At 46.3% G+C, this 71,152-nt stretch overlaps 3 protein-coding genes and 1 pseudogene across 5 annotated transcripts; 2 read left to right on the forward strand and 2 right to left on the reverse strand.

Moving 5' to 3' along the window:
* The first annotated feature begins 20,738 nt into the window (after positions 1 to 20,738).
* LOC136470395 (salutaridine reductase-like) lies at positions 20,739 to 25,873 on the forward strand (annotated as a pseudogene).
* A 15,217-nt stretch (positions 25,874 to 41,090) lies between these two features.
* LOC136477808 (salutaridine reductase-like) lies at positions 41,091 to 43,860 on the forward strand. Of its 2 annotated transcripts, XM_066476064.1 has the most exons (5): positions 41,091 to 42,040; positions 42,236 to 42,470; positions 42,650 to 42,715; positions 42,932 to 43,129; positions 43,264 to 43,860. In XM_066476064.1, the coding sequence occupies exons 1-5, from the start codon at positions 42,009 to 42,011 to the stop codon at positions 43,648 to 43,650; spliced, it is 918 nt and encodes a 305-aa protein (XP_066332161.1). In that variant the 5' UTR covers positions 41,091 to 42,008; the 3' UTR covers positions 43,651 to 43,860. The 2 variants fall into 2 exon arrangements, with proteins under 2 accessions (XP_066332161.1, XP_066332160.1); XM_066476063.1 differs by having other exon boundaries at positions 41,091 to 42,470.
* A 507-nt stretch (positions 43,861 to 44,367) lies between these two features.
* LOC136477809 (LIM domain-containing protein PLIM2b-like) lies at positions 44,368 to 46,281 on the reverse strand. Of its 2 annotated transcripts, XR_010764100.1 has the most exons (6): positions 45,633 to 46,281; positions 45,344 to 45,440; positions 45,140 to 45,168; positions 44,924 to 45,013; positions 44,477 to 44,814; positions 44,368 to 44,399 (listed from the first exon to the last, which is right to left on the reverse strand). XR_010764100.1 is itself a non-coding variant. In XM_066476065.1 (5 exons), exons 1-5 carry the CDS (start codon positions 45,765 to 45,767, stop codon positions 44,551 to 44,553), a joined length of 615 nt encoding a protein of 204 aa, XP_066332162.1. In that variant the 5' UTR covers positions 45,768 to 46,280; the 3' UTR covers positions 44,368 to 44,550. The 2 variants fall into 2 exon arrangements, 1 of the variants encoding a protein (XP_066332162.1); XM_066476065.1 differs by having other exon boundaries at positions 44,368 to 44,814; positions 45,633 to 46,280.
* Positions 46,282 to 50,414: 4,133 nt separating this feature from the next.
* On the reverse strand, positions 50,415 to 52,213 carry LOC136474383 (uncharacterized). The gene is made up of 5 exons (XM_066471973.1): positions 51,945 to 52,213; positions 51,470 to 51,862; positions 51,134 to 51,382; positions 50,633 to 51,057; positions 50,415 to 50,490 (listed from the first exon to the last, which is right to left on the reverse strand). The coding sequence occupies exons 1-3, from the start codon at positions 52,122 to 52,124 to the stop codon at positions 51,254 to 51,256; spliced, it is 702 nt and encodes a 233-aa protein (XP_066328070.1). The 5' UTR covers positions 52,125 to 52,213; the 3' UTR covers positions 50,415 to 50,490; positions 50,633 to 51,057; positions 51,134 to 51,253.
* Between the last annotated feature and the right edge of the window lie 18,939 nt (positions 52,214 to 71,152).

The following is a 71,152-nucleotide window of genomic DNA, read 5'->3' on the forward strand; positions in this document are numbered from 1 at the left end:
GAACGGATCCTGGCCAGTGGACGATGTAGTCTTGAGATGTTATAGTTAAGACAAGACCTTCCTGGGCTCCTTTCAGTGGCATTCTAAGCACCGGATTAGTGGATCCTTTGGGTCATGTCTGATAAGACGTTGCCATGTTGTGGAGTCCGAATGGAAAATGACCCGACTTCTTCTGAGTGTACTCTGAGTAGTATTCTTGATAGGTTGACGTCGTGTTCCGAAGCTTTGTCAGAAAAGAACTTGGATAATGCTCCGTCTCAAAAGCAGAACCTGAGTTTGAATCGGAGGCATGAAGTCGTGAAATCTGAGTCGGATTGGACATCACGAGCTGCGCGAATCTTTCGGCAAGCTGATCTGTTGTTGTTGCTGAAGTGAAAAAGTCCTGATGATGATCTGAATCTTTGAGGAGATGGTTTTGGAGCTTGCCATCATCGCCTACCTCATAGATCCATGAACCAAAGATGAAGGTTGATCACTTTGAGAAGATCATGTTGTCGAGGTCCATCGAGCTCTCGAATGCAAAGTCGCCGAACGCCCCTACCTGGCGTGCCAGCTGTCGATGTTTGACCACTGATAGCCTACCACGGGGGTCCCTAGGGCAGTATTGTTTGGGCTTTAGCGTATACAGAACTCGATGGTTAACGCAAGAGATAGTCGATTTATCTGCGTTGGATTGATTGTAAAGTGTTGTGTTGTGTACAATTGTTCTCTGAACTCCCTATCCAAGGAGCCCTGCCCTCCTTTATATAGTCAGGAGGCTAGAGTCCTAGTCGGTATACAATGAGAGTTCCTAGTAGGATTACAGAATACTACTACTACTACTAAGATTACAGGGGGAAAATCCTAGTTAGACTAGTTCTCCCTTCCTTGCGGGGTATCCCGTGGGTCCCGCACCAACACGCCCCTTGATCCAGCACTACTTACTATAGCTGTGGATAGGTGCGAGTGCATTCATTGTATGTAAACTTTCTTGTAACAAATTGGAGGCAACTAACAGTCGTTCTATTCTTATAACAGGTGGAGGCTTGAGACCCACACGTTCCACCTACCGTGTGGCGAGATGACCTTGACGTTGCAGGATGTCAAGGCTATTTTAGGCCTTCGGTTGGGGGGACTTCCAGTGACAGGGATAGTTGACAACGATCACTAGGAGCTGGTGGCCCAGTTTACTGGTTTTCTTCCACCAGACGACGATGCTTCCAAGAAAAATAAGTGAGTAATTCAAGCCTATTTAATACTTGCATTGCTTTACAGCTGGCATCGGGTCTCATTTTCTTTGATCAATTATAGGAAAAGTTTTGGTGTTTCATCATCCTAGATCACAGAGCGCTTTGAGTACTTGGACCCACAAGCTGAGGAGGCACAGATCGACAGGTTCGCTCGAGTGTGGCTCTGGCACTTTCTTGGTGCTTTCCTCTTCCTAGACGCCTCGGGCAACACCATCATCTAGATCTTCCTTGACATACTTCACCAGCCATGGGAGAACATAGTAGGGTACACCTGGGGCAGTGTAGTCCTAGCATGGATGTATCGACAGCTATGCGTTGCCTGCCGTCGCACCTCAGGACATGCAAACCTTAGGGGTTGCTCCTACCTACTCCAGGTTTGGTGTTAGGAACGATTGCCCGTTGGGAGGCCCCTTAATAATGGTTTATCGGTAAGTACTTTGGTTCATTATATTCTTCTAGGCAGTTAGATATGATGAGATTATTTGTTGCTAATTCATTATCATGTTCAATGCAGCAATGGAACGGGCATGATACACTCCCTACAGCTCTGTATATCTAGACAGAAGCATAGTTAGTTAGAGGGAATGCGTGGCACAATTACTCTACGGACGGTCTCGACGTCCTAACACAGCACTAGGTTACGCTCTCTATACTATCGTAGCAGTATCTTCTTCGATGTACACTATATCACAACCTAACACAATTATGAAATTTTAGGTGTTTTGGTGTCCTTCAGATTCTCTAGAGCTCCAGGACTATCTGAGTCCTATCACTAGGGACGAGTCACACGAGTATCACTGCGACGTCCCTCTTATTTTCTTCCATGTGGTCGAGATTCACTTACCCATCCGGGTCTACAGACAGTTTGGAAGAATGACAGGCTACCCACCACCGCTTTACTCCACCAATCAAGTATTGCATGGGTACGTTATCGATTAATAACAATGCTATAATTCAGAGGTGTGTTTGGTACAACTAATATCGTTTTGTTGCAGGTTTGACCGCAGGAAGAGGTACAAGACCAAGGATTGGCGCATGACACATAGCTCGTACATCCATTTGTGGTAGACCAGGGTACCACATGTGGTCCTTGCGGGTCCTCCACACGACAAGCACACCTTCGATGAGTACCTACGGTGGCTTCACAGGTCTATGAGTACACATATCAAGCCTCCGTACACTGACATGGCGATTGATGAGGACTCAGAGGATGATGTCATCAAAGATGTGTAGGACATTACCACTAGGGAGGACACACAGCTACAGAGAGCCCCGCTTCAAAGATACGTGGTAAGATACTTGAATGGTACAATTTGTTATCCTTTTGGTATTAAGTATGTGTACTAAAACTGTCCAACCGTGTTTCTGTACCCAGGCGACATAATTGGCAAGGCTATCCAACGAAGCAGCGTTCTGGCTTCACGAGTCTAGAGGGCAGGGGCCAGGCTTTCTCGCAGCTTTTGTGGAGGTAAACATAAACTTGTCCATTTCAAAAATATGTCTTTATTGTATATGCGTTTGGCTAATGAACTAATTTTAACGTCTATTTATGTAGAAGGTGAAGAAGAGCTATAGGAAGCTAGCTCAGAAGTTGAGCTGCATGGACACTCCTTACGAGGAACCGTCACTCCCCATGCGGTCGGGTGGCACATCTTTAGCCTCTTTGAGGACACTAGCCGGCTCTTCTTAGCTGATGACGTAGGGTGCCACTTCCGCGGTGCGTACACAACCACATCATAGTGCTGGGAAGGACCCTGCAACTGAGGATGAGGAGGAGGATGATGACGATGACGACGATGACGAACCCCTAGGCTTCCGCGGACAGCACGGCTAGTGGGATGAATGGCCGCATGACGAGATCGGCATGTCTCAGCTAGGTGGTGCCCCATTTGGCACCCAAGGAGCCTCATAGATACTAACAAAGATAGTTTGTTTCAATACGTATGCTCCATGAACTAATGATCATAAAGAATTATAAGTAATCATGCGTATCATATACCTATAGGGTACGAGCCGTACACACCGTCGACATGACCATACCGACGTTGGCTACACTCCCAATGTATTGCCAACAAATCCAAAGAGACAGAGGCGTCCGAGGGATCCTTACACTCCTGGGTCTTAGTTTGTTTAGGTCAAATGAATATTAGCATCCAAAACTTGTGGGGTTATTTGGTTATGTTATGTCAAAACAATGAATATGTTATGTGACAGCTTGTCAACTTGCTTCTTATTCGTTTTGTTGAGTCGTGGTAGCACTACCGGCGAGATTAAGTACCCTGCATTCGGGAACCGGCAGTCCTGGCGTATCTGGACACCGGTGGCAATTTTTCGTAATTGATTAGTTAAAATGGTGCATAACCGTATTATGAAAGACGAAAAACTAATCATTAGCTTATCAAATTTTCTATTCGGCCATGAAAAAACTCAACAAAATACAGGCGCGACGCATTTCGATTCTACCATCCAGGTAGCCCGGGCCGGAGGCAGGCGCAGTGGCCAGGTGGTGTGGCTGCTCGCGCGGTATGGTCGGTCCAGCTGCGCCACGCAATAGGGCACAGCACTGCCGCGCTAGGGTCAGTGGCACGGTAGGACCCGCCACATCAGCGGCCCCCACGACCGGCCCGCGCCACGTCAGCCCTGTGCCGCACCACCATGCATGGCGCGGCACAGGCATTTGGCCGCGCCAGGGCAATAGGCGCGGCCAAAAGTGTTAGTTTTAAAAAAATGACAGTGTTAGATTTAAAATTATATTAAAAAAGGTTTAAAATTAAAAAAGATCATGACAGAGATCGCTCCCCGGCGATCATAATCTCCATCGGTTTCACTTCGTAGATCAACGGATCAATTGAGCGACACGAAGGCAAGTTCTTCTGACAACTTGGAGGAAGGAGATGGGACGGAGGATGAGAGCGGTGAATGGAAATTCGTCGCTGGCTGTAGTCGTCGAAGAACATCCGACCCTGCAGGAGACCTCCGTCCCATGGGAGCAAGGTCTAGGTTTTGGGCTTTGGTGGACGATGATGACTCCGACAAGGAGGTCATGTCCCAATCGCCATTTACGCCAGACCTAGTTCGACATGCAGCTGTCCATGGCTTCTCTAGGGCACAACTGTATGAGGCGGAGATGGAGCTGCAAGACTCGTCAGTTCACCGGCGAGAAGAGGAACCTATCACGCCGGGTTCCAAGAACACAAAAGGCTATAATGGTCAGGAACATTATGAAGGCGCTGACGGATGTGCTGTACAGCGGGGAAGCCATGGTCCAGGAAATTACCGCGACCAAGGGCCTCGCCAATGATGACACTCGATGACTATGCGGTTAGGGCTGGGAGTGGCCAACAGTCAGTCATTGGGGCACTCTCATGTAGGCCTTGCAGTAGCTTCCTTCACCATCGCCGACGATGGGGACTGCCAGTGATCGAGTTCAAATTCAAACTCCGCACGATCTGATTTCACCACACGGAAAGGAGACTGCGTATCTATCCAGAAATCTCGCTGGGTCTGGTGGACCTCAGGATGAGGGCCAATGTGGGCCTCGTGTGCAGATTGGGCTGCGACATAGGACCTGTCGCTACAGCAAATTGGTTCGGCACTTCTTACTGGGCACGTACGACCTAGACACAATCAACGCAAGAACCCTAGCCACCACTCCCTCTTTGGTTTTTCCCTCATACGTTCATGTGGTGCTTTTAGGCATGGTGATGGCGGGCAACAGTGGTAGTGGTAATGATGGTGACGGTGCTGGAGGATGGGGATTCGGAGCTGGTCGTGGTGGAGGTCGCACAGGTGGTGGTGGAGTCACGTGTGGTGGTCGACATGCCCACGGCGGTGGGTACGGCTACAACAATGACAATGACGGCGCATTCTTCAATGGCCCTCGCTTCAACCCCAACCTTGGGTCCCATCCGCCTAACTATGGTCCGGCTGGGACTATGAACGGGGATGAGGTGGCCGACATGGTGGCAATGGGAACCGTGGTTGGAACAGCCGATTTTGGCAAGGTCAGAATTACCAACGTCACATGCCGCAACGGTTTCAGAGGGTGCCGCCACAAGTTCTACCGCAACGCCAGGCACCAACACCTCCACAGTCATCGAACCAGTCAGCGAGCCAGCAACAGTATGCTCCTCAACCTCCGCAGATGACCTCTGGGCCAGCGCATCAGCCACCATCAGTGCAACTAGGGATGGGGGTAGAACAGAAGCAACCAGATGCCAATGGACAGCAACAAGGAGGAGGGGAACGTCTACAAAATATTGCAAAAGGAAAAGCTTTGAATGAGCACAGCTTGGACAAGGACATAGGACGGCGGCCGATGTCTCAAGTTTTGCAGGGTTCCTCCTTGGCTGCTGGAACGTCAGAGGTGCGGGCTGAGATTTGGAGATTGTGAAAGCCAGTACTGGTGCTGTGGATGTGCAAAGGACAGCTACTACCAAGATGTGGAGTCAAGGGACACCTGATGTTCAAATGCACAGCGGTGGTCTTCTGTGAAATTTGTAAGAGTACTAATCATGCTATGAGTCGTTGTCCCATTCCACTAGTAGAGAAACGACCTTTGATCCACTTCGAAATTTGGCTGTAGTCCCGGTATTTTTCGCGCCCGGGACTAGAGAAACCTTTAGTCCCAGTTGGTAGCTCCAACTGGGACTAAAGGTCCCTACCCAACGGCTACTGTGCCAGGCTTTTGCTGGAGGGGACCTTTAGTCCTGGTTGGAGCTACCAACCAGGACTAAAGGTTTACTTTTACTCCTAGTTTGTACCTCCAACCGGGAGTAAAAGTCTACTCCCAGCTGAAGGCTCCATCCGGGATTAGAAAGGGACATTTAGTCCTGGTTTCTGTCTACAACTGGGACTAAACGTCCCCTCCTATATACCCCTTGTTCCTCCCTGAGCCTGAGCCACTTCGAGCTTAGTGTTCTTGCTTCATCGCCGGCCTCTCTTCTTTCCTCATCACCGGTGATCACAAGATTTCTTCCATTCCTCCATCGATTCTTAGGTTCTAAAGGTTACCAACTTTATACTCTCATGTTTCATTAGTAGCTTATTTCATTTTGTGGACTAGATATATGTGGTTTTTTATGGTAGATTTTTTATTTGTAATCCATTTAAGCTCAAAATCATTTTAAAGTTTGCATATTTGGATGAAGGAAGGTTAAAGTAGTTATTCAAAACTAGTATTGAGCTTTCATTTCTAGCATGCTATAGCCCACTTCATGCTTTAGAGATATAGAGAATTTTAGAGTTTTTTTAAAAATTTTATTTGTTTATAAAATGAGAAATTTATATTATATAAAAATGAGTATAGCATGGCAACTACTTCTGGGTCCTCGGCCTCTCATCGGGTTACAAAGCGACTGAGGCCGGACCTTCCTCTCATTGCATGCGGCAAGTGCGAGGAGAAGATTGTGATGGAGTACTAGGTGAGGAAGGAGTGTACCAACAAGGGCCGTATCTTCTATAAGTGTCCGGATCGCAATGTGAGTTATTTTGTCGCATTTGATGATTATGGTTAATTTATACTTATTTTCATGATGATTGTGATTAAAGTTCTAATTTTTTGTTTTAATTTCAGTGGGATGGCACTGGATGTTTAGGCTGGTACTAGGAGGAAGAGTATATTGAACACGTGCAAAACTCTCTTGCACAGACGGTTATGGCAGCTGATGAGGCAGTGATCCTGTAGAAGAAGCCCATAGATGTTGAACAAACACATGATCTGTCTGTTTTAGTTGGGATTGGTCGTGAAATCCTTATGTTGCTGAAGTGCATTTTAGCTTTAGTTTTTTTTAGTAATAGTTGGGATTGTCTACATTGTAGCGAGACTTTCATAAATTAATACCTTGTGTGGTGGCATGCATGTCGTATAATTAACTAATTATGTTCTAGGTTTTAATATGGTATGTATGTCATGTAATGCAGATGAGACGGTATTGGATGTACAATGCTGATCGCCGCTCCCAAGAGTTCATTGAGGGCGTGCATTCTTTCTTACGTGTGGCCGAGGCAAACAAACACGATGGTTTCATGTGCTGCCCATGTGCCATATGTAAGAATTTGATGGAATATGCTAGCTCAAGGAGTCTTCATTCACACTTGTTGAAGTTGAGTTTCATACCAAACTATATTTGTTGAACGAAGCACGGAGAAACCGGGGTTGTAATGGAAGAAGGTGAAGAAGAACAATGGGACGATGATGACATTATTGCTGAATATGGGGCCTTCAATGATACTACAATGGGGGAAGCTAACGAAGAGGTAGGGGCAGAAGATGATCCCGCTGATGATCTTGGTCAGGCCATTCGTGACGCACAAAGAGAATGCGAAAGTGAAAAGGAGAAGATCAAGTTTGAGCGCATGCTAGAGGATCACAAGAAATTGCTATACCCAACTTGTGATGCGGGGCAAAAAAGTTGGGTACCACACTGGAATTGCTGCAATGGAAGGCAAAGAATGGTGTATCTGACAAGGGATTTAGGGAGTTACTGAAAATCCAAAAGAAGATGCTTCCGAAGGATAACGAATTGCCCACCACTATGTACGAAGCAAAATAGGTAGTCTGGCCTTTGGGATTAGAAATCCAGAAGATACATGCATGTCCTAATGACTGCATCCTCTACCAGTGGCTGAGTACTGAGAAGCTAGATGCATGCCCGGTATGTCATGCATCGCGGTATAAGATCAGGCGAGATGACCCTAGGTGATGTTGAGGGCGAACGTCCCACGAAGAAAATCCCTTGCCAAGATTATGTGGTATGCTCCCTATAATACCATGCTTGAAACATCTGTTCAGAAACAAAGATCCATGCAAAGTTGTTGCGATGGCACAAAGAAGACCGTAAGGTAGACAATATGTTGAGACACCCTGCTGATGGGTCCTAGTGGAGAGCAATCGATAGGGAATTCTCAGAGTTTACAAATGATGCAAGAAACTTAAGGTTTGCTTTAAGTACGGATGGTATGAATCCTTTCGAGGAAGCAGAGCAGTAGTCATAGCACTTGGCCTATTACTCTATGTATCTACAACCTTCCTCCCTGGTTATGCATGAAGCGTAAGTTTATTATGATGCCAGTGCTCATCCAAGGCCCAAGGCAACCTAGCAACAACATCGAGGTGTACCTGAGGCTACTAGTTGAAGAACTTCTACTTTTATGGAACAGACCAGGTGTACGTGTGTGGGATGAGCACAAACAGGAGCACTTTGACCTACGAGCATTGTTGTTTGTAACAATCAATGATTGACCTGCTCTAAGTAATCTTTCAGGACAATCAAACAAGAGATATAATGCGTGCACGCACTGTTTCGATGATATTAAAGGTATATTCTTGAAAAAATGTCGAAAGGTCGTGTACCTTGGCCATCGTTGATTTCTTCCTGTGAATCACCCCCTAAGAAAGAAAGGCAAGCATTTTAAAGGTAAGGCAGACCACCAGACCAAGCCGGGCAACCGAACTGGTGAGGATGTACTCAATATGGTCAAGAATGTGAAAGTAGTATTTGGAAAGGCACATGACAGCGAACCTGTTCCAAACGACGTCGACGGTCATGCACCCATGTGGAAGAAGAAGTCCATATTTTAGAAGCTACCCTATTGGCAAGTCCTAGAGGTCCATAGCGCGATCGACGTGATGCATCTGACGAAGAATATTTGTGTGAACCTGCTAGGCTTCATGGGTGTGTATGGGAAGCCTAAGGACACACTTGAAGCATGATAGGACCTACAGTGTTTGAAAGAACGAGACAACCTGCATCTAGAGAAGACAGATGATGGACGCCATTACTTAAGTCCTGCCATCTACACTCTTAGCAAAGAAGAGAAGGAAAGCATGTTTGAATGCCTAGCAAGCATCAAGGTACCATCTGGATTCTCCTCGAATATAAAGGGTATAATAAATGTGCTAGAGAAGAAATTCCTAAACTTAAAGTCACATGACTGTCACGTGCTTATGACACAATTGCTTCCCGTTACATTAAGAGGAATTCTACCTCCAAATGTACGTCTAGCCACCATGAAGCTATGTGCATTCCAAAATGCAATTTCTCAGAAGGCAATCGATCCAATGGATCTAGCGAAACTACAGAATGATGTGGTTCAATGTCTTGTCAGCTTTGAGTTAGTGTTCCCTCCTTCCTTCTTTAATATCATGACACACCTCCTGTTCACCTGGTCAAGGAGATTAACATTCTCAGTCCTATGTTCCTGTACAACATGTTCCCCTTTGAGAGGTTCATGGGAGTCCTAAAGAAATATGTTCACAACTATGCTCGACCAGAAGGAAGCATCGCCAAGGGCTATGGAACAGAGGAGGTCATTGAGTTTTGTGTTGACTTTATTCCTGACCTTGACCCGATTGGTGTTCCTAAATCGCGACACGAGCGGAGACTAAGTGGAAAGGGGACACTAGGGAAGAAACCATATATTGGTATGCAGGACAATTATTTTAATAAAGCACACTACATAGTTCTGCAAAACTCCTCTTTGGTGGATCCGTATATCGAGACACATAAAGAGTTGCTCTGATCTGAGTTTCAACAGAAGTCTAAAGCTTGGATTACATGTCAGCACATGGAAACTTTCAGCGACTGGTTGCGAAAAGAATGTCAGGGTGATGAGAGTATTGATGAGCAACTTTATTTGTTGGCTAGGTAGCCATCGTGGCATATCCTCATACAAAGGGTACGAGATAAATGGGAATACATTTTACACAGTAGCCCAAGATAAAAGGAGCACCAACCAAAATAGTGGTGTCCACATAGATGCCATTGACCCTAATGGAAATAAGCAAACATATTGTGGCCGCATAGAGGAGATATGGGAACTAAACTATGCACCTACTTTTAAGGTACCTTTGTTCAAGTGCCAATGGGTAAAGGCGACTGGAGGCGGGGTAGCAGTCGACAACCAGTATGGAATGACAATCGTGGACCTCAACAATATTGGGTACAAAGACGAACCATTCGTCCTTGCCAAAGATGTGAATCAGGTGTTCTATGTCAAGGACATGGCTACAAAACCAAAGAGAGGGAAAACAACAACGACCCAATCAATGAGCCAAAGCGCCACATAGTTCTTTCAGGGAGAAGAAACATCGTCGGAATTGAAGACAAGTTAGACATATCAGAAGATTATGAAAAGGATGACCGAATTCCACCCTTCACAGTGAACAAAGACCTAAGCATCCAGCTAAATGATTAGGACACTCCATGGTTACGGCGCGATCATAACCAAGGGATATATGTTAAGAAGAAGTTCACTACTATGCCCGCTTGATATATATAGTGATGTATTAGACCTATTATGTAATAATTGTGACTTCAGATTTTATTGTTGTGTTTTCATATTTTCTACGGTTTAAATGAATTTTCTGCTAGACGGTGGATTTCCCGTGGAGAATGTGTGATGAAAAACCAAAAGATGAACGTTAATAAGATGTGAAAACTAATTTCCTATCGAAAAACAATAGTTTTAATGATTTTAATTAACTAGTATATTTTTGCATGGTGTAAATTGTAATTATTATTTATACTATGTCAAATATTTATATAGTAAAACAAAAGAGTTTAGTTTACAAATTTTTGTTGCGTATAATAATGCAAAACCAAGTCCAAGAATTTTTTTATAATTTTTTTGGATAATATTTTATTTATTAGGCAATTAATAACTCCCTGCATATTTATATAAAAGAAATATATAAAAAAGGAAAAAAACTTATGGTAATTGGAGAAAGCCAACTGCAGCTCCCCCTTTACTCCCAGGTGGATCAACCACCCGGGACTAAAGGTGGAGCTTTAGTCCCGGGTGTATCCACTAGTCGGGACAGATCCCCCTTTACTCCTAGGTGGATCAACCACCCGGGACTAAAGGTAGAGCTGCAGTTTTCGTGGCCCGCCCAAATGCCCTTTACTCCCAGGTCGTGGGTACACTCGGGACTAAAGCTCAGACCTTTAGTCCTAGTTCTAATAATAGCCTGGGACTAAAGGTATCCGTTTATAAACCACGCCCTAGTTCTCTTCCTCTCTATCTCCGCCACGACGTCGCCTCATCTTCTCCACCAGATCGATCCAGCAGTGCCGCCGCTCCCAGGCAACCACCCTAGCCTCGCCTCATCAGCGCGCCTCTTCTCTGGCCAGCCAGCACGCCTCGCTCGTCCTCGCTGGAGCGCGCGCCGTCCTCATCCCTGGCCCCCACCTCGCTCGTGCTCACCGGAGCGCGCCGAGCCTTCACGCGCCTCACCAGAGCTCGCCCGAGCCTTCCCCGTGCGCGCTGCCTCACCGAAGGGCGGCCGAGCCTTCCCCACGCTGCATCACCGGAGCTCGCCCGAGCCTTCCCCACATGCGCTGCCTCACCGGAACACGGCCAAGCCTTGTAATTAGTTTCTCTTGTATGTGCCTGTCAGTAGCATTGTATGATAACCGTGGACCTCAACAATATTGGGTACAAAGACGAACCGTTCGTCCTTGCCAAAGATGTGAATCAGGTGTTCTATGTCAAGGACATGGCTACAAAACCAAAGAGAGGGAAAAACAACAACGGCCCAATCAATGAGCCAAAGCGCCACATAGTTCTTTTAGGGAGAAGAAACATCGTCGAAATTGAAGACAAGTTAGACATATCAGAAGATTATGAAAAGGATAACCGAATTCCACCCTTCACAGTGAACAAAGACCCAAGCATCCAGCTAAATGATTAGGACACTCCATGGTTACGGCGCGATCATAACCAAGGGATATATGTTAAGAAGAAGTTCACTACTATGCCCGCTTGATATATATAGTGATGTATTAGACCTATTATGTAATAATTGTGACTTCAGATTTTATTGTCGTGTTTTCATATTTTCTACGGTTTAAATGAATTTTCTGCTAGACGATGGATTTCCCGTGGAGAATGTGTGATGAAAAACCAAATGATGAACGTTAATAAGATGTGAAAACTAATTTCCTATCGAAAAACAATAGTTTTAATGATTTTAATTAAGTAGTATATTTTTGCATGGTGTAAATTGTAATTATTATTTACACTATGTCAAATATTTATATAGTAAAACAAAAGAGTTTAGTTTACAAATTTTTGTTGCGTATAATAATGCAAAACCAAGTCCAAGAATTTTTTTTATAATTTTTTTGGATAATATTTTATTTATTAGGCAATTAATAACTCTCTACATATTTATATAAAAGAAATATATAAAAAAGGAAAAAAACTTATGGTAATTGGAGAAAGCCAACTGCAGCTCCCCCTTTACTCCCGGGTGGATCAACCACCCGGGACTAAAGGTGGAGCTTTAGTCCCGGGTGTATCCACTAGCCGGGACAGATCCCCCTTTACTCCTGGGTGGATCAACCACCCGGGACTAAAGGTAGAGCTGCAGTTTTCGTGGCCCGCCCAAATGCCCTTTACTCCCAGATCCTGGGTACATCCAGGACTAAAGCTCAGACCTTTAGTCCCAGTTCTAATAATAGCCCGGGACTAAAGGTATTCGTTTATAAACCACGCCCTAGTTCTCTTCCTCTCTGTCTCCGCCACGACGTCGCCTCATCTTCTCCACCAGATCGATCCAGCAGTGCTGCCGCTCCCAGGCGACCACCCTAGCCTCGCCTCGTCAGCGCGCCTCTTCTCCGGCCAGCCAGCGCGCTTCTGCTCTGGCCGGCCAGCGCGCCTCGCTCGTCCTCGCTGGAGCACGCGCCGTCCTCATCCCCAGCCCCCACCTCGCTCGTGTTCACCGGAGCACACCGAGCCTTCACCGCGCTGCCTCACCAGAGCTCGCCCGAGCCTTCCCCGTGCGCGTTGCCTCACCGGAGGGCGGCCGAGCCTTCCCCGCGCTGCCTCACCGGAGCTCGCCCGAGCCTTCCCCACATGCGCTGCCTCATCGGAGCGTGGCCGAGCCTTGTAATTAGTTTCTCTTGTATGTGCCTGTCAGTAGCATTGTATGTTTGAGCGTGTTTGAGTTTCTGTAAAACACGACATGCAGGACGGCGGAGAACTCGTGCTGACTCCACGTGGCTACGGTGCCCAGCGGTGCGGCTCGTTTCCATCAGGAGCGCCAGGCAGGCGTCAGTCGTCGTTCAGCTCTGCCGGTCATGGTTTTGCGGTTGCGTTGCTGTCTTGTGCACTTTGTTCGTAGAATCGGAGCCCGAACAGCCGGCCTGACAGTTTTCGTTGCGTTGCTGCGGTCCAGGGTGCAATGCAACACAATGACAATTGACAATGCGTTGCTAGATGCACTGACATTCTAAGAAGTAGTACATGATTTTCTCTTTAATCTCTCATTGAAGAGAGTATGAAATTTCATATACCATTGTATTCATTTGCATATGAACTTATAATATATGAAATACTAAGTAGTTTATGCAAGATCAACTAGAAACACACATATTAAAGTGGAAACTGTTTAATAGGAAATCAAGTGACTTTAAAGTTGCATTCTTAGTTCGTGTTGTTTTTTAAAGAACGGTATAAACGCAGACAACTATATGTATGTAACTGCACACGTCCGATGAATAAGTACATAGAAACCATATCTTAGTACCTCCAAGGTGCTAAGCTAACATATCTTAAAATTAATGAAAGAACCAAAGTTATCTCGTTGTTGGGTATGTTGTTTACCATTAAAAAATAATTAACCACAAATACTAGCATTAATGCTGAGACTCAAACTATATGGACATGTTTCACCACAAAGATTCTGACCAATTGAACTATGACCTAGTATTTTTGAGCCTGCGTGATAGGTTGTTCATTTTGTTAACAACCTAAACTCCTAAAGCCTAATATTTGGCTTCTATAACACCATACAGTTCTAATTTATAATATGTAGCAAATTTAGAACACATATTTGAGCATGATTTTATAAATTCATAGAATTTATGCATAAATTGAAATTGTTTAACAATTAACATAAATAAGTGCCAATAATTCAACCTATCAAAGTGGCAACATCCGTATTAGTTGAATTTGTGGACCGTGTTCATCTCGGCGAGCATGTTCTCTGCTGAGCGGTAACGGACGTCAAGGAGGATCTTTGATTCTACGAGGGAGAGCGGCAACGGTCGTGGAAGACCGTGTTCCCTTCCTCGTAGAATCAGAGCTCTTCCTTGGCCAAGTATGGTGCCGTCCGGTGGAGAAATGCTCGCCGAGATGATTATGTAAGCAAGGTCAACTAGTACGGATGGTTATTTATTAAAACATGTTTTATTTTTTATAGATATATCTAGTGGAGTAAAAGCTAGATGGCTGCCCCGAGAGACAACATGGATGAAGAAATGATGAATATTATCAACACCGGCACTAAATTTGCCGATGGTGACCAGCAGGATGTAGATGACGGGAGTCAATACCTGGCTCTTGAAGAAAACCAAGAAAATATTGTGCAAGAAAATACTGGCGAGGTATATATATTTATATATATTTGAATATTGTATATATATATATATTTGAATATCTATCATCTATTATGTGTACACATGATATTTATTTATTCTTTTTTTATACGTAGCCCTCTGGATCGACGACCACAACTGGCGAAAAGCAAAAATATTCAAGGCCCTAAAAAAGCCATTGGAGGGGCGCTACATAATATCGGAATTCAATATCGAGACAGGCGAACCACTTGGTCCACATGCAAGGAAATTCATGCAACACTGTGGGTACCTTGTAAGGGACAGACTTCTGATCAGTGCCGATGAATGGAAGCAAAAGATCAACGAGCCTCATGTTAGTTTTGTCTCAGATCTTGATAAGAATTTAATTTGGGATGATATCCTTCAACATTTCACGTTGCAAGCGGATGATTATGATGATATCAACGATGATGAATTGAAGGAGCTAGTTCAAAAGTGGGCTATGAAGAAGATGGCCACACAATTCCAGACTTGGAAGAAATCCCTATATACGAAATATGTCAAGAAGAACCTAACGCCCAATTTCAATACTAGGGGCCCGCTCGCGAAGTTGAGGCCCTACTGGAATGATTTTGTATAGTACAAGACATCGGAAGAGGGTGAGGAACGGGTGAGAAGGAATCAAGAGAATGCCCGACAGAAGGTATACCACTATGGCATGGGATCTGGTGGCTACGCGACTGCCATTCCCAAGTGGGAAAAAATGGAAGTGGACATTCTTGCCAAGGGTATCACACCAGAATCTCTCAATTGGCCCAAACACACGAAGAATTGGTTTTTTGCTCATGGAGGAAGACTGGACCTAGAGACCGAGAAGCTGGTTCATGGCCCAAAACTTGAAAGAGCAACACAAAGATTATCTTATGCTCTACAAGCTAAAGCTATTGGTGCGTTCAGGCCCAATAGAGAGAAGGATGAACTGACATATGCCATCAGGACTGCTGAACACAGTGGCCGAACAAGAGGTTTAGGATGGAACATTTCTTGGGAGCATGGTTTCCCTAACGACAGAGATACCTACAGAAGCCGGCACAGAAGGAAGGATGAGGAAGCAGCGCGGATCAGCAGGTTGGAGGAATATATTCGTGAGTCATGGGAGGCGTTGCTTCAAGCACAAGAGCACAAAAAAAAACATGCAAGCTAGAATGCAAGACGAAATCATAAAGCAAGTGCAAATAGCAATGAGTGCCCAAAGGCAGGCATCAGATGCAGGAATCAACATTAATATTAGCCCCCTGATGAGTTGAAAAGCAGTTGCGCTTCCACGGAGTTGCCAAATCAAGATGACGCAATGCTACGTTTCCCTGTGGATGACATCACTGCACCGTTTACATCATGTGAGCTACATATTCCAAAAGAGAATGCCACAATCATGGTGGCTCTCGGTGTTTTTTCTCCTCCAGATCCTACCAAGACACCAAAAATCCATGAGGCAATAATACCACCTGGATATGTTAGCGTCTCAGTGGATAGAGTTAATAAAGGTTTTAGTGATCTGGCTCTTGACACTCCAGGAGATGATGGGGAGAAGACTCTAGGAGAAGCAGAGAAGACATTCATACTATGGCGCAAGCGCTACATCATTATTCCCGGGGTCTCTAGTCCACCGCCGCTTCCTTAATTGCCAGACAATAGGTGCGGACAAAAGTGAACAAAAAAAAATTTCACTAATTTTCTATTGACATGCATGATTAAAAATAACAATTTCTTATACCTAATTATTCTTTTTTGTACTCACACAGCAGGGTCTCCGCCAACCTAAGTCCAATTATCCAATCTCCAAATCATCATAGTGCTCCGGGAAATCAGGTGGCAACGCCGCCACCGCCGCCACCTCCAAGGAGGTCTCCAATGCCTCCAAGGAGGTCTCCAACGCCTCCAAAGAGGTCTCCAACGCCTTCCCCACCTCCGCCAACCTAAGTCCAATTATTCAATCTCCAGATCATCATAGTGCTCCGAGCAATGATTATGCAACGCCGCCATGCCGCCACCTCCAAAAAGGTCTCCAACGCCTCCAAGTAGGTCTCCAACGGCTGCCCTGCCTCCCTTGATGACCAAGAAGAAGCTAGCTCCTAAGAGATCCGCCCCGCAAACGAAGCCGTTGGCCCACCAGCCGGCAAAGAAGAAAGCCACATCTAATCCAGTTATTCCCCAAAAACTGTCTTACGAGAAAAGTGAAAATGAATTAAATACTGCAGTACAAAAAGATATGGACAGTTTCTTCGAAAAAGTGAAAAAGCAACGAGGAGCGAGGGAGAATCCGGAGAAACCATACTTCTACCTACCTCCAGATCTTCTAAGAAAGAAGGTGGACCAGAAAAAGCGGGAATCTCAAAAGACCCTGCCAAAATCGGACTACGACCGCTCTCTCACCAAGTCATTTGAGGCGGCGCAGAAAAATACTAGACCAGGGAAAGGTGTTGCACAACTCGGACAACAATCGCAACAATCAGTCCCCCCTATTGTCGTTCATAATGAATATGGTTTGAACTTAGACTTAGACGTCGATTTTGAGGAGCTGGCTCGGTTTTACGAGGAAACTGGTTTGGACCTTGCCCAAGTGCTCGCTGAAGGACCATCTGCTCCGAAAGTGGATCCTTGGAAGAAATTTGAACATGGAAAGAGTCTATACAATCATGAGGCCTTAGGTGAACTGGGTACGCAAATGTACCTGCTAAACAAGTGGTACATGGCGGCGTGTGAACGGGGAGAGGCCTTTGTTCCTGTCAGAGTTAGAAACCAACATTACTTCCGTGACGATGACGTTATATATGTCGAGTTTGTAGAATTACACCAACTATGCCACCTGGACTCTCTCGACAAAAGTCTCATTAGCTGCTATTGTCTGTAAGTGTGATTATTTTCTACTATTAAAGTGTATATATATAAAGCTACATGTATATATATAAATTATATATCCTCACACTATATTTTTATATATGCATATATGAGATGACAGAACTCAGAAAGAGAAATGATAATGATGTTGGTTTCATTGATCCAAATGTCGTATTCAAACACCCTAACCCCCCGCCTCAATGGAAAGCTGAACTCGAGAAAAATCTCATGAGGTTCTTAGTGAACCAACAAAACAAGAACATACTCTTCCCCTACAACTTCAAGTGAGTGTTAAATAATTAATGTCGATCATATGGACATTTGTTCAATTATTTCCTTACTAGCTAAGCTATCTCCCATATATATATATGTTGACTCTAGTTAATGTCGATCATATTTGTATATAAAAATATATGCAGCAATCACTGGATATTGATGGTCATCGATATGGCCAATATTCGGTTGAGCATCTTAGACTCGTTAAGAAAAGAGCAAACAGAGTACCAAGACATGATAGATATTATCCAAGAATAATTTGGTCTCTCTAGCAACTATATATACCCCAATCTCTTAACTGCAACAATTCACCAGATCTTTTTTCTCGCAGTGTTTGGAAAAGTTTCATTGAGGAACACCACATGAAACATTGCAAAGCGCCATTGGATGTAATCGCACACAAAGTAAGTACTAGCTACATTTATATATATATATATATATAATTCAATTAACACCATGCATGCTTTCAATTCATCGGATCTTTTTTCTCGTAAAAGTGGGTTCTGAGGCAAGAACAGGGAAACAACTACTGCGGAAACTATGTTTGTGAGTTCATCATGGCGTACGCAAAAAGAACTCTTGAAGAGATCCTCAAAGTACGTTATATAAATATATTCATATATTCACAATTTCTTTTGTTGCTCATATATATAAGTAATCACGTGACCAACACATATATATATATATATATATATATATATTAATACTTTTCCTTTAACTTTTATTGAAGACTCTATGGTTGAAGGAAAAAGTCATACGACGTGACCAACTGAAAGCAATTTAAGAGACCATAGCAGGATTTCTTAATGACCAGGTCCTCAACCCCGTCGGCGAGTTCTACAATGACGTCAACGAAACATGGAAGCCAAACCAGATGGAGTGAATTTGTTATCCCAAGGATATGATAGAATATACAATGCAAGCTTTATTTGTAATATATATATATATATATATATATATATATATATATATATATAAATATTATATGTACATAAAATAACGTACAATATATGTATATGCATGTAATATATACGTTAGTTTCATACTTTAGTTTGTACAAAATGTTCGAACATTATAAACGTGTAGAATACGTATATTACTAGCAGCGTAGAATGCGTATTCGAAAACCTATTCGAAAACCAAAACGAATCATTAATTGAAAATAGAAACAAAAAAAAGGAAACCTTTAGTCCTGGTTGGTAATACCAACCGGGACTAAAGGGCCACCCCACTTGGCTAGACCGGGAGGCCTCTTTAGTCCCGGTTGGTCTTACCAACCGGGACTAAAGGTGCACCTTTAGTCCCGGACGAGAAGCCGGGACTAAAGGAGGGGCCCTTTAGTCCCGGATTCATGCTCCCGGTTGGGAAACCGGGACTGAAGGGGTTTTCCAACCGGGAGTAAAGCCTGTTTCTGTACTAGTGTTCTCAAGTAGCCCAAACCGGTAGTATAATTGATTGGTCAGGCTGCTGATCCACTTGCAAGCTTTTACAGTCCTCATGCACATATCCAGCCAACCAAGAAAGACTGGCTTTAGTCTCTACCATCGGCAAGAACTTGACAGAGTAGGAAGTTGTGGCATATTTGAGGGTTTTGGTCTATGACACTTTTGCATGGGAAGTGAAACACCACAATGGTTTTCAGTTTAAAGTTCTATTCCCTACAAAAGCTGACCTTACTAAGATGACAAGGTTTAATGCAAGGATGAAGGAAGGGGTGACGAATCTAAGGAAGAAGAGGAATATTTTGGGCATGTGTTGCCAGTGGTTTGAATGCGGGTCACGAATCTACCAACGATTCTAAGGGAATATGTCATTTTGTGGGCACTAGGAACTCTCTTTGGTGTCACTCAGGAGGTGGACATGGTTACCACGAGAGCTAGCAACTTTGGACGGTTTACAGTGGCGGAGCTAGAACCTGATGCAATCCCGACAAAGCTAGATGTCATCATTGGCAACAGATACTTTTAGCTGCTCTTTGAGGTTGAACCATTTTCACCAAACATTGGATTGCGGAGCAGAGTGACCACTCAAAATGAGGGGATTAAAGATCACGGTTTTGGGGCAGCGAAGGACACCGAGATGAAGGAGGCAAAAAATACCACAGCCTCTATTTCATCAGATGCCAACATTGGGAACACAGGAGCTAGTCATGAGACCAGAAACGGAAATCTGGAGGCACAAATGATGGAAGATTTTTCAAATGAGGATTTGCTAGATGAAGAAAATAAACTGAGTGATGCAGCTTATACTTTTTAGGGGTTCAGAAAGGGAATTCGGTTGAGGTGAGGAATGCGGCAACTCTTACAGCTTCAGTCCCGCATGTTTTGGTACCGGCTCCGCATGTTCAGCTACTTCTCGATACTTTCAGGTACTTTTTCTCTTGTACTCCTTTTTTTCACTGTTCGATCTAAAATTTTATATTAATTTTTTTACTATTTTAGCGACCTCAAATGATAAAAATTAAAACTATAATTTCGTAGATCTCATCTACAGCTATAATTTTTATATGCAAAGTATCTTTATCCGTCGCCATGAACGAGAGATGATTTTTCAAGAGCAATACATAGGTAACTTAGATTTGAAGGTTACTTTGGGGACCTATATGACACATGTAGACAACTTTAGAGACTTGGAGTGCATTTCACTCTTTCACGAAAAGCTGATTATGTTCGTACCCGTTCATTCTTTCCATTCTTTTCCCCATCATGTGAACAGTTTGGATGTCGTCATCGTCGACAGCGTGCTGGCGCACGATGGGCGCGGGGAGAGCGCGGCACGGAGGACGCCGAAGGGTGCAGGGAAAGCGTGGAGGACGCCGAAGGACAGGGCGAGCAGGCGCTCCACTCCGCCGCGCGGGCGAGCACGAGATCCGTGCAGCGTTGGTTAGCATGAGCTCTGCTCCGCTGACGCGGCTCAGTCTCCGCGACTACGTGTGTTGTCCCGCTCCCAGAGGCGTCGCTGCAGTGGCATCTAGACCATCGGTACCTGCTACATGGCCTTCTACAGCTCTACGCTCGGCAGAGGAGTGAAGAGGACGGAGAAGCCTGTGAAGGAAGCCAAGGGAGTAGGGGCGGCACTCGTGGATGGGGCGTGCGTGGTATCCGCCATCGCCGCACAGGCGTGGGTGAAAGCTCCGCCGTGGCGTCGCCCTTTCCTTCTCAGCCGCCAGCGAGCCCCAAGCAAGAGGAAGAGCTGCTGCGAGAGAAAGAAGAAGCAGGCCGTGAGGCTGACGAGTGGGGTCTGCTCGTAAGTGAGAGAGACTAACAAGATGGTAGATGACGACGAGCCCATGGAAGGTGAGAAGAGTGCAAGCTAAGAATGGATTCGATTCCCTGACGGCACCATGGTCACCAAGGAGTTCGGCTGCAAGTGAAGCGTCGTGTCTCTCTTCGTGTTCTGTGGATCGGTCCCGCGTGGCGGAGGGCATGCGGAAGAGAAGAAGGCGATCCAAATCATGGGATTCGCCAAACGCGCATTAGAGGCGATACATGACGATGGTGGTGCAACATTTGGGGATCTGGGCCTGAACTGCGCAGCCGTGTCAGTTGTTTTCGATGCCTAGCCAAGTCTTTAGAACTGCAATAATATTAGTCGATTAATCAAAGTTGTTTCATATGTAAGAACTTGTGATACATTTGTCTACCTAGTGTTTGTTGTCTAAGTTTGTATCACTAGCTTGTGTTCCTTTTTTTTTTTAAACAAAAAGGTCCGCTATGATCCGGTGCAGCGGATGTAGTGTTGGGATCACCGAAGATGCGGTCACAATATTGAGTGACCTTGCACCGCCGGTCCTTAATTGCAGCTCGCAGGTAGCAGCAACGCCGGGGCCAGGAGGCCGCCGGCGCCACAGAGGTGGACACGCCGGGACCGGGCAGTCACCGGCGGTTGCGAGGGAGAGAGAAGCTCAGCTCACTTGATCCTAAACTCTCACCTGATTGAATTTTGTCGGGTCAAAAAGTTTTGTCCGTGCACAAGCTCATCGTAAAGAGCCCATCGATGGCGTGGAAGAAATTGTCTGCTTTTAATTTGTTGCACCAAATATTTTGTAATATCTTCTCGCTGTCAGAAAATTATTAGTAGAGACCGATTTTCATGTTGTCACATTTTTGGAAGTCAAAGGTTTGCTGCTCCGGTGTCGTGCCGTATGACTTTCGTTACCAAACGGCGTTTGGACTTATTAGGAGTGTAGCATTTCATTAGTACTCCGTACTTTCGAGTCATCGCCCGTGTTTTGAAAAACGGGGCACGTGTTTTGAAAGCCGGGAGCGGTGATGCAAGCAAGAACACTACTACTCTAGTACTTGTACTCCTGGTGCTGGGTGGCGCATCAATACATTCACAACTCTGGTGTCTCCATAAACTCTCTTAACATTGCTTTAGAAAATTATTATTAGGTCTTTTGTCTTTTGATGTGAATCCTAAAGAATTGAGGATATCTATTTCTTTTCTTTTAGGGTTGCCGTTGTTACCGGAGGGAATAGAGGAATTGGATTAGAAATATGCAGGCAACTTGCTTCCAAAGGAGTCACCTTTAGTATTGACAGCGAGGGACGAGAAGAGGGGTGCAGAAGCGGTAAAAAATCTTGCAGCGCAGGGGCTATCCAACGTCCTGTTTCATCAACTGGTGGTTGGAGGTCTCTCTAGCGCTGCACGTCTCGCTGATTTTATCCGGGAGAAATTTGGCAAATTGGATATATTGGTACTGCCTTCGTTTCTTAATAATTTCCTTTTCCAACGTCACTACACTACATGTGAAGGATGTTGATTCGGATTTGATCACGAATCATTGGTAGTTGCTGCTTTGCTTATTTTCAGGTCAACAATGCAGCAGTTGTCGGGTCCATAACAGAAATCAGTGATCCAGAATCTTTTAAGTTAGAGGTTAGTTTGTAACTTCATAAGCAATTCAACTTTACTTTCAGTTATTCATACATGTTTACTTAGAGAATTTTTGTATATTTTTCTTCTTGATACCTCCTACAATGAAAGAGAGTAACAATTTTCCCTGCATGGAAATAGCTTGCAGGCATGAATGAACAGGAAAGGCTAGAAAGGATCAGGAGGTACACCACAGACCCTTACGACCAAGCAGAGGAGGTCTTGAGAACAAACTACCATGGCACCAAAATTGTCACAGAAGCACTTCTTCCTCTCCTACGATTCTCAGCCCATGGAAGGGTTGTAAATGTAACATCTATTGTTGGGCTACTCAGGGTAATGCCTTGAATAAATGGCAAAAAAGAGATACTAGAACTCGATTTAATAGTTAGACGACATTGCTTTTAAAAGAACTACTGATCCTTCTATATGGCTTCCGTTTTTCAGTGGTGAGGAACTTAAAAAGGAGCTCAACAACATCGATAACCTATCTGTAGAGAGATTAGATGAGCTGTCAGAATTGTTCCTCAAGGACTTCGAGAATGGCCAACTGGAACCCCATGGGTGGCCGGTTGAAGGAGGGTACCCTGCATATAAAGTGTCCAAGGCTCTTGCCAATGCCTATTCGAGAATCATTGCAAAGAAGCACCCAACACTATGCATAAATTGTGTGCATCCTGGTTATGTCAACACAGACATGAACTTCCACACCGGAGTTCTCACAGTTGAGGAGGGCGCGAGAGGAGCGTTGATTCTGGCTCTCCTACCCAAGGGAGGTATGACCGGAGCATACTTGGACTGCACAGAGGTTGCATCCTTCGTGTAACTCTTATGTTGGTGATCGGCCAGAGGATGTGCCCCTCATGTTTCTTTCAAACCCAAGGTTTGCCATAGAATAAAGTTATTGCAATATATAATACTAGTCTATCATCCTATTCTAGTACCGATAGAGATAATTGAATGAAATGAACAGAATAACCATACAAATGTTCGACATTTACAATGAAGACATAGTTTTATACATGATTGCACTCTTATGTTGCACAAACATAATTGAAAACTTTTTCTTCAAAGATTGGAGAAATATGACTTCATCTCCAATTAATGTGATATTTATTTAGGAAGCTGCTTTCAGTACAACTAGAAGAATACCCCGCGCGTTGCTGCGGGAATTGCGGATTAGTGGATTGTGTTGTATGATGACGTGAACAACAAAATGCTTATGTGTCTTGTTGATGTGGATATTGCAGTTGCATGTGCTAGTGGATTTTAATTGTATGTGATAGTGCTTTGCCTAGTTGGACAGCTTGCATGTCGAGATAAATAGATAGTGGGGTTTTGCTTAGTGAATTTTAATTGTATTGGATAGTGCATTGCGTAGTTGGACAGCTTGGATATTGAGATAAATAGCTAGTGGGTTTTGCTTTATAAGAGAGTATAAGATTACTTTGGCAAAAAAATTTGTTCGGGCTTTGTATTTAGTCATGTGATTTTTGGGTTCATTTCCACTAAAAAAGCTAGACCCGCATATGGAATGGGGTAACTGAAGCCTTAAATGGAGTCCACACAGGAGTGTGTGGCACAAACCAAACTGGATCGAAACTACACTACCAGCTTTGACATACAAGTTACTATTGACCTACAATGTTTGATGATTCCATGAGATTTATAAAAAGATGCCATGAGTGTCAAATACATGGTAATTTTATCCATCAAGTGAATTAACCTTTGCATCCGACCAACATGTCATGGCCTTTCGAAAAGTAGGGAACGAATGTAGTAGGGCCGATAAATTCTCCGCCCTCTAAGGGACACAAATTTATCCTTGACATGACCTATTACTTCTCTAAGTAGGCAGAAGCCATATCACTAAAAGAGGTCAAAGCAGAAAATGTAGTTAACTTTACGAACCAACCTCGTATATGTGTTTTGGCTCAAATGATATCTAATAACGGGTCAACAGCAGAGCCCCATGGTTGACATATCAGAAAATATCATCTCCTCTCTCTCTCTCTCAACAAAAAACTAGGATGATCCCAACCCATGAACCAAAAATGCAGGACACTAGACCTCCACATTTGTTCATCTCGGGCCAAACATAATTTTAGAAGAATACATATAGAAGTATTCTACATTGACATACACAGGTAACTTAGATTTAAAGGTTACTTTAGTTTTTTTTAGTAGTAGCAGAGGTGGGTAATCTAGAAGCAAACATAGAGATTTAATTTATATTTTTTTCATAGTGACATATAAGATTAATTGAAATGAAGATTAGAGATTACTTTAGGTTATTTTACATGATAAGAATGGTACGAACACATGGTTCATATTTGCTCGTGTGTGTCGAGCTGTGATGAGTGATTGTTAGGAGATGATCAGGTTTTGCTTGAATTTGAGACTAACCCCAGCGTGAATGTCTATATGCAGCTATAGAGCACAGAGACGGTCGACGGCTATGGAGAAATTCAGGTAGAGACGTGCCGTGTCGATGGACTGAAAGCGGTGAAGGACAGACGTGAGGCTTGGACCGAGGGACCATGGGGGCAGAGTATATTGACAGCAAGTTTGTGCAACATGTCTCTTGGCTTGTGGTGCGTAGGTGTGGAGCATAGAGATGGTCGATGGCTATGCAGAATGTCAAGGAGAGACATGTCATGCCGATGGACCGGGAACAATGAAGGATGGGCGTGAGGCTTGGATTGAGGGACCAAGGGCATGAAATACTGACCGTGTGTGGCTGGCACTTGAGGACATCGACAACTAAGTGTACATGTGGAGGAGTAGACCATGTTGACCAAGTCAGAACGGCGGTTGACCAAGTCAAGCGGACGCGCAAGAGGAATTGGTGATCAGGTGGTCGAGGATGGAAGGTGACACATGTCAAGATCATGGAGGAGGCGTAGCGAATATGCTTCTCCAACTAGCTTTGGTGGTTTGGGCCTCAAAACTACCGGCAGGCGATTTGTGGGTTCGGGCCTCAAAACCCGGGATGAAGTTCAGGATGGACTTCGGGGTGGCATGTGGTGTCATCACGAAGCTTGCGTCGATACGAAGCAAAGTCATGAAAAGCTCATGGTCGTCAGATGTACGGATCTCCACTTGGACTATTTTGCCCCTGGGTTAAATGGTTCATATAAAATATCTAAGAGCAAGTTTGGTATTGTGTAATAGCTCTATGAATAAGAGGGGAGGTTTCCCAAACCAGTGCATTTCTTCCATTTTATCTTTCATGCATCTAGGTTATTTTCCTAAGTCATAGTTATAGTTTTCGCCATGTTGAGATATGCAGTATGTCGAGATCATTCACTAGGCATTTTTTATCTTGGAAAGAAATCAATCATTCCTCTGAGGTCGGAGTTCAAGTCTTGTTCTTGTCGGTGTTTTGAGTCACCACCGACAAGTAAATTTCTAATATTACACGTCTGGCTCGGATGGTGTGCTTAGAGGACACGAGGTTTATACTGGTTCGGGCAGAATGTCCCTACGTCTAGTTCATCGCTGCTGCTCATGTTACTAGCACTGAAAGTTTGTAGTAGGGGTTACAAACGGGCGAGAGAGGGATAGGTCCCAAGTCTCTGGTGGAAAGAGTGAACGGGTGCCGAGAGCTCGGTTGCCGCTCAGCCGTGTGCTTGTGTTGTGTTCTGGTCAGTTCGAGGTTCGATGGGTTCATGATGATTCAATCGGGTCTGGCCTGGATCGATCTGATGTGTTGCGATGCCCCTTATGGGACGCCCTGCTTTCCCTTTTATAGGTCAAGGGGAAGCATGGGTTATAGCGGAGGAAAAAGAAGAGCGAGAGGGAGAGAGAGAGAACCGAAGGCCTTCCGGATCACTGGGTTCTTCTTCTCCTTCATGTGGGTCCCGCCGGCCCTGTAGATGTCAACATGGACGGCTTCATGTCTTGGTCCTATCCGTCACTAGCACCATGTGCATGTGTCATATGCCAGTCATGGCGCTCCACTCCGTCCTGGCGAACATCGTGGTGAACTAACGCGCCCGTCAGTGTTCGTATGGGGGTTAGGCAGAACAGCACTGATACGCCCGATGTTGTTCTTGATGTGATCCTCTAGTATGGCCCGTCAAGGCCATGGGTTATATCAGGGCGCGCCAGTCTCTTCCTTGGTGTTAGAGCTTCGACTTAGGGCCATACGCTTGGACCTAGGTGGTTAGCGGCGGTATGGGTTTTCCGTCGAGGTCGGGCAAGGTGGAGTCCTCCCCCAGAGGCTGGGCAAGGCAGAGCGCAAACCCAAGGGTTAGGCGAGGTAGAGCGCAGACCCAAGGGTCAAGCGAGGCAGAGTCATCCCCTAGAGGCTAGGCGAGGTAGAGCGCAAACCCGAGGGTCGGGCGAGGCAGAGCCCACGGCCTCAGGGTCGGGCGAGGCAGAGCGCAGACCCAAGGGTCGGGCGAGGTAGATCCTATGGCCTCGGGGTCGAGCGAGGTGGAGTCCTCCCCCAGAGGCTAGACAAGGTGGAGCATAGACCCAAGGGTCAGGCGAGGTGAAGCATAGGCCCAAGGGTCGAGCGAGGCGGAGCGTAGACCCAAGGGTCGGGCGAGGTGGAGCCCGCGGCCTCGGGGTCAGGCGAGGCAGAGTCCTCCACCAAAGGCTGGGTGAGGCGAAGCGCAGACTTAAGGGTCTGGCGAGGTAGAGCGTGGACCCAAGGGTTGGGCGAGGTGGAGCGCAGGCCCAAGGGTTGGGCGAGGTGGAGTGCAGAATCAATGGTCGGCCGAGGCCCAAGGCAGAACACAGACCCAGAGGCCGGAAGAAGCAGAGCTTGTGCGCCAGGGGTTAGTTGTAGCTGTAGTCGAGCTCTTGACTGCTTGAATGAGTCAATATTGGTGGTCATTAGCTCCTCCTCTTCGGGTACTCTAGTATTGGTCCCCGACAGTAGCCCCAAGCCTGTGGAGGAGTAGAAAACTCCTTTGGAGGTTTTTTCGAGTGGGAGGACTCTAGTGGCCTTGGCCTTCTTTTGTCACCCACGGCATGACCTAGGGACGGTGATTCCCTTTTGTCGAGATCGGACCCCTCGGGGGTATAGCCATGCGGTTTGGTGGGTCAGAAAAGGTCCTTCCCTGATTTCAACCCCTTCGAGGGTCTGTCGTCCTGCGACCATGCGTTTGGTCTCCTTGCAAGCCCAACTTTCCTACAACAGGAGGGGCTAAGCCGTGCCATGATTTTCTTCTATGGACGAGCCATGGTGCTCGGTGAGTTCTTAGCTGGCTAGTACAAGTGGGGCCCTAGCATCCCGTTCATGGGGATCCGGCTCGGGTCAATTGGTGACCGACTCTAGACCCTCGGCAATCAATCCATATAGTTCTTGGGTCTGTTCGACCGGTCCCGAGGGCCTTCTACCTTTCTTTCGAGGAAAAACCATGGATCGTATCCGGCCGAGACTTGAACATGGGCCAGGATGCCTACGGTGCTACCGGCCACTAGCGTGCCCATCCCCTTCCACCCCTCACTTCAAAAAGGCACCCAGAGCAGTTGTCAAACCAATTGGTGGGCCAACCTTCGAACTCCTGGGCCACAGTAGAGTTTTAGCTCTATATCTCTTACCTATGACGAGTCGTGGCCTGTCCAAAGAGGCAAAATGTCAGGTGAGTTTTCCAAGGGAACAACAGAGATTGCGTGCACGTGTCCCGTGGCGAGACATGGTGATAGATCGTGGAAGGTGCGGAGATATAGGTGGGTGGGTGGTTTCCTCGCACCCATTGCCCCTATAAAACCAAAGGGTTCGCCCCCTGGGTTCCATACCTTGCATCCTTGCCTCCGCAACCACGATCATCACCGCCAATCGCTTAGGTTTCCTGCCTCCACATCCCCATCACCGTCAAGCCCGCATCTGTCTGCCCCCACCTCCAATGGATCCGTGGTGCCGCTCCAACATCACCTTCCAGCATATGGAAGGCCTCATCCGTCGCGGTCTTCTCCGCACATGGACCTCGGCTAAGGAGTGGCTGCTGCCTGGCGAGGAGGATCTGCCATCGCCGCTCGACGACTATGTGGTGTCGTTCGCCCACTTCCATGAGCATGGGTTCACGACCCTTGCCCACAAATTTCTTCGAGGGCTGCTGCACTATTACAAGATCGAGCTGTAGCATCTCAACCCTAATGGGATCCAGCACATGGCGATGTTCATCGCCCTATGCAAGGGGTTCCTAGGGATTAGCCCCCACTTCAATCTGTGGAGGTACTTCTTCACTGTCACCCTCCAGAAGAAGAGCAGCAAGCAGGAGCTGCATATGCCGATGGGGTGCGCCGGCATCTAGCTCTAGAACAATCGGGTCGACAAGTACCCGCCCATGCGGCTCTTGATGTCCAACAAGGGGTGGCACTTGCAGTGGTTCTACCTCAAGAACAACATCGCTGCCCCTCTGTCGGAGTTCACCGAGTGCCTGATCGATGAGGCCCTAGAGTCATGGAGGAAGTGGGACATCCCGGAGAAGGACAAGAAGAAGATCCGGGACCATATCGCCGCCATCCACATCCTAAAGGAGAATGGCCTAAAGGTGTCGGCGTCATCGGGGCCTACCATGCAAGAAGGGTGGTGCCATTGATGACACGTGCACTCCCGCTATACACGATGGCACCCGAGGCGTTGTTCGATGAAACTACGCTCGCCGAGGGGGCACTCCCCAACTCTGAGATCACGCAACGCATCAAGGAGGCAATGGAGCCCTTGTGGGACGATGCAGGTGCCCCCTTGATTTTGTCTTCCCGATGCCGGGACATCCTCCGATGCAGCTAGAACCAGGCCACGTCGTCTTCGTAAGTTTCTCCTTCTCTTGGCTTCTCTTCAATTGATTTCCCAACCCCTTGATACTAACTTTAAAAGGGGCGGAGCCAGCTGAGAGATCTCATCCTCATGGATCACCTAGCGCCGTTGCCAAGGGATTCAGCCATGAGGATAGCAAATCACGCTGAGGGTGAGAGGCTGAGGAAGACGAAGGAGGACAGGAAGAGGAAGAAACAGCAGAAGCTGTAGGCATGGGAACGAGGGGAGGACACTAATAGTGATGATGATGATGACATCAACGATGACATAGCCAATGACATTGAATGGGACAACCTAGAGAATGAGGATGCACTGATAGCTATTAGTTCATCCTTCTAGGCATTGGGAGCCTTCCCATTCCACAGAGGGGAGGGTATATCTGGGGAGCCGGCAGAGACGGGCCATACCGTTGGCCTGCCCTAGGAGCCAACAGGGGCGGACAGCTCTACCGCCGCACCCAAGGTGCCAGCGGAGGTGGGTGGCTCTGTTGTTGCACCCCAAGAGCCAAGGGGAGCGAGCCCCTCTGCCCAGGAGCAGGGGCAGGCTCGAAATGGCCTCGTTTCGACGAGGCAGAGCAAAGGTTGGGGGGTTTGCCCCCCAAACACATCTGCCGCCAGACGACGCTGAGGTGAGTTGTCAGTTCCTCAGTTTTTCCTGTTTTAGTCGGATTTCATCGTGACTTATGCTTTTCATCCCTTGCAGCATCGGCAGGCAGCGCAATCCTTTAGTGTTGGCGTCGAAGAAGTGCGTCGCCCTCCAATTGAGGTGGCACCACCGGCTAGTGTCACGCCCATTTCGGGCAGGAGCGGCACCAATGTGACCGCATCGTTGGCCAGTCGGATGTTGCCCATGGTGGCCCCCGTGCCCTCAGCGGGACAGGTAAATGTGGGGGCTCAAAGGGTGCCTTTGGTGGTCATGGAGCAGCCATCGATGGCCATGATACTGCTACCGATGATGGGGCGGATGGGGCTATCGATCGTGCTCATGGCGCTGACCATGGCGAGCATGACGTAGCCAGTCATGACCCTGCCAACGCAGGTGGAGGTGGCGGTGGCCATGACAGATGGGTCACAACCTAGCGCAACCACAGCGGCGCCTGAGGTACCAGCGCAACCCACGCCATCGGTGGCCCAAGCGATGGCGCCTAGCATTGGCTGGACAGAGGGAGACACGGCCAAGGGGTCTTCGTTAGTCGTGGTGGTGGCAAAGAGGTCAACGTCCACACCGCTAATCCCTTCCATCGCCGGAGGGGGTCCCTCAGCGGGGACATCATGGCGAGAGGGGTTGGCGGCGCTTAGGACCGGTGATGAGTCATCCTTAGCCCTGACATCGGTAGGCAGCGACTCTCCCACGTGGAGCAAGCCCCTGCTCTGGTGGACAAATCCACAGGTTCTGACATCGACGCTCTTCACCCTCGACGCCGCTGCTGAGAGCATGGAGCGGGAGAGCCTCGACGTGGGGATCGCGTTCGTGCTAGAAGCCTTGGACCACACCAGGGGTGCCTTGTGCAACATTGTCATTCCCTCTGGCTGGGTATTTGCCTGATCCTACTTCTTGTCCTTTTCTTTCTCTATATACTTTTTGTATTCTGACCATCGTTTCCCTATAGTCCCTCATAGCTCATAGCCGAGGGAAGTCTCGATTCCTTTGTCAATAGAAGGAGACCTAGGACCGCCTCATCAAGGAGGCGTGGCTACGTGGGGAGGTGACCACTCAGCTTATTGCCACCCAGCAGATGGTGCTCGAGCTGACTCCCCTCATTGAGGAAGCAGACAGTCTTTGGTCGTGGGTGGCCAAGGCCCATCGGGACACTGATGAGGCTGAGAAAGCGTTTGAGGCCCTATCGATGAGGTCATGGAGGGACGACGAGGAGGCCACCTAGGTCAGGAAGGAGCAAGATGAGCTGTTCTAGAAGGATGCTGAGACCTGCCAGTGGATCCTCGACCTTCTGGCCGAGGTTGAGAAGGAAAGGGAGCTAAAGCTAGGGGTCGAGGAGAAGCTCGCAGCCCTAGAGAAGAGGGTGAGCCTAGATGCTGCGGCAGTCGCCTGGCTACGCAAGGAGCGGGATGAGCTGCTCCAAACTACAGAGAGGCTCCGCTCGGAGCATGGTGCGGCTCACGAGGAGTGCGACTAGGTATTCTACGAGCATGACCAGGCCTGCTAAGAGCACGACGATGCGTAGGAGAAGGTCGGCTCCCTCTAGGCCGAGCTTAGAAATGCGATGACCCAGAAGCTAGAGGCCGAGAGATTTTCTGCTGGGCTAGCCATGCACCTTACCGAGGCAAGGAGGAATCTTCAGGCAGAGAGTGATGAGCTTGGTATCCTAAGAGTCGCCCTCGGAGTGGTCTACGACAACCTTAAGGTGGTGCGATCGAAGGGGACTAGCTCGCTCGTGGCATGTGCCATCGATATCATGGCTCAGGTGCATAGCTCAAGAGGAATGCCCTTCATGCCGGGGTCAATCAATCCTTCATGATTGCTCATTCTTATTATGGGGACAACATCGATCTAGAGATGATGAGCCATGGCTTTGCGCCTGGCTATGAAGTCCACGAGCTGGAGGAGATGGAAGCGGCGGTGGCTACCCTTTCGCAGGACCTGGCGGACAGGATCGAAGGCATAGTTCTCCCCCAGAGGGGTTAGTTAGTTCAATAGGTCGGGCGGTTGTTCTTGTAATAAGCAAACAAGTTCTGACCCTTCTGTATCGTTTGAACAAACTTGTCATTTTGTTTTGTTTGATCAAATCTGTTCTTTTGTTTTAGTGTGAACGAATTTGTTTTTCCTCCCTTTTTACGTGTGAAAAGGGGTTCATGCGTTCTGACCCTTCTGTTTATTAGGACCGTAGAGTTTGAGGTGTAGGAGGGAAACTCTGATCATGCTAGTAAGCAAGAGTGTCGTAGCCGCTGGGGCGTAGGTTTCTTACAGTCCGACCAGCCTTACTCAGTCGTTCGTTTCCACAGACCTTGCCACTAGATTTTTTAACATGAGGAAGGGGTCGGGCGCGGTGACTATTTCAGAGAGGGTGTATATATACCCTTATCAGCCCCCGAGTGAGACCTGACCCCTTGCCATTGCTGGGGTCGGGTGTCACTAAAGATCGAGGAGAGGATAGCGAAACTAGTAAGAGATAGCGTCTCTTATTTTCATACGTACCCCCTCCCTAGGATCTGAGCCATCGTTCTGCGACCGCACATTCGGTCTTCTTGTGAGTTCAACTTTCCTCAAGCCCCTGCGCGTAGCGGGGGTCCAGTCGAGGGTCGGCTCATTTTTGTGATAGTTGCCTAGTCCATGGTTTTCGTAATTGGAGGGGTTGAGCTAACGTCACTTGCCTCGATGGCTCGAGTGACGCGCTCAGTGAGCTCACTAACGGGCATGTTCGAGTAGAATCCGGGTCCATCATTCATGATGGGGTCAACATAGCCCTCATGTGGCATTCCATTGCTCCTTAACCCGCCTCCCGGCATATGCTCGTGTCGCTCCGGAGAGCAACTACGGTGGCCCGCTGGCCTCCCCTTGATGGAGATTCTATGGGCTCGGCTCGAGGTTAGGATCAAACAAGAAGGTTGAGATGACCCTGTCCACTTCTAAGTGGGTCAGGCGAAGGCTGTTGGGGCTCATCTGCATTTTCTCCCCTGGCTCTATTCAACGCGAGGAGGCCTCGAGCCATTCACGGGCCGGCCTTCGAACCCCAGTCAGTTAGATTCTTAAGCTAGGGTCGGGCAGCTCGAGCCCTTGAGCCCTGTTAGGCTTGGTAGGGGTCGGCTAAATTTCATGTGTCACCCCATCCACGATTTCTATAACTGGAAGGGGCTGAGCTAACGACACTTGCCTCGATGGCTCGAGTATCGTACTCGGCGAGCTCGCTAACAGGCATGTTCGAGTAGAATCTGGGTTCGTCATTCACTGATGGGGTCGGCATAGCCCTCATGTGGCATTCCACTGCTCCTGAACTCGCCTCCCGGTAGATGCCCATGTCGCTCCAAAGAGCGACTCAGGTGGCCCGCTAGCCTCTCCTCGATGGAGATTTTGTGGGCTTGGCTCGAGGTTAGGATCGAACGAGAAAGGTCGAGATGTCCTTGTCCGCTTCTAAGTGGGGTCAGGCAAGGGCCTTTGGGGCTCATCTTTGTTTTTCTCCCCTGGCTCTGTTTGACTCGAGGTAGCCTCGAGCTCTCCATGGGCTGGCCTTCGAACCTCGATCGGTTGCTGCTCATGTCAAATGAGACAACTACCGCTTCATGACGCGAAGCATTGTGATGTAATAATTGCATATGCAATGCTTGGATGTATGAATGAATGTATCAATGCATGCATGAGAATGGATGAATGAATGCTCATGTACTGGAAAAATAAAGTGGGGGTTGGTAAAGTTACCTCGATGGCTCGAGTGATGGGTTCGGGGAGCTCTTACCAGATATGTCCATGTGGGGTCCAGATCCGTCGTTCGTGACAGAGTTGGTGTGACCTGTACGGGACATTCCGCTGCTCCCTACCCATCTCTCGATAGTGGCTGGAGCTATCCGATTAATTTTGGGCGACCTGCTAGCCTCTCCTCGATGGAGATTCCATAGGTGGGCCCCTCCAAACCCTTCCCGAGAAGGCGAAGGCTAAAGCTCGGGGTGCGGGGACAAAAACTCTAATCACGCTGGTGAGCAAAAACGTTATAGCCACTAGGGCGTAGGTTTCTTGCGGTCCGACCAGTTTTACTCAGAGTTTGTTTCTGCACACCTTGCTTCTAGTTTTTTAATGTGAGAAGGGGTCAGGCATAAAGAATTTCTAGCGAATAGATACTCTTGCCAGCCCTCGAGTGAGGCCCGACCCCTTACCGTTGCTAGGGTGGGGGACTTGATAGCGAAATCGATAAGAGAAAATGTGCGCAAATTAAGGGCAACCTGCTGGCGTAGGACCTACCTTGATGGCACGAGTGACGGGTTTGGGGAGCTCTTACCGGACATGTTCGAGTGAAATTCGGGTGCATCGTTTGTGATGGGGTCATCATAACCCACGTGGGGCTTCCTGCTGCTCCCTACCCGTCTCTCAGCAGTGGCCAAGCCATCTAATCGACTTGTGTTACCTGCTGGGATAGGACTTACCTGCGGAGATAGGGGATGAGAACATCCCGCCCAAAAACTTAGTTAGGCAGACAAGCCAGGCGATGAACTTGTAATAAATGGACAAGCTCTTAGATTTTGTTATGGCTAAATAGTTTTAGCCCTTCTCCCCCTTTTGTATAAAAAGGTTGGTGCGTTCTGACCCTTTCCATCGTTAAGGCCATAAAGCTCGGGGTGCGGGTGAACAAATTCTGATCACGCTAGTGAGCAAAGACGTCGTAGCCATCGGGGCGTAGGTTTCTCACAGTCCGACTAGTTTTACTCAGAGTTTGTTTCCGTATCCCTAGCTTCTAGGTCTCAACGTGAGAGGGGGCCAGGCACTGAGAATGTTTACCGAATAGGTATGCTCTTATTAGCCCCCGAGTGAAGCCCAACCCCCTACCGTTGCTGGGGTCGGGTGTCACTAAAGATCAGGGAGGCAATAGCAAAACTGATAAGAGAAAGTGTGCATTTATTAAGGATAAAAGCGACGTAGCTGCTCGATGTTCCAGGCATTGATGAAGACCTCACCGTCGATGGTCTTGAGCTTGTAGGTGCCTGGCCAAAGCACCTCTGCGACGATGTATGGTCCCTCCCACGACGGAGAAAGCTTATGGCAGTCCTTGTTGCTCTGGACAAGGCAGAGCACCAGGTCTCTAACATTGAAGGCCTGACCCCGCACTCAACGGTTGTGGTACCAGTGCAATGCTTGCTGGTACTTGGCCGAATGGAGGAGGGCGACGTCACGTGCTTCATCTAGCTGGTACATGGCATCCTTGAGGGACGCCTCGACTCCCTGTTCATCGTACGCCTTGACCCTTGGCGCTAGGTCGATCGGGAGGATAGCCTTGGAACCATAGACCATGAAAAATGGTGTGTAGCTGGTGGCTCGGCTAGGGGTCATCCTTAGGCTCTAGAGCACCGCAGGAAGCTCCACGACCCATCGTCCACCAAACTTATCCAATCGGTTGAAGATCCTAGGCTTGAGGAATTGTAGGATCATGTCATTTGCGCGCTCGACCTACCCATTTGTGCAGGGGTACGCTATGGCGGCCCAATCGACACAGATGTGGTATTCATCGTAGAACCGGAGAAACTTCTTTTCGGTGAACTACGTGTCGTTGTCCGTGATGATAGAGTTTGGGACTCCAAAGCGATGGATGATGTCAAGGAAGAACAGCATGGCTTGCTTGAACTTGATCGTGGAGATCGGTCGAGCCTCTACCCACTTTGTAAACTTGTCTATGGTGACAAGCAAGTGCGTATAGCCCCCTAGTGCCCTCTTGAGAGGTCCAACCAGATCGAGCCCTTAGACCACGAATGGCCACGTGATGTGGATCGTATGGAGCGCTTGGGCCAGTAGGTGGTTCTGCCGAGCGTAGTATTGGCACCCTTCGCAGGTGCACACAATCTGTTCGGTGTTAGCTACTGTGATTGGCCAGAAGAAGCCTTGTCAGAATGTGTTTCCGACCAGGGTTCTAGGCATTGCATGGTGACCGTAGACCCCACCATGGATATCGCTCAGCAACTGCTTTCCCTGTTCGATGGGGATGCAGCGACGTAGGATCCTAGTGTGGCTTCGCTTGTAGAGTTCGCTCTCAATAAGGACAAAGGACTTGGCACAACGCGTGAGCCACCGAGCCTCCGTTTTGTCTATCGATGGTGCCTCATGGAGGAGGTAGTCGAGGTAAGGCGTCCTCTAGTCGGCCAGAGGGTTGGGCTCTGTCGTTGGATTCTTGTCTAGCTCTATGACCTCAGGGTCAGATGGAGCCGATGGCTAGTTAGCCCCCAAGCCTAGGGCAGGCGTCCTACCACCGGCTTGTTTCAGCTCCTCATAGCAGACCGAGGGTTTGTGCTGATCGCTGGTGAAGACGCCCGTTGGCACTGGCTCTCGGCTGGACGCCGCTTTCGCCATTGCATTGGCTGCCTCGTTGAGATGAATCAGGATGTGATTGAGCTCAAGACTGTCGAACTTGTCCTCTAGCTGGTGGACTTCTCGGCAATATGCTACCATCTTGGCGTTGTGGCAGCTCAACTCCTTCATGACTTGGTCGATGACCAGCTAGGAGTCGCCCCAAACATCAAGCCGTCGGATACCCAACTCGATGGCGATACGCAGGTCATTGATGAGCGCCTCATATTTGGCCACATTGTTGGAGGGTGGGGGAAATGGATGCGAACCATGTACCTCATGCGTACCCCGAGGGGTGAAACGAAGACTAGCCCTGCGCCAGCGCCTTTCTTCAACAGCGATCCATCAAAGTACATTGTCCAGTACTCCTAGTCGACGGCTGCTGGCATCATTTGGACCTCGGTCCACTCTGCAACGAAATCAGCCAGCACTTGGGACTTGATTTCCGTCCGAGAGGCATACGAAATGCCTTGACCCATCAGCTCGAGTGCCCACTTCGCGATTCTCCCCATGACATACTAGTTTTGGACGACCTTGCCGAGGGGGAAGGACGTCACGACCATCACCAGATGTGACTCGAAGTAGTGATGCAGCTTTCTTTTGGTGATAAGGACAGCATACAGAAGCTTCTGGATTTGGGGGTAGCGGGTCTTGGAATCGGATAGGACCTTGCTAATGAAGTACACGGGACACTGCACTTTAAGGGCGTGTCCCTCTTCTTCTGACTCTACCACCAGGGCGGCGCTGACCACTTGCGTGGTGGCCACGATGTAGAGCAGAAGTTGTTCCCCGTCAGTCAGAGGGACCAAGTCGGGCCTTCGTCAGAAGCCGCTTGACCGTGTCAAGCGCCTCCTAGGCCTCGGGCATCCATTCAAAATGGTCGGCCTTCTTCAAAAGCTGATAGAGGGGGAGACCCCGTTCACCGAGGCGCGAGATAAAGCGGCTGAGTGTGGCAAGGCACCCTATAACTCGCTGTACCCCCTTTATGTTCTGAATCGGGCCCATCCTTGTGATGGCCGATATCTTTTTCGGGTTGGCTTCGATGCCACGCTCGGAGACGATGAAGCCCAGCAGCATATCGGGACCCTGAAAACGCATTTCTCGAGGTTGAGCTTAATGCCATTTGCTCAGAGTTTTGCGAAGGTCTGCTCAAGGTCGGCTACGACCTGGTCAGCCCATTTGGACTTGACCACGATGTCGTCTACGTAGGTTCCTCAAATTAGAATTTGTGTTGTTCCTCGTACATGCAAAAAAGTTACTTCCCCTCTGTTGTTCAATGGTTAAACAATCTTGTTTTTAATCTCTTTGGTCTGGTTAATTTTCTTTATTTTGTTTTTTATTTCTTGAATCCCTATTCTTTAGCCTCCTAAAGTTTGTCTACTTCCCTTTTTATTAATATGTCCAGTAGGGGCTTGCCCCTCTTGATTTCATCAAAAAAAATATTTTGGTTCTTGTCAAACCATGAAATCAGGTAGTTAGATGGTTAATTCAAATTGGTAGCTTTATCTGCCAACATATGGTTGATATGTGCCCATGTGTGTTGAGTTGATGATAAGTGATTGTCAAGAGATGATCAAGCTTTGATTGAGTTTTGAGACTAACTATTGACACTAACCATTGCTTTGAGTGTGGTGTTTGTGCAACATGTCTCTTGGCTTGTGGTGCGTAGGTGTGGAGCATAGAGACGGTCGATGGCTATGGAGAAGGTCAAGGAGAGACATGTCATGCCGATGGACCGGGAACAGTGAAAGACGGACGTGAGGCTTGGATTGAGGGACAAAGGGGACAAAAGACTGACCGTGTGTGGCTGACACTTTTGGACATCGACAACTAAGTGTACATGTGGAGGAGTAGACCATGTTGACCAAGTCAGAAGGGCGGTTGACCAAGTCAAGCGGAGGTGCAAGAGGAATTGGTGATTGGGTGGTCGAGGATGGAAGGTGACACGTGTCGAGATCATGGAGGAGGCGTAGCGAATATGCTTGCCCAACTGGCTTTGGTGGTTTGGGCCTCAAAACTACCGGTAGACGATTTGTTGGTTCGGGCCTCAAAACCCGGGATGAAGTTCGGGATGGACTTCGGGGTGGCATGTGGCGTCATCACGAAGCTTGCCTCGATACGAAGCAAAGTCGTGCAAAGCTTGTGGTCGTCGGATGTACGGATCTCCATTTGGACTATTTTGCCCTTGGGTTAAATGGTTCATACAAAATATTTAAGGGCAAGTTTGGTATTGTGTAATAGCTCTATGAATAAGAGGGGAGGTTTCCCAAACCAGCGTATTTCTTCCATTTTAGCTTTCCTGCATTTAGGTTATTTTCTTAAGTCATAGTTATAGTTTTTGCCATGTTGAGATCTGCAGTACGCCGAGATCATTGGCATTTTCTATCTTGGAAATAAATCAGTCATTCCTCTGAGGTCGGAGTTAAAATTTTGTTCTTGTTATGGATTTGTTTTTTCTCCTTCCGGAACCCCTTCTCTTTTGCTTTTGATGGATTTTGATTTCTTGCGTGTTTGAGGGTGATTTTAGTGGATGGATTCGTGCTGGGACATCTGAGGAACATCTTTACCAAGTGATTTGGGTAGATTCATCACGAACACGGAGATCCACCATTTGGAGGAAAAACTTGAGAAACCCCTCTTTTCTTTGGGGGATAGCTTCTATGCATCCTAGGCAACCTCTTTGCAAAATTTCAGTTTTTTCGGAGCTCATTTGAATTTATTTTGAATTTTTCTTAGAGAGAATTCCGTTAAAATCTGCATAAACCGCCTCAGGCCAGTTTTTCAAGTTGCTCCGATTGAGCGGATTTTTTTTGTGGAGATCTTCTACTTGGTGTTTTAAACTCCTCTACCAAGTTTCAAGTCTATTTGAAATTGTTTGATTGGATTTTGCCTTTTTCACCTTCGTGGGCTGAAACAAACTGGCTCATGCCGGTATGCAAACTGACTCCGGTCGATTTTTTGTGTTGGTTTCCATGTATGCTTGTTTTGGTCTCCGTTTGCTTCCGTGGTTGTTTCGTTGTGTCCTCAGGTCTCTCTTGAATGCATCTAGCCATCAGTTCGCATGTGTGTACTCTCCTCAGAGTTTTTGGTGTTTTGAGTGCTTGGTTGGACAGTGTTTGAACAGCGGCCAAAATAAAATAAAATTGGATTCGCCTCCCCCGGTCGTCTTGCTCGGTCCTCAATCGTCTCACCTTATCTCTTTATGTCATACGGTGACACATAATAATTGCTTCAATTATAGGTAGGTGATTGCATGATGTGGCCATCAGGAATCTCATGGGCTATTGGGTTGGCCAACAGGAAAGAGAGGTAGTGGGTTAGGTCATCCTTGGCCTATGGAAGCAAGCAACAAAGATAGAATGTGACAGTATCACCTGTCGGTTTAGGGACTGTCTGTTTAATTACGAGTTGTAGACCCACATGTCGGTTTCATGCTAGAGCTAGCATCACGCCAGCTAAATAGACGGTGGCATAGCTATTGAAAGGGATTAGGGTACTTAAGTAGTTTAGAGTCCTAGATATGTAATTTCGTAATTTAGAGACTCGAACAAAAATAACATAATTGTTTAGAGACAGCTAATGTAGTAATTTACTCTTATTTTGAGAAACTCTCGAATAGCAGAAGCGTGACAAAGCAACAAATATACCGGGTGTTTGGCTCTGAAAAATTTAGTATAAGATTGAGAGCAATGGGCAACATTTCCGAGGCTGGACGAAAAGCTCACAGCTCGGTAGCTCACTCGACTCGGCTCATTAGTGGCTCGGCTCAACTCGGCTTGTTAGCATAATGAGCTAGCTCAACCTAGTGTTTCAGCCTGTTACGTTAACGAGTCTGATCGAGCGGGCTCACGAGCCACACAAACCTAGGGCATATACACAGTTAGGGTGCGTTTGGTTAGGCTTTTGGCTTTGGCTTTTGGTTCCAAAAGCCAAAAGCCCAACCAAAGGGGCTGTTTTTGGAGACTGCTTTTTTAGAAGCAGCTGCTTTTTTCGTAGTACATTTTTGAAAGCTGGTTTGACTCTGCTTTTGACTTTTGGCTTTCTGCTTTTTGAAATTGATGGAATAAAAAGCTCTTCCATAGTTGTTTCAAGAGAGATAAAGATATAATGTATATTTTATACTTGTTTAACCAAACAGCTTTCAGCTTTTCTACAGCTCACAGCCCACAGCAGCTTTCCCACAGCTCGCAGCCCACAGCAGTTTTTTTCACGGCTATAGTTCAACCAAACACACCCTTAAACTCTATTTCTCTCGCACAGTCACACCACACGAGCTAGGAATATTCACGTGAGCTGTGCTCTCACACACAAGGATAAAAACCAGCAGGACTTAGGGTGTGTTTGGTTGAGCTGTGGCTGTGGAAAAAAGTTGTTGTGGGCTGTGAGCTGTGAGAAAGCTGCTGTGGGCTGTGAACTGTAGAAAAGCTGAAAGCTGTTTGGTTAAACAAGTATAAAATATATCTTTTATCTTTATCTCTCTTGAAACAAATATGAAAGAGCTTTTTTATTCCACCAATTTTAAAAAGCAGAAAGCCAAAAGCCAAAAACAGGGTCAAATCAGCTTTCAAAACTGTATTACGAAAAAATAGTTACTTCTAGAAAAACCGTCTAAAAAAATAGCCCCTTTAATTGGGCTTTTGGCCAAAAGCCAGACAAACGGACCCTTATCCTCTCGCTGACTTGCCTCTCCGGTCGTCACCATCATCCCCTGTTCCCCATCTCTCTACCTCTCACAGCCTCCAATGTTCCAACACGCACGAGCACGCATACAGGGTCGCAGGCATTGCTCTGCGATCCCGTCCCCATCTCGTGCGCGTGGGGCAGTCGGCCACTCAGCTCGAGTGCTTGACTGCCTGCCTGCTGTGCCTGCGCCCATGCCGGAGCTGCCGAGCGCAGAGCCAAGGATGTCGCTGAAGACCCCGGCGACTAAGATGAAGCCCGACGGCACGACCTCGCCGTGCATGGAAGTCGATTCGATTTTTTTTCTGTTTGTTTTGTGTTCTGTTTCAGCGCGATTCCATTGATTTTTCGTATGTTTGGATAGCTGGATTTGACTGTTAACTTGATTAGGATTGGATTTGGGGATACACAGTCTATTACCATTCGATTTATGCTTGTTTATGGTTCAATTTCATTATTGGAGGTCTATTATTGTGCGACCTTTTCAGGTTTGGGGGATTGTTTTCATATGTCGTAGTCGTTGGCTATTTGGCTGACGAGCTGGCGAGCCAGCTCGAGCCGACAAACGAGCCGAGCAGAGTCAGTCTTCCAGCTCGTTAGTTTAATGAGCCGAGCCGAGCTCGACAGGAGCCGAGCTGGCTCTATCCAGTCCCTTTGTTGTGACGAATGCGATGGCGTCCCCTCCCTGCTATTGTTCCACGGGAACCTTTTTTTTCTTCAGATGGTCACGGAAAAGTTGTACAACTAGTGACGAGAGGGGTGACCTCACCAAGAAAAGTAGAGCCTCCAAACACGAAAACCGCCAGCGCCCGGCGGTATAAATGTGGAGTGGATCATCGAGTCTCAGTGCCCAACTCAGTGTCTCCTCTCCTCTCTACACACGTGACCTTTTACACCATCTTGCGCAAGAATTAGCTTTCAGTTGCATAAATGGAAGGAAGCACAGGCAACCAATCTGAGGAGTGAGCATCAAATCTCCTTGGCAGCAGTGCTGCAGTAGTACTATAAGCAATGTCTAATTCATAAGAACAAACAAGAGTGCTATGATAACTCCCAAACAGAGTTATCTCAGTCATGATTTTCTCTTCTCGAGTATCATATGTAATTTTTGACAGGAAATTTGTGATATTAATGCCATTTTTTTTCTTTGTTACCAGGGTCGCTGTGGTTACAGGAGGGAACAGAGGAATTGGGCTAGAAATATGCAAACAACTGGCTTCTAATGGAATCACTGTAGTGCTGACAGCAAGAGATGAGAAGAGGGGCGCCGAAGCAGTCAGCACGCTTGGGCTATCCAACGTCGTATTTCATCAGCTGGAGGTCAGCGATCCGTCAAGCGCTGCACGCTTAGCTGATTTTATCAAGGAGAAGTTTGGCAAGCTGGATATATTGGTATGGACGTATGATTTCCCCTTCTTCGTACTGCAATACTCCTATATGTCTAGTTCATACATGTGTAATGTATATATAGCTTGTGATAAAGATGTGAGTGGTTTTTCAGTAGCTACGGATTCGTGTTGTGACTTCAGCATTCTTTACTGATGGTTGTCGATCGATTTATGCTTTTGCAGGTCAATAATGCAGGAATTACTGGAACGACAAGTAACGTCGGCGACCTAGAAACTTTTCGTCAAGAGGTTCGTTAACCAGTAACTTCTCAGCATGCTCTCCCTCTGCTCCATGTTTAGGAGCAGTTCATATGTAAATGTACCATCAATACTACAATGAATGAAATTCAGGTGGGGGGACTACAATGAATGAAATTCAGGTGGGGGATTTAAACCCCCCCCCCCCCCCCCCCAAAAAAGTTCTAGCAGTAATAGAGACAAATATATTTTGTTGTGTGCAAACAGCTCGCAGGCATGGACGATCTCATGGAGAGGATCCAAACAACCAATAAGCACATCACGGAACCTTATGAGGAAGCAGAGAAGTGCTTGAGGACCAACTACCATGGGATCAAAGCTGTCACAAAAGCATTGTTTCCTCTTCTGCAGTCCTCATCCCATGGAAGGATTGTTAACATGTCATCTTACTATGGACTACTCAGGGTAAATGGCATATTGTTATTATCTTACATGCCATCCTTCAAAATAGAATCAAGTGCAATATTTGTATATGCAAAAGAAAAATAGTTCAGAACACTGCGATTCTGCAAACCAATAACAGTTCCATCCTGCTCCAGTTTTTCAGTGGAGATGAACTTAAAGAGGAGCTCAACAATATCGACAGCTTATCTGAACAAAGAGTGGACGAGCTGTCAGAATTGTTCCTCAAGGACTTCAAGGATGGCCAACTGGAGGCTCGAGGTTGGCCTAAGGAAGGAGGGTTCATTGCGTACAAAGCGTCCAAGGCTCTCGCGAATGCCTATTCCCGGGTCCTTGCGAAGGAGCACCCGTCGCTGTGCATCAACTGCGTGCATCCTGGCTACGTCGAGACGGACATGAACTTCCAGGTTGGGCATCTGACGGTCGAGGAGGGAGCACGGGGAGCTCTCATGATGGCTATGACACCCAAGGGAGGCGTCACTGGTGCGTTCTTGAACCTCACCGAGGTCGCGCCATTCGTGTAATATACTCTCACCATTATAGTACAGGCCGAAAATTCTACGCAACCAAAAAGACGATACTACTGTTGGTGCCGTGCTACAATTCCTTGCAAGTTCACCTTTCCTTCGGAATTGATCTTACACTTGTGTATGTTATTGTGTGTAAGTGTATTTAGCAATTTAAGGTATGTAAGTATTTTTTAATAAAAAATAAGAGTACTAGAAGTTCATGGATTAATGTGGGGCATATTGCTAGTTATAAAAATTACTTGGATTTGCCTTCACTCTTATTTGTCTATTTTGTAAACCAATACTCATACAAGTATTATGTAATTTCTATGCAATTGTTATAGACATTTTTCAGGCGTCCTACATGTGTTTAGTTGAAATACTTCCTTAGCTATTGTTCAACTTATATGAAGTACCGGCTTACATAATTGTTTGCCATAAGTATTAACATAATGTAATGTGATCTTTTTGTTGTCATCAAGAAAATAGTTTCATGATTGTTAAATCATGGAAATTTATATGCTCATTGTGTTGTCTAATCAAGTATTCTAGTGTTGGCCTCTCTAAATTTATCCTCAAAGCTCCATCGCTGCTTGCACCCTTCGTTTTTCATGGGATGTGAAGGAAAATTTCATGAGTTGGAAAAGCAAATGCAGTAGGAATGAAGCAAAATGTTAACACCCATATTTCTCATTTCATCGTCATGAATCCAGAGCCTCATAATACAGAATAAGCAATTCAACATGCACGTGTTACAATCCAGACTGACCAAAACCAAGCTGCAGTTAGAGGCAGAACAAGGTAAACATAACAACAACATATATTTGTGAAAACTACTTACTGAATGCAGAGTTCGTATATATAGGAAATAAGACGCGGCTCTATTTTTCTTTGCGTTTGCTGCTAATCTTTGTTCTACACCGACTGCGCGGGTGCTTCCGGCTCAGCCGCGCCTGCATCCGCCGGTGGCTCCGACGCGGCCTCCGCAGCCTCGTTCTTCTTGGTCTGCGCCGTCTGGATGAGGTGGTTGTAGCTGCCCTTCTCCTTGAACAGCTGCGAGAAATGTATCTTGCAGTAGAGGATCCCGTTGAGCGCGGCGTAGGAGGAGGTGGTCAGGATGCAGCCCCCGTGCGAGCATTTGAAGCAGCTCTTGTGGTACGACTCGCCTTCCAACGTCATCTGAACAAGAAGATCACGCGTGCCAAAATTAGCATTAGTCGTGGTGATTGATTTGATCAGATAATTGTGTGCTACTGTTTGCCAGAGTTACAGAACAGCATTCCTGTACCTTCTCCAATGGATACACGGTTTTCTGGCAGGCTGCGCATTTATCTTGAGTTCCAGAGAATGCAGATGATAGCTTGCTCGGAGCCTTTGCCTGCAGAGGTTTTCGAATTGGCATCGTGCATAAAGTAGTCAACTATTACTGATGATGACCGGACCAATAAAGTTTTAGAACTTGTCAGATTGGAATCATCTGTTTCGAAGATTTCAGGAACCGTACCTGGTCGTTCTTGGTTGAAGATGCTCCACCTGAGTAGCACAACGGAAGGGTCAGAATGTTTGATATGTGTAACGTTCAGAAGAAGACAAATGTGCAGTAATTTTTTTTACAGATTGAGGTACAAAACGCCCCGGTTCATTGATTCAGGAGTAGGACCAGAGTGCAACGTTACAGCAGTAGACAAGTTGATGCGCTGTAGATTACCTTGGAATTTCTTGGAGAAGGTCCCTGTCTCCTTGAAGAGCTGTTCAAAGTGCGTCTTGCAGTACAGGACACCGTCCATGGAAGAGTAGCTGCTAATCTAGAGGAGAACGCATGCAGAAAGGAAAATGAGCCCACATTTCTACATTTGCATCTGTCGAGATGAATGAATCAAATAAAACTAATAAAGCAAAGCTCCATTTCTTTGGACGGAAATGAGCAGCGCATTGCCGCACATCACAAGAAGGCGATCGAATGCGCGTGAGGAGTTGATCAGGGCATGCATGCGTACCGAGAGGATGCCCTTGCAGTGGCTGCACTTGAAGCATGTCTTGTGGTACGAGACGCCGTCGGCGGTGAGGAGGTCGATGAAGTGGACCGTCTTGTCGCAGGTTTTGCACTTGGCCTGCGTGCCGGTGAAAGACATGGCGATCGAGCTCTGCGCTTGCACCTGCACCTGCACCTGCCAAGACTCCGGCCTGGATCAAACCGACGCCCGTCTGGCTAGCCGCTGCTCGTGCTGGCGGTCCCCGGCCGGCAGGCAACAACAACCGATGAGCAAACGGGCGCGGACGGAGCAGAGGAAACGCTCGCTCGCTCGCGATTCGGGGAAGGAAGGAAGAAGCAGAGGTTGACGTCTCGGGAGCGAGACGGATGCTCTTTAAAGGACAGGGCGTGAGCTCGGGAGCAAAGATAGGAGGCGCGAGGGCTCTAAACCGCACAGACAAATTCAGGGAGCGGTGGCGACGCCCCTCCCGTGTCCGGCCTCGGCGTCTCCGCGGTCTGTCTGTCCCGGCCCTTCTCCTATTTCCCCGGGCGTGTCTGGATGGACGCGACGCTCGTTCCTCTGAATGTTGTGCGAGCCACGAACAGGACGTGGCGAGATGTTGCCCATTTCGGCTGCCACCGCCCACCGTCGTGTTAGGCAGCTCTTCTTCCCGTTGTTATTTTACTTTTTGCTTCAATAAAAAGGGAGAGCGCTGCAGCGAGCAAAGGGGCCCAGAAATTCATAAATGGATCTTACAGCCCAGTATTGTTTATGGGCCTTAAACAAACTCTCACGGCCTGCCTCTTCAATTTGCGAGCTCTGTTAATGGCCCTCTCACGGGCGGAAGAAATGTATGCCTGATGTGCGTACGTCGATGGGCTTGCGCTGTGCAGAAAATACCGGGCGGCCCAGCGAACCACGGGCTGTGGCGCTGCGCCGAACTGCGGAGCATTGATGTGGACGGAAACTAAGGGGGCGTCCTAGGGTCCGATCGACCGGACAGTAACCCCGCGCCGATAATCTTTCCCGCGCAAAGTAAGGGCGGTAGCTAAGGATGAAAACATAAAGAAAATATCCCGAACCGAACAGCATCGTTTTCTATATTTGACCCGTGCGAATTCGTATTTTTGGATAAAATATGGAATACTAAATTTGAATTCGAAATTCGGAACACCAAATTCGAAATCGGATTGAATTCGGTTTAGGCTTTGTTCGACCGATTTCTACTTTTCTACTTTTAATTCGGAATATCCTGAATTTGAAATTCGGTTTCGAAATTCGGTTTAAACCAAATTTGGCCCACTACAAGTCCAACCTTAGAAAAATTATATCTTTTGCATGCGATCTCGGATGAAGATGATTTTTATACGAAAATTGTAGCTCTCAACGAGATCTACAACTTTCTAATTCTTAGTTTTTTCATTTGATGTCTTGAAGATGTTCAAAAAAATTAAACAAAGTCAGCGATATATTAATCGCGTACAAGCGCTTGTTGCCTTAAAAAATCATATCTTCCTTACGTCGTGTCGAATGGAGATACTTTTTAAGAAAGTTGTAGAACTTGTTAATTATTATGTACTTGTTAATTGTTATGCACTTGTCCTACGGGTCAATATTCCGTGTTGATTTTTCGTATATCGACCGTATTCGACATAATTCCGCTCGAATTAGTTCGTTTTTGAAATTTTTGATATTCCGTAAGTTCGTGTTCGTTTTCGTGTCCGACTTTACCGCTTTCGTTTTCGTTTTCGTATTCAAAATGTAGAAGTAGAAAACGGTTGAGAGATCTTTCGACCTGTTTGCGACCGTTTTCATCCCTAGCGGTAGCGCATGCTGACGGATCTCTAGAGCCACCGATTAATTTAAGTAGATAAGGGCCCACCTCTCTGACGCCGTTCTCATAGAACTTTCAACGAACTAAAAAAGTCATAACAGTTAAGCCATTCATTCAAATAAAAATCCGATTGCACCATCGTATTCCTTACGATAAATCATTCAAAACAAGATCTCATATGGATATATTCAAAATTTTTTAAGAACATTTCTCTCATGAAGATAGAACATTTTTTTTACTGAAGAGACAATGTCCTAGGTTCAGATAACCATGTTCCGTCTCTGTAAGAATAATGTTCTCGGTTTAGAATAACAGTATTTTAGTTTTACGTATATGAAATTGGTATTATAATATACATAAAAATAAATAAATACATAAATAAATAAATAATAATAAAATCTAGAGCAAAGCATAAGAAAAAATAAAAATATGTAATAGAGAAAAATTTTAAAGAACATCACATGCATCATAGAATATACTATAGAACATCGCATGTATACTAAGTGAACATCACTAGCGACATCATAGAACATCATTAAATACATTATAGAACATCGCATATATATTATGTGAACGTCACTAAATACATTATAGAACATCACATGTATACTAAGTGAACACCACAAAAAACATCATAGAACATCACATGTATACTACGAGAACATCACAAAAAATATCATAGAACATCACCTGTATACTACGAGAACACCACATGTATATTACGCGAACATCGCAAAATACATCATAGAACATTACATGTATACCACGTGAACATAAAAATATCATAGAACATCACATATATAACACATGAACATAAAAAAAACATAGAGCATCACATTATACTACATAAACATAAAAAAACAACATAGAACATCATAAGAAAAGAAAAAAGAAAAAGAAATAAAAGAAAGGTAAAAAATATAAAAAATGAAAATAATAATAAACACATAAAAAAGAAATAAAAAATGAATGATGCACGAAAAAGAAAGAAAGGAAAAGAAAAAAGAAAAAGAAAAGAAAAAGGAAAAGGAAAGAATAAAGAAAGATAAAAAATAAAAGCATGAATCAAAGAAAAACATAATTAGAAAGAGAAACAAGGAAAATAATTGAAAAGAGAAAATGAGATAGCTAAGAAAAAAATAAATATAAAAATAAAAAAGAGAAGCTAAATATCAACCTACCGAGAGTTAAGAAAAAAAGATCGGAAAAGAAAGAGAGAGTTAAGCAAAAGAATCGCCTCCTTTGCTGGACCGTACCTTGCTACGTGCCTTCGCAGCAGATCGCGCTCGACTCAGTCGAAAAAAAAAGAATCGCGCTCGACTGGCTGGGCCGCGCAAGACAATGGGCCGCTCGGGTGAAATCGATGGTCATCGGCGCGCGGGAAGATTCCCGGCATCGGCGCACGGGAAGATTTTCGGGTCATCGGCACGCTGCTCCCGTCCGATCGTTCCGACGGGAAGATTTCCGGAAACTAAGGGCCTGTTTGTTTAAAAAAAAATTTCTGACGTTAAAATGAATAGTCCAGATATTAAACTGGCTTTTAATTTAAAAGTTAAAAGGCTTACTTCTAAGGAAATATACTAAAACCTAAGAAGCACGTTGGTAGATGCTTTTGTGAATTTTGGTGTGCCGAGAAACTAAAAATTTATTACAAAGTCAATAAAAAAAAACAAACAGCCAGAAGTCACAAAGGTAGCTTTTGAGCTAAGGGACCAAAAGTTGCAGGCTTGAAACTCAAACAAACAGACCCTAAGACTTTCTTTGGTGGGGGTTCGGCTTCTCCGTAAACGGTAAAACCAGATAACCCACATTTTCTAGGCTTCGTTTTTTTAGGCCATTTCAATTTCATCGTTTTTTTTATTATTAATTTGGCTTTCAAGCTGTTTTTCACATGTTTAGCATAGCTTCTGATTAAGCCGGTGAGGAATTCTCAACAAAAGTCCTACTAAAAGGGCATAAGGACTATCCAAATTATAAGACTTTTTGGTTTTTTAGATATATTATTTTTTTATTGTAAATAAAAGCTATGTATCTAGAAAAGCCAAAATATCTTGTAATTTGAAATGGAGAGAGTATTAATTTAGGGATTATTTGGTGAGGCTTCACCTTGCTTTGGAACCAACTCTTGGGCTACCGTGCAGAATTGCAGCACACTGTAGCACCGAGAGAAACGTCTTAGGTCCTTGCAGATTGTCCTGGGAGAGAGGAGGAGCCTCTAAAGCCTCGTTTCTTTGGCAGTGTTTCTGTTGTGGCTTCTGCACCAATTTAATTAAAAAGTTCTACCAATGAGCACATACAAGAATGGCTTTTGAAGCCAAAATCAAAGCAAAAATGGTGAAAGCCAAAGCTGTTTTTTGGGTAGAAGCCAAAGCCACCGAAATGTTACTCCCTCCATTCCAAATTATAAGTTATTTTAAGTTTTTTTAGAGTCAAAACATCTTAAGTTTGACCAAATTATAGAGAGAGTCAATTACAAAGATTTATGACATCTAATAGATGTACTATAAAAATAGAATTACTCCTATACCAAATAAAAAAATCTAATGACAATTATTTGGATACTACCATTATGGAACGCTTTGGTTACCTTGGGATTGGTACCAATACAATACCTAACTTATAGATGGAGGTAACACAACTGCAGACGCCCTCTTTGCCGAGTGCTGGGGGCACTCGGCAAAGGCTTTGTCGAGTGCCGCACTCGGCAAAGGCTTTGTCGAGGCCTCTCGGCGAAGACTTTGTCGGCAAAAATTTCTTTGCCGAGTGCCAAAAATCGACACTCGGCAAAGTCTTTGCCGAGTGCCAAGCCCGCACTCGGCAAAAAAATAACTGCCGTCAACATTTAACGCCGGCTTTGCCGAGTGCCTAGGGACTGGCACTCGGCAAAATTTGAATGTTTGCCGAGAGCCAGGGCTGAGTACTCGGCAAAGAAATAATTTTTTTTTAAAAATCTTTTTAAAAATAGTCTTTGCCGAGTGGTACCATCTGGCACTCGGCAAAATTGACCTCTTTGCCGAGTGCCAGGCTGTGGCACTCGGCAAAATGTACCTCTTTGCCGAGTGCCAGGCTGTGGCACTCGGCAAAACGAGTGCCAGGCTGTGGCACTCGGCAAAACTGGGGAAGTGGCTGTTTTTTGCGGCATTTTTTCCCAGCTTTGTCGAGTGCCACACCCCTGGCACTCGGCAAAGACTTCTTTGCCGAGTGTTGGCACTCGGCAAAGCTGGGAAATTTGCAATTTTTTTTGTTTGTTGCTTTCCTTCGAAAGCAAACACGCAAAACTCATATATAATACATGAGACAGCACACAGGCATTTAGCATCACACAAAACGCATACATAATCCATAATACATCACAAGCACATTCAACATCCATCACAAGCACATCCTCCTGCATAATCCATCACACGCACATCCAATGTGCAAATCCATGACAACATCTAAGAAGTCTTCATCCAACACAAGTCCTAAATCAAGAAAAGTCAGTGAAACATGAAGGGGCACCACCTACTGCCACTGATCCCAATGGGAGCCTGAAGGGGCACCTCCGTGCGGTGGTGGACCTGTCCAGCCGGGGTGTGTGTGCTGAGGCGAAGGAGTCGGGTTCGAACCCGACGACTGTTGCACAAAGGAGAATTGAATTCATTAGTATCTACACAAGCTAAAGGACTTGATCAACCATATATATACTCACCGGAGTGCCTAGAGCCGGAGGAGTAGGAGGCACAACTGGAGCGAGCAGCGACTGGGGCACCACCACACCCGGGAGAGTGGTGCCGAGGCTCGACATGAATGAGAACATGTCCTGCATCCTCTACGCCTCGGCCGCCCTCTGGGCCCTCAGGACCTCCCACTCGGCCCTCTCAGCCTCCCTCTGGGCCCTCTCCCTCTCCCTCTCGACCCTCTCGGCCTCCCTCTCGGCCTCCATCCTCTCCACAGTGGCCTGCAATATTCAATCACCAACGTTTAAACAATGCAAATGCAAGGTACATGTGTAAAAGTAATGAACGGCGAATGAAATAGAACTAACCTGGAGTGCCGCCATCTGCTGCAGTGTGCTCGCCTGCCGAGGTCGAATGGGGACGGAGGAGCTCGTGCTCTGTGCTCGGATCTGGGCGAGGTTGGGCACAGAGGTCGAGTCGACCATGTTGGAGGCCATCCAGTACCGGCCGTGCTGCTTCCCTCCTTCGAGCCTCATCACGAGGTCGGTATCAAGGGGCTGGGTGGCGGGGTCGAAGTCCTCCCCATGCCGCTCGCGGGCCGCCGAGGCGTAGTCGGTGAGCTTGCTATGGACGCTCGTGTTGCTGTACGCCTCGGGCCCGTCCTCCGGGTTGTAGACGGTGTCCGGGGCTGTCGCCTTGCCCTTGTGTGCCATGGCGTACGCCATGAACTCGTTGCATTCCTGGCCATCATGTGACTGGGACTGCGAGGAAAACACAAAGACGATTAGAAGTAATGAGAATTGAGCGTTAGAACAAATAAATAAATAAGTGCGTAGCGTGTACCCAGGCCTGGGCGTACGAACTGAGGGGCCGGTTGCCTTGGTGGTGCGCCGGCCCACCCATCTGCAGGCGGCACTCCCGACGGAGGGCGTGCCTCTCCCTCCACTCATCGGAGACCCACTTGTCCACGATGGCCGCCCAACAGTCTCTGTGCCTGGCGCACCAAGAAGGACACATCTGCATGCCATCAAGTATTGTATTAGAAATGTTAGAATATAAAATGAAGGCTACCTATTCTTCATGGAATGAGTCAGTAACAATGTTTTATAACTTACTGCAAGGTACTGCTCCCTGGTGAGTGTCATGGTCCTGGCCTCGCTCTTCCCCGGGTACCGACCAAGGACGTCGCACGAGTGGTTGATGTGGCACTGCAGCTTCGCCTCGTAGTACAGGTCCGTGACTCGGCCCCTGCATGCCCTGTCCTGCACCTTCGTCACCCAGGCGGGGTCATGCCCCTCCTCCAACGTGAAGAAGTCCTGCATACAGACATCATGTGTCCTTTCATTATTTCAAGAACGTCTAATGATTCCATAGTATTGAGCAATGTAGTGTGATGTAGACTCACCCAGAACTCACGCCTGATCCGCTCCTGTACGGTGCCGTACACGGCGTCCACGGCGGAGTTGAAGTGGTCCCACGTCCAGGGAGGTGACTCAACCTGGGCGTGGGTGACCAAACCAGGGTAGTGCAGGCGGATCAGGCTGCCGAGGATCCCATTGCACTGCCGATGATCGCCCCCAGACACAAGTTCCCAGTTCCTACAGGAGTCAGTAAGAAGAATTGTTAGTCCGCAGTTCAGTTTTCAGCATATGAACAAGAAGAGATGCAAAATGAACGGATACTTACTTGTCGCCCTTGGGACGAATCACCGGCCTCCTCTGAAACGGGATCGGCCGCGTCGGGAGCTGCGAGGACCCGCGCAAGTACGGTGCCGATGAGGTGCTCGAAGTGGAACCCCCCGCCACCCCCCAGAGGAAGTGTCACCCCCCGCCACCCCCAGAGGAAGTGTCACCCCCTCCTGTCTGGGGGGGCAGCTGCTGGTCCTCGTCGTTAGTGGTCGTCGTCCGGTCCTCCTCGGGCGGGGGGACGGCAGACGACTGCACCGCCCTTCTCGGATGGCCGCGAGGGCGGCGGGCCGGACGGCTCCTCGCCGACGCCTCCGCCTCCGCCTCCGCATCCTGAGTGGTCCTCGCGTAGAGCGAGTTGCAGGTCTGGGTCCACCTTCCGCCCGGCATTTTGTCGAGTGCCTGCAAATACAAAGAGTATCCAGTTTTGACAATATAGACAAATATAGAGATGCAAAATGAACGAAACATAACTAGAAAATAATAATAATATAGTATTACATGAATTAGAAATAATCTTCAGGATTGGCAGCGGCCGGATCATAAGTGTCGTCATCACTAACAATATTGTCTAACATTTCCGCCTCATCTCCATCGTTTGTGAACACCATACGTGATGACGCCCTCCAAACGTTTTCAAATTTTTACCACCGCATATGCATGTGATATCACGACATCTCGCCAAGTTTCATGATTTTCGGGATTCGTTTGAATTTTATAGAATTAAATAACCACTCGCACGCAAGTTCGCGACGTTGCCCCGTGAGCACGTTGATCGAAATTTGGAGACAGTTCCTTGATTTAGCATAAAGTGACACTAACAAACAAGAATAACATTTTTAGAATGGATCAAAACTATTATTCGATGCACCTATAGTTCAAACCTACATTTTCTGGATAATTGCAAGAAAACGAAATAAAGTGAAGAAATATAGCAAACAGCAATGAAATTGTGCCAAATTTGAACATGTTGTTCATGGTACAAATAAAAATCTAATAAAAAAAGTTGGTGGCAAAAAACAAAAAAAAATTTATTTTGCCGAGTGCTAAGGTTTGGCACTCGGCAAAGTGAATATTTTGCCGAGTGCTAGCCCTAGGCACTCGGCAAAGCCAATATTTTGCCGAGTGCCAAACAGAAGGCACTCGGCAAAGAGGCCGGCGTTGGGCACCGTTATCCCGGGCGCCTCTTTGCCGAGTGCCCAACTTTGCCGAGTGTCTGGCACTGGGCAAAGTTTGGCTTTGCCGAGTGCCTTATTTTGCCGAGTGCCAGACACTTGGCAAAGACCTATTTGCCGAGTGCCAAGTTTCGCCGAGTGCGGCACTCGACAAAGGTGGCCTTTGTCGAGTGCCCGATATTTGGCACTCGGCAAAGATTCTAGCAATGGCCAAAGTCCCGATTTCCTGTAGGATCGAAGCAATCGTATACCCGGCCCGGATTTGCAAGCTCGTCATGCATTCTCTCGGTAGAAACGGCGAAGCAGAGAGAAACACTCGCAGTTAATTCAAGCGCGAGGCTGTGTGAAGAGTACTAGTAGCAGTTCAGTTTAGAGATATCACATCTACGGATCTACTTGAAGGTAGTTTATACTAGGCCAATCAAATAAAGAAGTGCTACGTCAAGAGATACATATCATCACTTCTACGGATCGATTTAACTGAAAGTAAATGAGATATCGTAAAAGAAGACGACGCCGACAACAATCAGAGCACAAGGCATATCGACCAGCCTGACGACGGGGCAAAGAGACCTTTTGCGTTCGTCATTCTTTAATCCTCGTACAAGTCCTTTCCATGGTAAAAAACGCCTACAGGAAGCTGCTATTAGTGCTTTAAAATATTATTAATAATATACCAAGGTACTTAGTAAGAGGCAGCCACGTTTGCCTTGCATAGCAGACAGCTTGTGGTGTGTGGCCTTTGGTCTAACGTAAGTCACGTAACCGTTAGTAACAGTTGTGTTACTTTCTGGCAATCTTCTGGGTCGTCGTGTCCTCGTCCAAATGCAGGCAAAAGTCGTTCCCTTTTTTTTTTTTGGCCGACGGGTAGAACTGAACTGTCTGGCATGGCTCGTACCTGGTCGCTGTTCTCAGTGATTCGGTGAGAGGTACATACCACCTGGACTTTTGTAAGTACGCCAAGGTAGTAGTTATATTGACAAAGGTGAAAATAACTTTATTTGACATGGACAAAGCAAAGACTGCAAGAGTAGTATATATATTGGAACTGGTTGAATCGCAGTATCACACTGGCCAATGACCGCAAGCAGCAGGCGGCACTCATTCCATCTACCGTGTCGTGTTCAGCAACAACTTGATGCTGAACCTCTGTCCGTTTCAAAGATTACTAGTATGATAATGAGCTTTTGTTCAGGGCAGGTTTATTTGGTAAACGTCCTGCGCATGATCACTAAGAAATACGGAGTACTAGTACTACGATGGTCTGCTATAGAGTAATATATAGTTCAGGGCAGGTTTCTTATAATTGAAGAATTCAAAACCATCTCATGCACGTTGGCCGTTCTAGTATATATGTCGTCTCAGAGAGAATTGTCGTAGTTTATTTGGTAAAATAATGACGGCTCTTACGTACCCTAAGATGAAATACAGTATATATACAGGAGTAGTTGAGAGGATAAACAGATTCCTAGTAGTCAAGTCAGCTCTTCCATCCAAATCGCAGGATCAGTATGGTGCATTCAGTTTCCAGTATAAAAACAAAACAAAACCAAACAACTTGTCTGACTTGAGATACTCCGTCATCGGTGCAATCATCATGTCCTGCCTTCACGTAGCAAACAACCTGCGGGCTTCGCTGCTCCGACTGTACGTGTGTTTACGTCTAGACCACTCGTAAAACAGAACTAAAAAGAGCCAATATATGAGAAGGCGCTCGATCGTACGTGCGTTCTCCTACCACGTACTAGAACATCCAGCATGCATGACTGCAACTCTTATTAACAGCTCATATATGAGGGAGTGTTTAGGTGGAGACTGCCGCCGTTCGATCGAAAGTCCGAGTGGTACTGCAGGCGGTCAGCGTCACATGCAGTTGTAACTTACCTACCCAGCCGTCCTGTTCCGGTGCTAATTAAGTACTCCGTAGATAGACAAATAAACTGCCTAGCTAGGGGAAAGCGAGATATGGACTCGTCTGCATCCTGACATCGAACAAGTTCATTTCTCTATTGTCATATACATGCATGCCTCTAGGCTCTAGCTGATGTAGATTTTTAATTACACTTGTGTTTTTTTTTCTATAATAACATTTTTTTTGCTTTATGAAGCTAGCCAGTATCCTTGTTATCGCCAAAGGGTCTCTAGTCGAACTGGTTAGAGCGTCCCGGCGGCACTCATCAGGTCCTGGGTTCTGACTCCCCATGGGAGCGAATTTCAGGCTGGAGTTAAAAAAATCCTCTCGTCTGTCCCACGCCAAAGTACAGGTCTAAGGACCGGCCCGTTCTCACAGGGCGACGGTGCCGCTGTGTAAGGGTGGGGCAGGGGTTCAGGAGTTTTCTAGGTCTGCGTGAGAATGTCTTCTTTTTAATGCAATATCTGGGGGTGGTTACACCCTCGCAGGTCCAGTTTTTAGTATCCTTGTTATCAGTAAATCATGTGGATGTGGGCACGGCTAGAATGCGACCGTTTGATGCCCTGCCATTTTCATGAAGTTGTGCAGTAACTTCAGAAACTTGGATGCTAGCTTCACGACCTTTTTTTTAGATAGAGAGGATGATTCACGACCTGCAACACAACGACCACGGGTAAAAGGAACGCAATGCAACAAAGTCAGATGGAAGAAGCAAAGTGCCACCCGATAGATATGGGCCATGAGAGCTTCAAGGCGCGATCGTACTGATCCCGGCCTCGTCCATTCAGACGGGAGTTGCTGAGTTTGGGGGCAATGCTGCTCCAGCAGAGTCCCGCCCGCCGATGAATGCAGTGTGGTGCGGGAGATCGTCGCCCGCCAATAATTGATGGTTTGAGCACGTTGCAGGGCTAAAAAAATTCGGTGGGAAACTGGGAATGGAAGCTTGGAAACGAACCGAGGAATGAAAGCCGCAACTTGGTTCTTCTTTCGTTTCCATGATGATGATCGAGTGTGCTTCGACCGTACTAGCTCGGTGAGCTAGACAGCACGCAACTGCCTCTCGAGTTTGTGTCCCGTTTTACTTGTGCTTCTACGTACTGAGGTTTGCCTGTTGCCGCATCTTCAGGCGAGGCGAAATGCGCCACAATTATCTGAAGTCCTGTATGATCAGTTTGGCACTATGGTCAAAGGGGTAGCCGGGTAGGATACAGGACCAGATGATCAGCAGCTTTCTTTTCTCCTCTCGAAGAAACCAGCTTTACTTATTAGGAGGTAACCTCAAACAAATCTGAGCCATTGATTTTTTTTTTATTTTTAATTAATCAATTTATTAATTAACATATAATTTTTTTTTAAAAAAAAACTTAAATCCTCAAATCACGGTAGACACAGGAGTGAGTGGGCGCCTTGTTTGTTCCTTTGCATGCAAAAGCCTTCCGTCCATGCAAACCCATCAACCGACGTAGGAAAGTTGAGATGCTTTTTGAATCTCTAAATCTAGCTTTCCATGGACCATGATATATATAAGTTCTTTTTCACAATCCAAAACTGAAACAAACACGTCCTTACTGTACTTGAGAAGGCCATCACAGCTTGACAACTGCCTTTGGACTCCACTGAATACCACAGATCATCGATCAGAGTTAAGCAAGGACTTGTTAAAAGCAACAAATGTACGTATACTTAAATTTTGTGAGCAACAGTGTATACACCTGTAGCTGTAGGTATTAAGAACAAGTATATATAGAACAATAATCATGCATTCTGCATCGTCTAATTTATAATCAACTACTAGTTGTCAACTTGCGTTGGAAGAAATTGAGATTATTTTCTCCCCATGCATGCTCATGACATGCATGCAGCTAGTTAATCTGCACAGTCAGAGTCATGAGCAACGCAACAGCACCTTGTCCACAAGCTTATAGTATGTATCTAAGTTTAATCACCGATCAGCAAATGATCCAGTGGTCGGCTTCACAATTTGTCGTCTTACGCGAGTTGTTCTTCTACACTAGCTCATGAGAGGCATGCAGCAGTTAATTTTTAGAAATACTAGCTACTAGTTATTTAGTATTAATCAAAGAGAGACACCTAATCCGCGAGCTTATTGTTAACTACAGTTGAAGCACCAGTCAGCAGATCCAACAACTTCATGATTCGTCGCTTTCCCTTCCACTTTTTGTATGTATATATCTCCAATCAAAAAATCCTAGGTGTCGTCGATCAACAGACGACAGTAGTATTATTCCGCTGTGTTTCCTTGTAGGATTTGTAAACACGCATGCTGCATTTGCAACTTTTATTTGTTCTTCGAATTCGTGTGGTCATGATGTATAGTAGCACGTTTGGCTCTGCCTGTATATTATCCGTAAATACGGGAAAATAGCTCCGATCCACTTTTTGTAGCCGACAATGGCCGATATAGAAAATTTGTTCCATAAGAGTGGCATTTCTGGTCTCTAGATTAATACATTGCACATGCCCATTATTTCCACCATATGCATGCCTCACGAAACTACAAATTAAGCGGGTAGTTCAGAATACTCCATGAAAATTGAAGGATAGGCGTTAGTACACTGTCAAAATTCTTGCCATGTTCTTCGGCACAGTATTTTTCAGCGAACGAACAGAGTTTTTCTTTCACAATAAATCAGCATAAGCTAAATTTCAGCGAAACGAATAGGGCCGGCCGTTACCACGGACGCTATCAACAGTGGACAATCTCTTGTCATCGTATGTATTTGTTCTTCGTTGACACGGACGCTATACCATATATCTACGTCGTCAAGGGCTACGTTGGCCATTATTTTCCTGCCAGTTGACGCAGGATCCATGAAACGGATCGATTCTGCCCCGTGGGGCCTCGGTTTGATGGGTTCTTGCGTCCCGTTTGCTTGGCTTATAAGCCGTATTTTTTTAGCTAATGAATAATATTTTTCTCTCACAATAAATCAGCCAACAGTACTTTCAGCCATGGCTTATTAGCCAAGCGAACAGGGCACGGAGTTCGCGTGTCTGTTTCATATGCTGTTGCAACTGAACGTCTGAACCTCACCAGTGTTGACCCCGCATATTGTATGACTAAGGACTAAGGTTTACAATTTTACATGCATTTTCCTTTTGCGAGGATATGTATAAGATCTACATGTCTCACTTCAGTCACTGATCCGGCTAAGTACGTAGTAATGAGAGGTTTGCCCTGTTGCTCCATCTTCAGGCGAGGCCAACTGCGACACAGTTATCTGCAGTTCTGTATCAGTTGGCACTTGGCACTACGGTCAAAGCGGTAGGGTACAGGACCGGATGATGAGCATCTTTCTTTCCACCTGTCGAAGAAACCATGATTCCATCTACAGCTGCTTCCTTAATTATGCTGTATAAACAAGGCACTACTAACCCCTCCTCCCTCTCCCTCTCCCTCTCCCAGCGCGGTGGCGCCCTCCCCCTCCCTCCCCTCCCCTCCTCCCTCTCCCTCTCCCAGCGCGGCGACACCCCCCCCTCCCTCCCTCCCTCCCCTCCCCTCCCCTCCTCCCTCTCCCTCCCCCAGCGTAGTGGCGCCCTCCCCCTCCCTTTCCCGGCAATGACGCCCTCCCCCCTTCCTCTCTCGGCATGGCGGCGCTCCCCCTGCCTCTCCCTGCGCGCGGCGCACCTCCCTCCCTCTCCCTGTGCGAGTGGCGGATCTACCGGCGGCGCTCCTCCACCGCCTCGACCAGATCCGGCCCCAGCGCGGGTGGATCCAGCGACGGTGGCGCACGGGGAGGCCGGATCCCGCACCGGCGCGGGCGGACGGATCTGACGTGCGGCCCTCCTCTCCCGGCGCGGCGGCGCCTTCCCTCCTCCCTCTTCCGACGCGGTGGCGCCCTGCCCCCTCCCTCTCCCGGTGCGGCGGCGCCCTGCCCCCTCCCTCTCTCGGCGCGGCGGCGCCCTGCCCTCTCCCTCTCCCAGCGCAGCGACGCCCTCCCCCTCCCTTTCCCAGCGGTGGCGCCCTCCCTCCCTCCTTCCTCTCTCGGCATGGCGGCGCTCCCCCTGCCTCTCCCTTTCCTGGCGGCGCTCCTCCACCGCCTCCACCAGATCCGGCCCCGGCGCGGGCGGATCCGGTGACGGTGGCGCACGGGGAGGCCGGATCCGGCACCGGCGCGAGCGGACGGATCTGGCGACGGTGGCGCACGGGGAGGCCGGATCCGGCCTAGGCGTGGTGGCGGCCTGGGCACCGGTGGCGCGGCGTGGTGGTGGTGCAGCGTGGTGGCGGCGCGTGTAACACCTCTTGTGTTTTGACCTAGCACTAAAATTTGACATGTCATCATATGCATTGCAAAGCATTCATAAAGTAGAAAATTTTGAATGCATTCACTAAATAAGCCTTATTTCATAATGTTGTTATTTCATGTGATGTGATTCAAAACCCTAAATAAAGATCATGACCACAAGGGTCAAATTTCATGTGATCATGTGAGGTCATGTGTCATTTGACTCAAATAACCCTAATGGGCCATGTTACTGGTCAAAAATCAAAGTTGAAGTAAAAGGAAAACAAATCAAATTTGAATTCAAATTCAAATAATAAAAGTCCTTTTTGCCCCTTTTGACTAATTCAAAATCCATGTGGAATTTGGGGTTAAGGCAAAAAGCAAAGTTGAAGATTATTTTATGTGGATCAACTTTGGTATTCAAAGTTTTTCAAGTTTACATATAAAATTTGGAGTAATTTTGAAATGATTCAAATGCTTAAATGCACCCCAAATTCAAATTTCAAAATGGAGGCAGAATTTGAAAATGTTCCTTGAAGCAAAGTTGTAGAGTTTTAAAAGTTGAGCAACTTTCATTTTTGGAGATTTTCAACTTCTTTAAAAAAATTTGTGAGTAATTTGCAAAATTAACGCAGTGGCAATTCTGTAAATACTTCAAAATTGAAAAGCAGTCGAGCGCCACCTCTGTGCTTGCCGCCAGCGCCACGCGGTTGTCACCGCCGATCATTTTGCGCCGCTTCCTCACGCGTTGACACGCAGCCGGCACCGTGGCGAGCTCGGGCGTGCGCTGTCGACGCCGGGCAAACCCTTCCCAGCTATAAATAGGAGCAGCCGCCGCCGTCGCTCCCATTTTTCCCCTCTGCTCTGCTCCGCCGCTAGCGAGCTCCGCCGCTCGCCGTAGCCACCGTCGAGCCGCGTCCGTCGTGCCCAGCTATGCCAACGCGATCGCCTCGGCCTTGCGCTTCTCTACGGCTTGCTCACGTCGCTTGGGTTGGCCGGAATCGCCCGGCGCAACGTCTTCTTCCCCCAGACCGGCCGGAGCTCCGCCACCATCGACTCGACGTGGCCAGGCCATTCCAGACCGTCTCCGTCTTCACCAAACGCACCAGCGTGATCGTGGTGAGCTACTGATCGCGATACTCGCTTTGTTTTAGACTCTACTGCGCCGTTGCCGGGGTTACGCCGTGAGCCGTCGTGCCCGAGCCGCCATGGCCGGCGTGGAGCCTTCTCCAGTGCGCCTTCTGCCGATCTGAGGGCTGGGATGGGTTCGTAGGAGTGTGTACATCATTTGGGTGCGGTCTGCCTCGCCGGAGCATCACCGTCGGCACATTTTGGGCCGGCCAGTGATGGCAGCGCCGCCGTGACCTGTATGTGTCACTGACGAGTGGGGTCGGGTTGTCAGTGAGAAAGAAGGAGAAGAACAGTGAGGTTTTATTATTTTCTGATTTTGAATAGTGCTGAATCTTTGGAAATTTGTAGGAAAATAATCATAGCTCCAAAAATTCTGAAATTTTGTGTGTAGCTTCTGTACATGTTCTAGTATGGTTCAAAAATTTGAAACTTGAAATTTGAATAAAATTTTAATGTTCAAATATTCAGTCCATTAATTGATAAATGCAATTTCCATGATTTTTGTAGGCCACAGTATAATTCCAAAAATTATGAAATTTGTTTTGGTACATTAATTTGTCATGAGGAAGCTTACATAAAATTTTGAGGTCATTGGGAACAAGTTTATTTTTGGGCTTATTTCCAAATTAATTCAAGAATAAACAAAACAAACCCTAAGTGTTTGATTAGTGTTTGATCTTGTTTTGATCATGTTTTGTGACTAGTAGGGTTTCAAGATCAGTTTGGTCAAGTCACATGTGTGGTTCTTGATGGTAGGATTGCAAGTTGGTTTTGTTGGCTTGCAACTGTACCGTGAAGGAAAATCGTATTCGGCGTGTTTTTACATTTCATGTACCATGAAAGCATCATGTTTAAATTATCATCATGTTAAAGCATATGTTATCATTTCATGTAGAACCCAAGAGTGAAACGATTCTAGTTGAGCAAGTTCTGGAAGAATCCCCGGTTGTCACGGGATTTGATATTTGTGGTACTGATCCGGAACCCGAGGTCGTCAACGAAGGCAAGCCCCGGTTTATTCATTAAACCATTACCTTGTTTACTTTGAAAAGTTTATCACCTATGTTACCTATTGCATTAAGTTGATTTATTCAAATGTTACCTACTTGATGCATTGCCTACCTTGTTAATTGTTTACCATCCTTGAAGATGATTTCTTTTACAAAAGCGTAGAATGCTTAGTATGCTTTATGGTAGGCTTTCAAAGTAAAAGTTTTGATACAATCAAAGATGGCATACTAGCCAAAGGAAGAAAGGAGATAGAATGAACTAGACTAGTCGGGTAACTTATCTTGAATGTTGGGTAATGTTGCCGACTATGTCGCTTAAAGGCCACTCATTGTGGATCTTCTGAACGAGACACTTTGTAGTACTGGTCACATACTCCGGTAAGCCTACTTCAGCTAATCCGATACTAAGACGAATGCCCACGCACTAGGAGTGGAGAGATGGCGGGAGTAGCATGTACCCTCGTGGCTGGAATGTGGCCAGATTTGAGGTGTGCTGTGCTCTCGGGTGGCGTGGAGACGGCTTAGTATGGGAGGATCCGGTAGCAAGGTTGATATATGCAAGATTAAGTTCTACATATGTCGTGTGATAAGGAATCCCCAGCTGGGACTCGAATCAATTTGAATTGCCGGTGCTCCGCAGATATGGAGACTCGGTTCATTACAGAAGCAATGCAGGACTGGTGAATTATTAAAATTTGAGAAAGAGAATGGAATGAGAAGGATTGGAATATGGGAAATGTATATTTAGTTTGAGATAATGAACTAAAAGGACTTAAGGGTAAAACTTGGAAATAGGATGAAGAATAGTAAGCTTTTGGCAAAGAATTTTTGAATCCTGCTACATCCTTACCTTGCCCCAACACCTACATCTTTAAAGTCTTTCACCCATGTTACGTCGGGTTAGTCTTGTTGAGTACTTTTGTACTCAGGGTTATTGACCCTTGTTGCAGGTGAGTCGCATGTGCAGGCTTGTTTTGGTCCCTGCTGCATGTCAGTGTTTGAAGTCAATGATGACGAAGAGTGATGAATGGCCTTTGGACAAGGCACTAGTTTGTATGATAAATAAAGTTAATGTAATATTATCCCACTACTATGGTTGTATGACACTTATGGTATTGTAAGTTTGAAAACAACTGGTTTGTAAACTGTGTTATCTTAAGACTTCCGCTATCTTTTACTCTAATGTATATATTTGAATAAATTGTTGTAATCTGCAATGTCTGTGATTGGGATCCTGTTTGAAAAGAGAATCGTGGATGATTCGGGTTTCTCGAGAACACCCGACAGACCTGTGGAGTTGTTGAGAACTCATGAATGCTATCCGAGGTCTGTTAAGACAACGATAGGTGCATGTGGGCCTGATTTCTTAGGAGGTTCTACCACAGCTGGTATCAGAGCAGTTCCCATCTAAGATCATTGTAGGTTACTTTGGAAAAACCTTCAAATTGATTTGGATCAAAGAAAGTAAACTTGATATTTTAAAGTTCAAATTTCTTTCTTCTTACCTTTGATCTAGCCCCAATCCTGTCTTATTTGAAAGTTTGAGGCGGATAATATGATTAGGTTTGTCCTATGTATTAAAATCTAGTACTTATGATTATATAAATCTTTTGTACCTAGATTCGTAAGATCGATTCATGCATCATGCTTGATCACCTTGCATAATAATTCCCCTTAATAGTGGTTGGGTAAGTAATGTCAATCCCATTCTTGCTAACCTTCATTATCCTCAACCTATTCTTATAGTCCTACCCTAAATTCTACAGGCTATGGCAAAGACCAAGGTAACCGCACGCAAGTCCACCGGACCTCATGGAGTCCCTCATCACCAGTTGGCACCAAGAAACCATGAGCTTGGTGAAGGAAGTGCCAAGAACCTAGGAGATGAAGGATCTTCAAGCAATCCCGCCAACATCGAAAACCTTACCAAGGAGCTCAACACTCTTCATCGAGCTCATGCCAAAGATCAAGAGGAGCTGGCGGAAATGCAAAGGGGCATCACCATGACCATGGAGCTATGGAATGAAGCCTGGACACGAGAGGATGCGGCCAATGAACGCATCCATGAGTTGGAGTTCTACGTAGAAGACCTGGAGATGGACAATGCCATTCTTCATGAGAATGTCCACATGCTGTACGCTCAACTTCATCCACCTCATGGGGATGGTGAAGTTACAGATGAAGAAATGATTGTAGATCTAGGAGAAGTCGAGAATGAAGAGGAGGAGGATCCTGAGGAGTTAGTGTACTTCTCAGATAAAGATGAGGTTTCATCCGATATGGGCACGGATGCCGATGACTGAGAGCTCAGAGTAGTAATAGTTACTTTACTACTTTCCTAGTAAACCAGGGTTGTCTTGTGGGATACAAGACATATAATTTAAATAAGTAACCCTTTGTAGCATGAAACCATTTAAATGCTTTCAATAAAGAATAATGTAAGTAAACGTGTTTCTCTAACATATGCCTCGTCCTATCACCCGAACTGGTGCTAGTGGCTCGCATGACGATGATGAGTGCCCAAATCCTCCACCAATGCCTTCGACTATGGCAGATGCCATAGCCGCACTCATCAATGCAACGGCAGAGAATGCTAGGTTGTTAAAGGAATTGGCGCATAACCAACAGGCACCATACCCTAATCGTGGCCGTCGTAATAATGGAAATGACGAGTCAACCTATATTGATTTCACTGACACACGTCCGCCTGTGTTCTCTAAGGCAGAAGAGCCTTTAGAAGCTAACGATTGGCTTAGGACAATAGAGCAAAAGTTTGAGCTGATTCACTGTACTTAGGTTCAGAAACCAATGTTTGTGGCACAGCAACTCCGAGGAGCTGCTGGTGCCTGGTGGGCAAATTTGATAGCAGTATAGCCCGCTGGTCACCAAATCACCTGGAGGGAGTTCAAGGATGCCTTCAGGGCACACTATATTCCAGACGGTGTGATGACCATGAAGTTAGAAGAGTTCTTGGCTCTTAAGCAAGGGGAGCACCCGGTGATGCATTATGTTGGGTGCTTCAATCACCTGTCACAGTATGCTATAGAGTATGTGAATACTGACAGGAAGAAGAAGAACCATTTTCTTAGAGGCCTGAACACTAAACTTCAGACCATGATGGCAACTTGTGGTAATGCAACTTATCATGAGACAATCAACATTGCTATCGCTTCAGAGGAGAATTACCGACGACACAAGGAGACGAAGAAAAAGAAAATATCTGCTTCCGGATCATCGAGTGGAAAGCATCAAAAGATAGTATACCATCCTCAGAATCATGGCCGTGCACCATTCCACCCACAACAAGGCCAAGGCAGGCAGCAAATCTTTATTCGCCCTGCAACTAATACGCCTTATCCTCATCAAGCATCGCAACAGCAAAATAATACAAATAATGCAAACCGCAATGCTACTCCCCAGAATCACAATTATCCATGCTATAATTGTGGTAAACCTGAACACTTTTCCCAAGAATATCCATATCCTAGGAAGAATAATCCTGATGCACCCAAAGCCCCTGTTACTCAAGCTCAGAATCAGTACAAGGGCAATGCTCATAACAGTCAGAAGGGTTAGGCTGAGAAGAAAACTGGAAGAGTCTTCTATACTCAGGTGGAATCTAGTCCAGAAGGAGAACCAGTAATGATGGGTATGTTTCCCATCGCTAAGCATCCTACAATTACCTTATTTGATTCTGGTGCATCCCATACATTCATCAATCGTACATTTGTTGTGAAGCATGTGATAGCTATTGGGAAAACAAAAGAACCATAGCATATACAGTCGCCCGGGGGGCGAATCTGTACAAGGGAGGTAGTTCAGCATGTACCTATTGATTTGGGAGGTTATGAGTTCCCTACTAATATGCTGATATTAAAGGATCAAGATATAGATGTGATCCTTGGTATGAACTGGTTAACTCAACACGGGGCTATCATAGATGTCCTGTGTAGAACCATAAGGGTAAATGCACCTGACAGCAAAACCCAGCTTCTCATCCAACATCCCTTTCCTAAGAGTACAGTGGGAACAGTCTGTGCAACTATTGTTGAAGAAGCCGAGAAAATTTCAGTGGTATGTGAGTTTACGAATGTCTTTCCCGATGATCTACCTGGTCTGCCACCAGACCAAGATGTAGAGTTTAGAATTGATCTGAAACCAGGAACGGCACCTGTGTCCACAAGAGCATATAGGATGCCACCCAAAGAACTAGTAGAATTAAAAATGCAACTACAGGAGTTGTTAGACAAGGGTTTCATTCAACCCAGTTCATCACCTTGGGGATGCCCTGCTATATTCGTGAAGAAGAAGGACCAAACCTTAAGGTTATGTGTTGACTATCGGCCGTTAAATGAAGTCAGAATAAAGAACAAATACCCCTTACCCCGAATTGATTTGCTTTTTGATCAACTTGCGGGAGCTAAGGTGTTCTCGAAGATAGACTTGAGATCAGGCTATCACCAGATTAAGATCAGACGAGAAGATGTGCCGAAGACAGCATTTACTACCCGATATGGTCTATATGAGTATCTAGTCATGTCTTTTGGGCTGACCAATGCCCCGGCTCATTTCATGTACCTAATGAACTCAGTTTTCATGCCCGAGTTGGATAAGTTTGTCGTGGTGTTCATTGATGACATTCTTATCTATTCTAAGAGCAAAGAGAAACATGCAGAATATCTCCGCATTGTTCTACAAAGATTAAGAGATCACCAACTATACGCCAAATTCAGTAAATGTGCATTTTGGTTGGAGGAAGTACACTTTTTGGGTCATGTGCTATCTGCTGGTGGAATAGCTGTTGATCCGAGCAAGGTAGAAGAAGTCCTTAACTGGAAAGCACCTACCACTATTCATCAAGTTCATAGTTTTCTGTGGTTGGCAGGGTATTATCGTCGGTTCATCCCTGACTTCTCCAAAATTGCGAAGCCAATTACTGGACTGCTGAAAAATCAAACTAAGTTTGTATGGTCAATAGAATGTGAGAAAGCCTTTCAGACATTGAAGAAGTTGCTGACAACTGCACCAGTATTAGCACAACCTGATATCGAGAGGTCGTTTGATATATATTGTGATGCATCTGGAATTGGTATTGGCTGTGTTCTTATGCAAGAAGGCAGAGTCATAGCGTATGCTTCTAGACAACTCAAGAAGCATGAAGAACATTATCCCACCCATGACCTTGAATTAGCTGTTGTTGTTCATGCACTCAAGATTTGGCGACATTATTTATTGGGCAATATCTGTCATATCTATACGGATCACAAAAGTTTGAAATACATCTTCACTCAGTCAGAGTTGAATATGAGGTAAAGAAGATGGTTAGAACTTATCAAAGATTATGACTTAGAAGTGCATTATCATCCGGGTAAGGCTAATGTGGTTGCCGATGCCCTGAGTCGCAAGAGTAATTGCCATTGTCTGACTATAGAGCCTATGCAACGAACGTTGTGTCAAGAGATGGAGCATCTAAATTTACAAATCATAGAACAAGTTTCCCTGTCTAATATTGTAATTGAGTCCACTATCAAAGATCAGATCATTGATGCTCAACGGAAAAGTAAGGGCATAGCCCATATCAAGGACAAAGTCAGATCTGGAAAACCAACATGTTTCAAGATTGATGAATCAGATGTCGTATGGTTCAAGGATAGATTGGTAGTACCCAAAAATCCGGAGCTACGAAAGCAGATTCTTGATGAAGCTCATTCTATAAGATACTCCATTCATCCGGGTAGCAATAAAATGTATCATGATCTAAGAAAGAGATATTGGTGGACCAAAATGAAAATAGAAATAGTTCAATATGTGGCCAAATGTGATACTTGTCAGAGAGTCAAAGTGGTTCATATGAAGACTGCAGGTCCATTACATTCATTGCTAGTTCTATCTTGGAAATGGGAAGATATCTGTATGGATTTCATCGTGGGATTGCCTAGGACATCTGCAGGCTATAATTCAATATGGGTTATTGTTGATCGCCTAACCAAGATAGCTCATTTCTTACCAGTTAGAGATAAATATCGAGTGGAACAATACGCAAAGCTTTACCTTGATAGAATCTTTAGTCTGCATGGGGCACCCAAGACCATTGTCTCTGACAGAGGGTAATTGTTCATATCCAAGTTTTGGAAAAGTCTACATGAGTCTTTGGGAACTAAACTTATCCGTAGTTCTGCTTATCATCCGCAAACAGATGGACAGACTGAACGGGTAAATCAAATTCTTGAAGATATGTTAAGAGCATGTGTCCTTTCCTATGGTGCTAAATGGGATGAATGCCTTCCCTTAGCTGAATTCTTATATAACAATAGCCATCAAGTGAGCATTAAAATGGCACCATTCGAAGCATTGTATGGCCGTAGATGTCAGACACCTTTAAATTGGTCAGAAGCTAGAGAACGTTGGTTCTTTGGACCAGATGTGGTCAAGGAAGCTGAAGAGAAAGTTAAACTCATACAAGCCAATATGAAGATAGCTCAATCTCGACAGAAAAGCTATGCTGATAAGAGGAGACGACCGTTAGAATTCAAAGTGGGAGATCATGTCTACCTCAAGGTATCGCCGATGAAAGGAGTTCATCGTTTTGGGATTCGGGGAAAGTTGGCACCCCATTATGTAGGTCCTTTTCAAATCCAACAACGGTGTGGACCGGTCGCCTATCGCGTCAAGCTACCAGATCACATGTCAGTGGTGCATGATATCTTTCATGTATCTCAGTTAAAGAAGTGTCTTCAAGTACCTGACCAAGTGATCGACTTTGGTGATGTAGAACTAGAACCTGATTTGACTTATGCCGAGTACCCCATTAGAGTCTTAGATCAGAAAGATCGAGTTACTCGAAGATGTACAATCAAGTTCTACAAAGTACAATGGAATCAACACAGTGAAGATGAAGCTACTTGGGAGTCTGTAACACCCTAAAATTTACATTGTTTTAAAATAGTAAATTTGATTTATTTATGTTATTTTGTGTGCATTCAAATATAGAAAAAAATAATATTTTTGGTGAAATTAAAATAAATAATAAGGAATAGATACAAGTTGAGGCATTCATGCTGCTGCACATTGTTTTTGTAGTGATTAGCTTTGACTAAAATTTGAATTGAACTCAAATTTACCTTGAAAATGAGATTTGAAAATTTTATTTATAAAAAGAAAAAGGAAATTTCTTTCTCTCCACTCCCTTCCTCGGTTTCGGCCTGCAGGCCCTTTCTTCCACGGCCCGTTCACACTCCTCTCCCCTTCCCCGCTCAGCCCAGCCACCGCTCTCGGCCCAGCAGCCGTGCGCCTCGGCGTCGCCAGCCCAGCAGCCGCGCCTGCGCCCGCACCAGGCAACCGCCCACGCCCCGCGCCCAGCCGCTGACCGCCCGGGCCCGCTTGTCGGCGCCGTCTTCACCCCCGCGCTCCTCAGAACCGCCCGGCCAGGCCGCATGCCGCAACCGCCCCACTCCACGTCGTGGGAGCGTACCCCCCCTCGCGCCCGGCCGCTTTAAATCGGCACCGAGCCGTCTCCGCCCCTCCCTGCTGCCCCCCGCTCTCACTTTCGCATTTGCCGTGCACCGAGGAAGCCTGCAGCCGTCGCTCGAGGTCTCTGAGCTCCGTCGACCGCCCCTCCGCGTGGACAGCCTCCTCCGAGCCACCTCTGTCTCCTTTTTCCCCTTAGTGAGCTTCGCCATCCTCCCCTCTATCTCCTGGTATCTCTTTTTCTCGTTTTTGTTGGCTTCCCGAGCCTTGGCCGTGAGCTCCACGGGCCATGGTCACCGGCCATGGCGGCCACCGCGCTAGCCCCCGTTTCCGGCCGCCGCAACGGCATGGCCGCGACCCCCCCTTCTCCCCCCGAGCTCACGGGTGCCCTCGGTGGTCAATTTGGTAAACCGTAGGCCCTAATCCGCGCGCAACCGAGTCCTTCGTGCCGCCAGCCATGGCGTCTGGCCGTCGGTGTTACTGTTCCGGCCGGCCGATCCTAGCCGCCCATCGCGAGATCAACGGCCAGGAATAGAAGATACCCCTTCGCGGGTGATTTTCCATAAGAGCCCCTAGACTTTTCTAAGTCTTAACCCGCAGCCCAAAACGTATTTCCTTGAATGCGCAATCTCGATTAGAAAGCGTAAACTCCACGGCTTAAGTCAAAAGTACGCTTTCAGTATTTACAGAAATGCCATTTGAACTGTTTCGCTTATAAAATTGTCGTTTTAGCTCTGAATTGATCCATTCAAATCGCGTTAGCTTCGTAATTTCATAAGCTACATGTTGGAGCTACTGTTAGTCAAGTTTGGAACTTTTTAAATTCATGATTAGATTTAACTAAATATAGGGCTATAGGAAAACCCGTTTTAATCATAACTTTCGCATTTTAGCTCCGTTTTTCATGAACTTTGCGTTGACGTGATCGTAGCGAAACGTAGATTAGTTTTACAGACATTTTATCTTGATTTCAATACTGTTGGTGTACTGTTCTAATGATAGGAATGTTTGCTTTGCATGAATGCTTTTGGAATGTTGTATGTTGCCGTGTTGGTCGCGTTCAGACGGTGAGGAAAACGTTGGAGACCAAGAACTCTTCGACGACCAGCAGGACCAGCACGAGTTTGTGAACCAAGGCAAGTATAACATGGGCCTTCCTTGATGTCCTATTCCACTTTAATCAATTACTCATTTGCATGTGTCTAATTTTGATACCCATAAGGACATCCTAGTGATTGTTATCCTGTTCCTTGTCTCCTATGGGTTAAATGCATATGGGTAGATTGCTAGTGCTCTAACTAAACTTGATATACATGTTGATGAATAATACTATGGAACAAAGTGAGTAACATGATTTATAACAACTGTTCCATAGGGAGAAAGTGCAAATGACCTTTGTTCATGTTGCTCCCAGCCCTCCATAA

The sequence above is a fragment of the Miscanthus floridulus genome, chromosome 8 (assembly GCF_019320115.1).
Source record: "Miscanthus floridulus cultivar M001 chromosome 8, ASM1932011v1, whole genome shotgun sequence".
Classification (NCBI taxonomy): Eukaryota; Viridiplantae; Streptophyta; class Magnoliopsida; order Poales; family Poaceae; genus Miscanthus; species Miscanthus floridulus.

Coding starts and splice junctions, on each gene's coding strand:
- LOC136477808 (XM_066476063.1), top strand. CDS start 42,153: ATGATTTTCTCTTCTCGAGTATCATATGTAATTTTTGACAGGAAATTT. Junction 42,471..42,649: donor TTGGCAAGCTGGATATATTG/GTATGGACGTAT, acceptor ATGCTTTTGCAG/GTCAATAATGCAGGAATTAC. Junction 43,130..43,263: donor CTTACTATGGACTACTCAGG/GTAAATGGCATA, acceptor ATCCTGCTCCAG/TTTTTCAGTGGAGATGAACT.
- LOC136477809 (XM_066476065.1), bottom strand. CDS start 45,767: ATGTCTTTCACCGGCACGCAGGCCAAGTGCAAAACCTGCGACAAGACG. Junction 45,441..45,632: donor ACTGCAAGGGCATCCTCTCG/GTACGCATGCAT, acceptor GTTCTCCTCTAG/ATTAGCAGCTACTCTTCCAT. Junction 44,815..44,923: donor CCGTGTATCCATTGGAGAAG/GTACAGGAATGC, acceptor CTTCTTGTTCAG/ATGACGTTGGAAGGCGAGTC.
- LOC136474383 (XM_066471973.1), bottom strand. CDS start 52,124: ATGCAGATGTGTCCTTCTTGGTGCGCCAGGCACAGAGACTGTTGGGCG. Junction 51,863..51,944: donor GTTCGTACGCCCAGGCCTGG/GTACACGCTACG, acceptor TTTTCCTCGCAG/TCCCAGTCACATGATGGCCA. Junction 51,383..51,469: donor AGCAGATGGCGGCACTCCAG/GTTAGTTCTATT, acceptor TGAATATTGCAG/GCCACTGTGGAGAGGATGGA.